This window comes from Neophocaena asiaeorientalis, unplaced genomic scaffold (genome assembly GCF_003031525.2).
Source record: "Neophocaena asiaeorientalis asiaeorientalis breed wild unplaced genomic scaffold, Neophocaena_asiaeorientalis_V1.1 scaffold124, whole genome shotgun sequence".
Taxonomy (NCBI): Eukaryota; Metazoa; Chordata; class Mammalia; order Artiodactyla; family Phocoenidae; genus Neophocaena; species Neophocaena asiaeorientalis.
The window spans coordinates 11,777,161-11,849,249 of record NW_020174135.1 but is presented as its reverse complement, the minus strand read 5'-3'; the positions used below and the strand labels follow the sequence as shown (position 1 = coordinate 11,849,249).

At 40.7% G+C, this 72,089-nt stretch overlaps 2 protein-coding genes across 3 annotated transcripts; one reads left to right on the top strand and one right to left on the bottom strand.

The window, feature by feature from the left end:
• Positions 1 to 1,252: 1,252 nt before the first annotated feature.
• Positions 1,253 to 8,975, bottom strand: LOC112406131 (serpin B3-like). The gene is given in 8 exon segments (XM_024754826.1): positions 1,253 to 1,663; positions 3,234 to 3,389; positions 3,691 to 3,833; positions 4,946 to 5,063; positions 5,486 to 5,614; positions 6,987 to 7,046; positions 7,699 to 7,888; positions 8,870 to 8,975. Coding segments are annotated over 8 exon segments (1,308 nt in total). The 5' UTR covers positions 8,971 to 8,975.
• Positions 8,976 to 57,225: 48,250 nt separating this feature from the next.
• LOC112406099 (plasminogen activator inhibitor 2-like) lies at positions 57,226 to 71,598 on the top strand. Of its 2 annotated transcripts, XM_024754772.1 has the most exons (8): positions 57,226 to 57,267; positions 61,071 to 61,250; positions 64,686 to 64,805; positions 66,130 to 66,258; positions 66,767 to 66,884; positions 69,537 to 69,679; positions 70,170 to 70,334; positions 70,651 to 71,598. In XM_024754772.1, the coding sequence occupies exons 2-8, from the start codon at positions 61,080 to 61,082 to the stop codon at positions 71,053 to 71,055; spliced, it is 1,251 nt and encodes a 416-aa protein (XP_024610540.1). In that variant the 5' UTR covers positions 57,226 to 57,267; positions 61,071 to 61,079; the 3' UTR covers positions 71,056 to 71,598. The 2 variants fall into 2 exon arrangements, with proteins under 2 accessions (XP_024610540.1, XP_024610541.1); XM_024754773.1 differs by lacking the exon at positions 66,130 to 66,258.
• Positions 71,599 to 72,089: the final 491 nt, after the last annotated feature.

The following is a 72,089-nucleotide window of genomic DNA, read 5'->3' as shown; positions in this document are numbered from 1 at the left end:
TAGCCAAAGAATAAGTTTAATTAGAGAAGTGAGAAAATGCAGAAACAAAGGAAAACAAAGGAGACCCAGTGATAGTAATTTAGTCATTAAGCAAAGTCAAGGACTTTTATTTCCTTCTCAAGGGCTGTAGATAATATTCTGAGCCGTATCCTGTGAGCTGTATTATAGATACTGAAACCCACACCGGGTGGAAGAAGTTAACTACATGGTGACTGGACTGTAGCCATGACATGAGCTGCCACAATTCTGAGAACCTCAAGGAAATGGGAAAAAACCAACCCTGGAACTGAAGACTGACTGTACTTAAAACAATCAAGATGACACAGGTCAGACCACCTCATGACCAGTTTCACGGTGACTGTCAGAGCTGCCTGTCACCAGAGCTGTTTCTGCATGGAGCCCCCTCCCTCTGGGTATAAAGGCTCTTGCCCCCTGATTGTCAGGGCGGGAGTCGGCCTTTGGACAGAGGTCTGCCCTCCCCCCCTGGTTGCCAGCATCCAAATTAAAGCAAACTTTCCTTTCCACCAACCTGACCTCTTTATTGGATTTTGAGCAGTGAGCAGCCGGGCCCCACTTTCGTTACAAACCTACAATGTCTTTTCATTTCTTTAGAGATAAAATACAAAGTTCCTAACATGGACTCAAAGCCTTTCATGCTCTGGTACCAGTCTACCTCTTCAGCCTCAAGCCTCATCATGCTCTACACTTGTTTTGAATTTTTCTTTTTATAAATTATTATATTTCCGAATTATCTCTCCTATGTGTGGCAGGCCACTTGCACTTTGCTGAAAAGAAAGCAAGCAAAAAAGGAAAAGCAACAAGTAGTATGAATAAGTAGTGTATTACTGATGATGTTTTTATAAGAGGAAAACTTTTTGGCATGTAAGCGTTCCACAGATCACTTGAATTCAAATAAATGTGGGTGTCTGGGTGAGTAGGTTTGAATGGTAGATACGATGTTCGAAACAGCAGCTATGTTATTTCAAATTCAGGTGAAGATAGAGTGTTGAAATATCATTTTATTATATCTTGAAAATTTTGTCCACATGGGAGTTACCATGGGGAGATAACAGTAGGTTTACATGGGTTTGTAGAAAAAGAGAGACAGACAGACATGGTATTTCAACCAACACAAGCTTAGTGATGATTATGAGTTTGGAAAGGAAAATGAATCAAAGACAACCTGTTACTTCCAGCAATCAAGGCTCAGGAACAGCTCTGTGAGTGTGCCCCGAGTGTAGCCGCTGGCTAATCACATCTCAGGGGAAGAGACTCTGCCATAGAAGAGGAGGCTGTTGGTCTTTTTGTGCTTGATGAGGAACAGGAAAGGGTGGTCACAGTGGAAACTGTCTGGAAGTACTGCTGATGTTACAACTATTAATGCTCCAGTCACAGCTGTAGCCTCTGTACCCTCCTCATTCACCTCCACGAAGGACTTGTGGAAGACTTCCGACACCATCAGCTCTCGTATCTTGCTCATGCCTGAGAAGTCGGCTTTCCCCTCAGTGAAGGCGTCCACCATCCCCAGGGCTTTCAGCATGGGCTTGAGGTCATAGGTCTCCTCCACTTTGAACTGAGGTAGGTGTAACTCTATTTCACGCTGGTTCATATTCTGTGGGTTCGTCCACTCTATTAACTTCTCAGCAGTGAGCTGATCTTCAAGCTGTAACAATGAAAAAGGGAACAATTGGCAAGATTGTCAGTGGACACGGAGCCCCCCTTAACGTTGGATTGAAACGTGGAAATCCTTTAACAGTAAAAACATAAATACAGGAGATTCAGTTGATAGGGTTTTATCTGAGGAGGTAAAAATAACAGAGTCCTGAATATATATTATATAATCAAATAAATGTTCTTATATTTTCATGGCTTTCCTATTTTTATGTATATATGTACACATTAATAATATATGCATATGTATAAATATCTATACAAATGGATATATATATATGCACACATATATGAAACAGAATGGTTAAATAAAATTATTTGTAGAAGATGAGCTATCCACTTCTTAGGCTCGTTCTCTATTTCGCGCTTCACTTTCAAATGACCTCTTGTCAATGTTCTTTCGTCCATAAATGTTTACATAGTGCATTTACAACGTATAGCCTACTTTTATTCCTTTTCCTTGCTTCATTTATTTGTAAACTTTTCCTGTATAGATATATGTTTCTCTAATCAAGTTTACATTGTTACATAATGCTACCATTAAATTGATATTCAGTATATATATCTTTACCTAATACCTTTTAAGCATTCACTGCATGTCAGTCCCTAACCTAACCTAAGGTAATACAAACATGTATTTTTCCTCATTTAAAATTTTTCATTATTTTGAGCCACTTCTGTCCAAAAGCTTTTCCCTTGTTTAGACTTGTTGTTATAGGATAAAATCCTAGGACTGAGATTCCCAATGTCATTGATAATGGGGAATTTAGAGCTGAAGCAGAAATATTCTGATGGCTCTTCACATTTCTTGCCATATTGCTTTCCCTAAGGATTTCCAGTTTCCAGTGTTACGAGATATGTATTTTGAGTGTGGCGAGTTTACTGCCGCTTCCACATCATCATCGACTATTATAGTAACGGCTTATGGCCTTTTATGCCAGATATTGTTATTGATATTTTTACATACTAACTTTATTATAACAATGCTAACAGGAGAATTCTCTAATCCCCCCCTTTTTTGAAATCTTAGCAATGAGGTTCTGAATGAGCCTTTGGTCCATTCTGAGCACTTAGGGACCAAATAGTTCAAAATTAAAAAGTGGGCATCAAGATAAAGCTATTTGTCCACCGTCTACAAAAGCACTGTGAATTAGTGGGCAATATGTAACCGCTTTGTTTTTTTAATTTCCTTATTTTACTTGTGAGTGAACTTGCAAATATTTCTATGTGTCACCTATGTATGAGTGTTAATCTCCTTGTATTCAAATGAGTGGACTGGAATATATCAGAGGTTCGTATGGTTGCAAAATAGTTATGTGTGTATCTAGGTATATATTTTTTGTGAACTGACATTCCATAGTTTCATCAGAATATTAATGTGACCTGTGATGTACAGAAACACTATTCGTATCATACCGTGACACCTAAGGTATCGGCTTTATTGTTCTGTTGTGTGCTTGAGCTCTGCCAGCCACTAGCACTGGTCTGTGAGCAGCCCATAGAGCAGTGTCTCACTAGGAATTTAAGCAATAGTAGGCAGCATTGGAGGTGCCAGCTTTTACCTGCTGCAGACCATCCACGTCATTGGGCAGCAGCAGAAACATGCTTAGCTCTTGGCCTTTGTACGGTATTTCCAGGATCTTGACTTGCATGTCCTCCGGTGACGTGAAATTGAAAAGGTTGGTTTGTTTCATCATCTGCACAGGTTTGCTTGTATCCTACAATAAAGTCATGTGGCAAAAAATGTGAAGTGAGCATAAGTCAAAAAGAAAGGTAATATTCGTGTAATACCAAATACATCCTCCTTCTAAGAGATGATCTCAGAAATCTGTGAATTAGAGACAAGAGTTTCTTCAAGGAATCCCAACTAAATAAAGTTAAAAAAAAAAAAAGACAAGAAAATAAGCCTTGACAAATTCTATCTTCTACCCACAGCAGCTATATATTAATCACTAGATATTTAAATTTCACACTGAATGTGTAGCATGTTATGTTACATACATAATTTATAGACAATACCTTGTTCAGCCAAAATTGTTCCTCCCCAGTATTTTCTTTCTTAAATTCCTCATGCCACTTCCCTTTGAAATAGACTGCGTTTAGCAGAACCAGAACGGTAGATTTATCAACAGATCCGCTGGGAAGGAAATTCTTGATTTTTTCTGCAAAGAAAGAAAATCAAAGGTTTGTCATGAAAGGCACAAGTGGTTTGTCTGGAAGATGCTTTGAAAGTTACAAGTGATGATTAAATATTCACACAAATCACCACATTAGGGACTCTGTGCCCGACTGTTCACAAGGTGAAGCTTTCCTCATGGCGCCAGCCTGATGGAGTCGCCCTCATGCAGACACCCCTTCTTTTGACTGGGAACGTGTTTGGTCTCTGGAGTGACATCAGTCATCTCACACTGAATTCTGATGGACTGATTTCAGCTGATCTTTCCACTGGTCAGTTTTCTCCCTCCCTCCCTACTACCCTCTCTGTCCCCTCAATAACCCCCACCCTCTCCTGTTACCTCCATCCTTCCTTCTATTCTTCTTTTCTTCTTCCCTTTCTTCTTTGCTTTCTATTTTTTCAAACTTGAACCCACTACTCAGAGGGAATGGGCCTGAATGTTCTTTAGGACAAATGACATGAACGCTAGAATCGAAAACATGGACTCAGACACCATGTCCCGGGGTGTCTTTGTCTTCATTTGCCACGTTGAGTTGTTGTAGGTTTGGCCTGTATTTAGGACGGGAGGTAGGATATTATTCATAGAACGGAGACATCATCCAGCCGCCTTCCGTGGTTGGGGAGGACGACTGTGGCCATCCCTGCAGGATGCGGGGATGGGGAAGTGGTCAGACAGCTCCTGCTGCAGGTGGCAAGAAGGGTGGTTGGCAGGAGAGTGGCTCGTCTCCCAGTTAACAAAGGATAAGGGAACCCTTTTAATATTATCTTTTAGGGATCATAATCCAGACGTTAAGCCTCTAATTTAAAGAAAAAATGCGAATCAACCTGAAGTTTGAGCAGGGAGTTGGGATCCATAGAGATACTGTCATCCACAGACTCAGCTGAGTTTCCAGGTAGCTGGTCCTGGGATCCCTCCCGGGCTCCCCTTGTTTCTCTCCACACTGACGTGGACCATTCCACCCTCTGCAGTGCCCGCCTCCATCCTCTGCAATCTCATCTCACCCCGGCTCCTGGCACCCCATGCAGTGTCCGCCCCAGCGTTCACACACAGCGGGGAATCTACAGTGATTTTGAAGGAGTGACCCTCTCATAACCTACTGTTAGTCTGGCTTTCCACCCAGGAATTAATCATCTTCCGACTTTCTTCTGCAGCACTGACAAAATCAGCAGACTCCACACTGGCTAGGTAAAATTTCTCAACATTATCCACGTACGCCTGTGACATGGGCAGGAAGAAAGGAGGGATTAAGAGTAATTTATCAGTAACTATGCAGGTATTCCCAGATTAAACTGTGTTCAGTAATGACCAAACAGAGTACCTGAAACAATCCTTACGCCCACTTCCCCGGTGGGTTGTCAGGCTCTGGGACACGCTAGTGGGGGGCGTCGCGGTGCTTCCCCGGTGGGTTGTCAGGCTCTGGGACACTCTAGTGGGGGGCATCGCGGTGCTTCCCCGGTGGGTTGTCAGGCTCTGGGACACTCTAGTGGGGGGCATCGCGGGGCAGGAGCTGAATGCCCCCAGGGCAAATGCTCCCCATGTGGGTCAGCCAGGCTCCTCTGCCTCCCCCTCCCCCATTAGGAGATGGGATCAGTGGACCCAGGATGCAGACCAAAGGTGTGACAGGCCACGAAACTTACCTGAAGAAACTGAACAGTCTTTTCTCCATACAGCCTGTTGGCTACGTTCAGCTCATAGGCATCAGTGGGTTTCTTAAACTCAGTCAGAAGGTTTTGAAATTGATGATGAATATTTCCTGGCCTTTCAACCTTCAAACACCAGAAAGTGAGCTCATTGGACTCTCATTGTATATAAATACTACACCCCCATAGGTCTGTGAGCTCTGTTCCCAGAGTTTGGTATCCCCAGGGATGACATTTGTTGCTACCTCCCCACATATGGTGTATTTTACCAGAAATACCCTTCATAATCCTTACATTCAATCTTCCAGGTAATTCTTCCTTCCTGCTCTAACACACTCCAGTCTTTTCTCTTTTGAACTAGAGGTGCAGCACCATTCCATTACTGGATTGTGTTTTAATTGTCTCAAATGTTTAGGGACCAGCTAAAACTTAAACTCCTTGAGAGCCAGAGCCGTAGTGCACCTCTAACAGCCATCAACTGCATGAGAACGTGAAATTTGTATATTGCCCTATGTTATGACATGAAGCCCTGTTTTACTCCTTGGAGGGATTGCTTTCTAAGACCCCTTGACTGTGCTCTTTGGCTGTTCGCTATGCCAGTCACTCTGAAGTAGGAGCAGTGTGTCTCTGCCAACAGATGCACATCAGCATCTCTAAGTCTTTAGTTCAATTGACACGAAAACAAGAGAGTTCAGAGAACTAAGAAACTTCTCCAAGGAGACAGAGCCAATTTTTCAACTCACGCTTATCTCAACCAGAACCTTCCACTTGCTAACTAAGAGTTTTGGACTGTTTAAGCTACCAACCATAATTCTCACTCCATCATTTTCCAAAATATAGTTGATCATATGCTGATTGCTCTTAATCTAATTTAGGGGTTAATTAAAATTATATAATTTTAGCAACATATTGTGATTACTATAGTTATTATTATTCTATAATAATAATAATACATAACGTTTATGGGGGTTTCTGTCATCCAGGCACTCTTGTCCTGTTTCACATGTAGTTGCATGTCTTGTAGCAGACTTTTTATTGCTCCTAATTTGTATGAAGTCAAATTGTGGCTCAGAGCAGTTGTATTTTGCCATGTTCTCCATTCCTGAACAGAAGAGCACAATTTGAAGCTCCTGAGTTCCCTGGTGGCCTAGTGGTTAGGATTCCAGGCTTTCATTCCCGTGGCCTGTGTTCAAGCCCTGGATGGGGAAGTGAGATCCTGCCAGCTGCGTGGCATGGCAAAAAAAAACATTCTTCAGTTTGAAGCTCCTTTGGGTTTCAGAACCCCTGCTCTTAAGAACATGCTACTCTTCTTTCAAGAAAACAAATATATAAAATAAATAAGTACATAAGATGATATGAGAAACAACTCTGTCCAATCTATTTTGCTTAAGATGTCCCCTAAAAACTGGCTTTTCCCTGTTTATCTGAAAGTCCCAGTTTAAACTCCGACCCTCTTGGATATGTGATGTCCTTCTAGATCCAATGCTCTGTGACTCACGGGATCTTTTATAACTCCTCCTCCTTCTGTGTTCTCTGCAATTTCATTCACGTGCAGGACCTGGAGGAGACGGGGAGTGAGACAAGGAGACTTTAGAGATCTATGTACCCCAGAGTAAATAGAAAAGAAAGAAAAGAAGGAAGGAAGGAAGAAAGAAAGAAAGAAGGAAGGAAAGACAGAATCAAAACAAAATGCCAAATCAAAAAAAAAAAAAAAAAAACCCCAAAAAAAAAAAAAAAAAAAAAAAAACCCCAAAAAGAAAGAAAGAACAAAGAAATGTTCCGTGCAAGCATTGGCTCCTTGAAAAACACAACCTGCGTGTGAAAAACACAAAGCTGGTTGATCACCAGCCAGTTCAAAGAATCCTGATTCATTTTTCATTCATTGCTGAGGAAACATGTAAAGATGTCTCCCATGGATTTTAGTCAACGCACCACTTCTACCTGAACTCTACCATTTAAAGCCTCACCTGTGGTCACTGGGCAGTTGTAGGGTTCATCCCAGCTCCCAAAGGAAGTCTAGGCACAGGGAAGAGATGGGGCGGAGAGCTGGGGGAGAGCATATGCTCCCACAGCTCTGTGCCCGCCCAGTCCTGGGGAGGTTTGCAGCTTCCTGTGCTACCCCTGGGGACAGCCAGGTCTGTGATCATCTGCACAGAAGCCGACAGAGAAACCAGGACAAACGGGTAAGTGTAAAGGAAGCTGCGACCTACCTTCTGGATTTCTGATGCGGTGTGTCCTCAGGCCCCCAAGGAAGTCATGCCAAAGGCGGACATGATACTCAAAGGGGAATAGAAGACATTTTCCTTCTTTGATTGTCTGATCTGTTGGAACAGGTCGACTGCAAAGTGGGTGATTCCTTCCCCGAGTGAACTCATGGTGGCTTGATGTAGTCTGGAACTCCTGGAGAAGCATCAAATTTATTTTATAATGAGTTTACTGAAAGGGAGGTTAGTCTGTAATAAAATTTTCATAAAATATGCCTTATACGTGGGTTGTGGGATTCTGAAAACTATAGCTTCCTTCCTTTTACTTTTTTTTTTTTTTTTTTTTTTTTTTTGTGGTACGCGGGCCTCTCACTGTTGTGGCCTCTCCCGTTGCGGAGCACAGGCTCCGGATGCGCAGGCTCAGCGGCCATGGCTCACGGGCCCAGCTGCTCCGCGGCATGTGGGATCTTCCCAGACCGGGGCACGAACCCATGTCCCCTGCATCGGCAGGCGGACTCTCAACCACTGCGCCACCAGGGAAGCCCCTTCCTTTTACTTTTAAAGCTTTTTTCAATGTACATGTATATACTTCATAATTAGAAGACTATCGAAATAGTATTTAAAAAGAAAACTTTTGTGGGGACTTCCCTGGCAGTGTGGTTAAGACTCTGCACTTCCCATGCAGGATGGCACAGGTTCAATCCCTGGTCAAGGAACTAAGATCCCACATGCCGTGTGGTGTGGCAAAAAAAAAAAAAAAAAAAATAGGAAAAGAAAACTTTTGTGAAAACTAATAGAATATCTTTATCTTTTCTTCCTTACTGACTGTACTAAGACTGGGTAGAAAATGCATTATAACAGATCAAAGACAAAGACTGATGTGTAACATCCCACCATCTCTCATGAGGCACCTCTATGCCTTTTTCCTGAGGGATCTGTGGGTACTGGACATCCTACCCTCCCAATCACACTTCCTCCTAAGGGAGCATTTGGTTTTTGGAAATAAATAAATTACCTAAAGATTAAAGGAAATGAAAAATTGTTTTACTTTTGTCCTGGTTAAGGAATAAAATACAATCAGACAAAACAAATTAGATAAATGATGTAACACACATCATTGTTATTATTTTCAGAAAGGATTCACGTAGTCAAAAGCAGAGCTGCTGGAAGCACTTACCTGTGAGCCTGGAGGAAGCAGAGGTGGGCAGACGGCCTGTGAGCTGATGTGCCGCGAATCGTCAGGTCTGGACTATATACCTCTTTCTTGCTGCCTCCCATCCTTCACAGCAGCTGGTATTTCAAGTAAAGCAGCTTCTGATTTCTTCACCGGGCTACGCATCAGCTTCATGAGCACGAAGTCTCTATGAGTAAACGTAAGATTATTGTTTTATTCTCGTGCGTCCTTTCCACCTGCAGAAGAAATTGTGATCTGCGATCAGTGGCTCATATGAAATGCATGTAGGTGCCTTTCTAGCACCAAGGAGAATAAAGTTAAATTCTAACTTCTTCACGTGCCCTGAGATACTGCGCCCCGCCAGAAATAACCCTTAATATCTGTCTTGTCTTACATGTTGAATTGTCTTTAAGACCACTTCTAACACCAACAATTCAAAAGCTGACATTTTCTGTTTTATGTTCTGAAAGGGCTTCTCCAACCCGACTACTTCCTTAAGAAGTATTCTGTATAACCAGGACAATCGTTCCAGTTCTCAGCCTAAGAGATACTGGTGACATGTCTCAGCAGTAGGTGCAGAACAGGCATCACGTGCCTTCCCTTCAAGGCTGGACCTTGGCTGTGGTCCCCCCTGGGGCGCCCATGCCCCTTGCAGCCAATCCCAGATGGCCAATGACTTCTAAGGTCAGCGGGAAGCTCATTTCCCTGCAGTGTAATCAGCTCTCAGTGAGAAGGACAATGGATCCAAACAGGGGTCATGTGGGTGGCAGTATTCCAATTTTTTGTACAAAGATGTATCAGAAAAATAAACTGAACTCTAGAATTCTGACATTTCTTGGCTAGCCTGCTATTCGTTATGCCATCTTCAAATTCGTGGTCTTGAAAACAGGGTCAAATGCCTGTGAGAAAAAAGCAGGAAAAAGTGTTCTTTTGAATGCCATGGTTAAGTCTCTTATCACTGGAGCTGTATTCTCTTCAGGGGCATGGCATTCTCATAGCAGAATAATATTAAAAACTGTTGACTGTTACTGAGGGGGGCATGTATTCACTCATTTCCCTCTTTAACACCTTATTCAGGCAGATCCCTTTGTTCTCCCCATTTCACCGATGACAGAAATGGGGCACAGAGTGGCTGAACAGAAGCCCAGGTCTCTAAGTTAGTGAACTGCACAAGCGAGGTACCCAGGCAGGTAGCTGGTTCAGGAAGCTGTGTGTGTATCCACTCCCCACAGGGCAGTCTGTTGACAGACTCTGTTCTTTTAGTGACATAACTCCTTGTGTTTAAATGAAAAGAACCTGTTTCTTCTGAACTTTCAAAAGAGATAATGTCCTCCCACAAGATGTGAGGTGGTGGGAATGGGTCCCCCAGATGCTCCTGTGTGGGCCCCTCAGTCACTAGGAGGGAAGGCTAGGGTTCAGACACCCTTTTAGGGCTCCATCCAGAGACCACCAGGAGCTTTGAGTGGGGAATGGGATCGGGGTGTTTTCCTCTGTGGCTGTGACTCTGAGAGAGTGTCAAATTGTGCTCACCTTCCATTCCCTCACACTGCTCTATCCAGCTGGAATTTAGTGGAACTGAATCACTTTCAGAGGGGAAAAGAAGATGGAGAAAAGAAAGTGTTTTTCTCCAGAGGACACTGTTCCCTGTGGCATGGCTGTCAGGGGGGAGATGCATTTCCAAGGCATCTAGCCCAATATCTCCCCTACCACAGGTGTGGGATGTTTGTACTGTGGACCAACGTTCCGACAGAGATATCACTCACATACAGTCAGCCCTCCACATCCATGGGTTCTGCACCCACGGAGTCAGTCAACCAGATGGAAAATATTTGGGAAAAATTCCAGAAAGTTGCAAAAAACACTCCTTAAATTTGCCCCACACCAGCAACTATTTTACTTTGTATCTACGACTCTTTACGTAGCCTCTACATTGTACTAGGTATTATAAGAAATCGAGAGATGATTTAAAGTGTAGAGAGAATGTATGTAGGTTATGTGCCATTTTATGTAAGGTACTTGAGCATTCCTGTATGTGGGAATCCTTGGGGTGTCCTTGAATCAGTCCCCCGTAGATCCCAAGAAATGTCTGTAGTGTAAGTTTCATCTTTTAAAAATGTATAAGTCATTGGTTTTCAGGCCAGTGACAAAGTTGCGCAACCATCACCGTGATCTTTTCCAGAATAATTTCATTTCTCCCCCCCGGTGTTTGGAAACCACTAAAATCTACTTCTTGTTTCTATGGATTTGTTTATTCTGTATATTTCATAGAAATGGGATTGCACAGAATGTGGCCTTTTCTATCAGGCTCCTTTCACTCAGTATAATATTCTCAAGGTTCATCCATGTTGTAGTATAAAATGGCGCATTTCTTTATTTGACTATATTATGTACCATTGTATGAAATACCACTTTTTAAAAAATCCATTCATGGGTGGATGTACATTTGGGTTTTGTGTACTATTGTGAATAATGCCGACGTGAACTCTCATGCAGAAATTTCAGTGTGGACGTGTGTTTTAATTTCTCAGGCATTTACCTACGAGTGAAACCCTGGGTCAATGGCAAGTCTATGTTTGATTTAGAAGGACTGCCAGACTGCCTTCCCCAGAAGCTGCACCATTTATATTCCCACCAGACTATGTTGGCAGCACGTGTGTATGCAGTTCTGATTCTCTGCACGTCTCCAGCACTTGTTACTGTCCTTGGTCCTTTTTAACACCTGCCAGGAACAGAGTCTGTAGTCTCAGCACGTCGCTCATTCACAGGAAGATTCACCTGCAACAAGGCCCCAGAAGCACAGTAGATGGAGACACGAGGTGAAGGGAAGAGGAGATCTGTGTTTCTCAACCTGAAAGATGATTCTGCCTGATCCCCCAGCCCCCAGCACTGCTGCTCTTAGGGCCTCCTCTGTCGATATGTGTGCAGTGACCCCTGAGTGATACTGTAGGTCAAAGATCCCTGAGCTGAGACTGGGTGGGGCTGAGTGAGGACATAGGAGTGAAGTCCAAAAATAGAAGGAAACGGGAAGAGAAAAGATCCAGGATGAAAAATGACAAACACGAGGAATAGGAACTTCTAGTCAAGGTTGCATCACAGACCACTGTCCCAGAGAGAGTGGAGGTCCCTGGAGCAGGAACAGGATGGGTTTCTTTGGACTAAAAGAGAAAGGGATCTGACCCCCATAGACAGAAGCAAGAAGCTCAGCCTGGGCCTGGAGGAAGAAATAGGGAGACAAAGTAGGATAAATTGGTCTTCAAGGGAACTTTCAACTAGGACTAAATTCCGAGAATAAACTTTCAAGATTTTTCATGTAGAGTTTGGCTTTGAGGAAAAGACACTAACTGCCAAGGGCCAGGAGTTTGGTTAAATTTACAGAGATCTTGGGCTGGTTCAAATAGAAACCATATCATACTCTTTCCCCCGTCTTTGAAAAGTGCTCCTGGCATGTAATAGACAAGGTTATGACACCCTGATGTCATTCAGTGTTGCAGAAGCCTCAGCAATTATCGGAAGATTTTGCAGGTCAGTCATTTCTAACTTATGTCTTTGGGAATTTTCTAAATATACACCAACACCATTGGTTCCAGGAATCCAGGAACCTATTAAAATTCAAGAGGCAGTCACACCTTCAGAAAACATCTTGCTATTTCTAATACCTTTATCTGTTCATTAAGAACTAGTTTCTCTGTTTTCCTAAACCTTACTTCCTTGTGAAGGGCGTGAAGACTTGTCAGCATTATTAAGTTGCAAATCCTAGGGAGCATTTTATTTCTTCTTCCTTACCAAGTATATGCCTGTCTGCAGGCAAACTGATTAGGTGAGAAGATCCTTCAAGCATCCAACAATAGGATATCTGCCAATTACTATATTCTCTACAGATACGAATATAGATATGTACACATTGAATAACATCTGAATAGGGTTAATAAACTTTGCTTTAATTTTCTCAGAGGAGAACCAACTGCAGTGAGATATAACAAGATGTTAGTTAGGGAATTGGTCTCATACATAGGTTTATCAAGGAAGACGGAGACAAATTCATAAAACCTCCCCCCTCCCCCCATTCCCACGTTTCCAGTTCCATCCAAGACAGTCATCCTAATCCATGCTTTCAATCAAATCCAAGGCTGTTCCTTGTTGATCTCTTATAAATCGCCACCCTGTTTCATCTTGGCACTCCTGTTCTGCTACCCAGAAAGACAAGTTCAGGCACTCCTTTTTTGTAGGACTGTCCCTGTTCCTTCTTGCTTTACCTGAAATAGGAATTTTCCCCATGACTTCATGTTCCGTGACCTTTTCTCAGCTCCTTACTACCCTATCTCCATACCATGACGCCAGGAAACATGGTCTTCTCTTTCTTTTATTCCCACTGCCTTTACTAGCCGTTGTCCTTTCCCTGTCCCAAAGCCTTATTTTAAGTTCCTGGCCCTCCAGGTATTTCACCTTGTGCCCACCTACCAACTTGTATGTTACCCCTTAATATCCACTAAGTAATCTGTTGCCTCTCCACCTTTCAGGTTTTCCACTTCATCCCAACTGCTCCCAGTGCTGGGCAACTGGAAAACTTTCATTTTATTGGCAACAATTGAATTTATTCTTGTTTCATTTTACATCTCTATTCTAGTTGAATCTCCTCCTTTGTGGAAAAAAAAAAAAAAAACTTTTTTGACCCTTAAAAAAATTAGATCCATGACGTTTAATTTCTATTTGAAGATGTTCTATATATAAAGCAATATTAATTGTTGCTGATGCCTGTCTCTAGAGTACCAATGGAGACAGAAAGTTCTAGAGGGAAGAACGAATTTGATTACATGGTATATGGTGTGCTGGGGATTTTATTTTGCTTCTCCAGTTTCACCCTTCACTGGCTCAACCTCCCCTGGCCCTAGGAGGCAGAGATGTAGGGAGACATAATACAGGTCCTTCTCCTCTAGGGACCTTGCATGTGGCCTGTGGGAGGAAGCAGGAGTAGACCCGCCGCTGGGTGAGTGCAGGGCGCTCGGTCACCCGGCTTCCTCTCAGCGAGGTTGCCAGGAGAAGGCTGCATTTCTTTACCAAAGGCCGCAGATCTTATCGGGCGGCTTTTCTGCAGCTACAGCTACCTTCTCTGGATTTTGGTCACCATTCCTGCCCTTGCCATGTGCGTCTAGGGGTGGCAATGTCCCCCCACTCTTGCTAGCCCTGGGATGCTTCACCATCCTTTCTTGGTTTCTCTTAGCCCTGACCATATTTTGTATAGTCCCTTTGTGAAACTTTCCTGAATTACCCAATTGGACTGTGTCACTTGTTTTCTGCTAGAGCCTTGACTATCACGGTAAGTAAATGGCTTTGGGAAAAACATCTTGGGATGGAATTTTTGGGATCAGGTTGGTCCCACACTGAGAAGAAATGTGCTGAGAGGAGATGGGGCACTGGTGTAAGGCACATGTAGCACCAAATTATCAGGGATGGAGGCAAGACGTGGAGTGCAGGTGTAAGACGGGTGTTGGGACATCGGAGGCTGTGGTGCTTAGTAGCTATTGTGACAAGTTGTGGGATCAGCTGCTTTGTTATGATGGGCGTGGGGAAGTCATTCGGCAGAAATCTGAGAAACAGTTTTCATGGATCTTGACAAATAAGTCCTAAAAGACATGTATATGTTTACAGTAGTAAGATGCTTAATCTTTCTAGGTCAGGAAAATGCAATTAATACAACACAGTGAGATTAACAGCAGAAACGCTGACAGTTCTTAAAAACTAAGGATTGGTGTGATGTAGAAGAGGATTACTGATAAAACGCTGATGCAAATGTTTCTTAGTACAAGTAACTTGGTAATACTAGGCAGAATGCGGTTAAGATTCAGCAATTCTCTATTTAAACATATACCCGTATACACTCCCATGCTGTGCTCAAGGAAACATGTATTGTGGGTTAATTGCAGTACTGTTGGCAGTGGCAAGAAGTAAAAACAACTTAGACATTTATTAATAGAATAATAAAGGAAATAAATACCCTAATTTTGTACAATGAACTATCCTACAGCAGTGAACATAAATGAGCCAGATATTCAAGTATCAGAAAGGGTAGGTCCTCAAACATAATATCTGGAGGAGGAAAACGTACGTTGGCAAAGGAAGACTAGTTAACATTTGTGCATTGTGGATGGGAAAGATGGGAGACTGATCATTGAAATGCTATCCTGGGAATGTAGGGGACGTGCTTGCTGGAGATATGTAGAAATGTTGCTGGGTGTTATATAACACCTATTTGTGATAGATGATTAGCTGCGAGAGCCATCTGTTTCATGTGTCGTTTGTCTATAGAAACCCTGAGACACACTGACAATGTCTGTGGTTTGTCTTTCAGGCTGAGGTTTACCCAGATGAGGGCAGATCCTTCATCTGTTTCAGTATCCACTCTAGTCTAACCCCATTACACTTCTTAAAGTTTCCTGCTAAAGCCCAACAGTGATTTCCTAATAGCTTCCTGATGGCCCCCTTTTCAGTCTTTACAGTGAATTTGCTGAATGATTTGTCAGTTGTTGACTCCTCTTCCTTGAAATCCTATCTTCAGCTCTCCTCCCCAGCTCTGACCCAGAGGTAACATGGCCACCCTTAAGTGCAGGCTTTAGCTTTTCCTAGGGATCGACCACACACACTCTCTCTATATTCTACCGGCTCATCCATCCACAGCAGTAACTTCAGTCTGGGAGATCCCTAGTGCATTTCTCTCAGCTTATGACCTGTCCCTTTCTTCCCACCCAGCTCTAGTGCGCCATCCTCTCTCCCATCTCCCAGCTCTAGTGCCATTCATACAGATCTTCCCTCCAATTAACTGTAATTGCTATTTAACATTTGGGTTGATTGATATTTTATATTAACAAAGGTCTTATTAAATTCCTTAGTTAAAATTTTACTCTGTAACTTCCCATCTTATCAGTAAAATGACATTTCCTCCTATCTCTTCTGTTATGGGGCTCTCTTAACGCTTCAGTAGAATAAGTGTACCTTTGGAACACAGAGAGACTTTTCCCTGTGCGCCAAGGCTAGCAGTAAACAGGAATGAGGGATGGTGGGCTGCTTATATTTGGATGAATGCTTCTTGAAGATTCAATTTGAATTAAGGGATGTTTACATAGTACGTTTGACCATCATATCTGTAGGCTTTTTCAGTGATCCATTCTCCCTGCAGTGGGTTCTTAGTTACTTTCTATGACTTAGTAGTGGGCTAAGTGATGGGTCTCTAACAGAGTGCTAGAAGCAGGGACATTTTTTCCTAATATTTTAACTTATTAATTTATTTAAATATTCATTCTTTTTTAGATTCTTTTCTCATATAGGTTATCACAGAATATTGAGTAGAGTTCCCTGTGCTCTACAGTAGGTCCTTGTTGGTTATCTATCTTATATATAGTAGTGTGTGTATGTTTATCCCAAGCTCCTGATTTCTCTCTCCCCCTCTGCCAGGTATCCCCTTTGGTAACCACAAGTTTGTCTTCGATGTCTGTAAGTCTGTTTCTGTTTTGTAAATAAGTACATTTGTACCATGTTTTTAAAATTAGATTCCACATTTGAGTGGAACCCTAGTTTGCCTCTTCCTGTGAAGCAACCAGTTAGGCAACAGAGTAACCTTCTGACATTCTTACCTGGGATGGTTAGAGAATCTCAGGATTCAACAATATGCAGATCTTCTTGCCTGGTTCATAGCATTAAAAATAGCTGGTACCATAACCTCAGAGAAGCAGGTACTCAGATAACCACTGGCTCCAGAATCATAGAGTCTTGGAACTGAAAAGGCCCTTAGAAGCTAAATCAGCAGCAAGAATAAAATAAATTACAGAATATACTTAAAGGCTGAAAAGTCTACAAGCAAATTAAACATTCAGCAAAACAGACAGCACCAGTTCTTTAGTAGGTCTGCTGTGCTGTGGCCACTGCATGGGGCCAGCTTCAGGTCTGAGATGGGACGACAGCAGCATGGGGAAGGCACTCAAGAAAATCATTCGCTCCAACTGTCTGATTTGCAACCCAAGAAGATGAGGCCCAGAGGATTTTCTCAAGATTGCCCAGGAAATGGGACTAGTCACGTGACCTCAATCAGAGGGACACCAGGGACGCGGTCCCTTCTTCCCCAAACCTTTCCGGAGCCTGTAGCTCCACTGTTCCTTTCCTCTATCCCTCCAGCTCTCGCATCTTCTCCCTTCTCTCCCCTCCCCCTTATCTCTCTGTTTAAATCCCTCCACATTGGCTTCCTGCTCCTTCTACCCTTTTTTTATTGCCTGGTTGTACTGTAGAAATTTTTAGTATCCTTATGCTTACTAAATCAAGTATTCTGTTCTGAATCTTTTTTCATTTTCCAAGTGGATATGTTAAATATTTTATATTTATCTCTCTAAAAAAGAGTACATTAATTAAACTGCTTAGTGACCGTGCATTTCCTCTGTGATTTGAATACCAACCTCCACCCATCACACCCCCTAAAAAGAACCTTTTTCCCTTCCTGCCCCAGATGCTCCCTTTTGGATCTTAGCCCTGGAAATGTTCCTTTACTTTTAAACTCTCCAAATAAGACTCTATTGTATACACAAACCTCTGATAATAGGAGCACATCATGTTCACTATTTCCTGCTCTCAGCATCACTCAGTACACAGGTTGAAAACCTAAAACTAACAGCGCACCTGTACATAACTCCCACGTGTCTAGTTGTGTATTTCCTGGGGAAGACTTTCTTTGAGAAGCTGAACTTTGCCTCCCAACCCCACTAACACAAACACTGTGGACTGCAGTCTCTAAGGAATATGGAAATGGAGAGGGCGGTGCCAGGCTAGGGTGGAGGTGATTTGTTGAGAGACCGAGAAACCCAGGAAGCAGATCAGCCCTGGTAAGTCAAACCAACAGGTATGTTCTAAAATTCAGGGCTGGAGGTTTATCAGAGGAGGGTTTAATGTGGTTCCACAGATGCATCAAATATATGTAGTTTTAGCACCACGGATGTCCCATTTCATTTCAGACCCAATCTCCCACCACTCTAGTGAAAGGCAGCTGAATGAAAGTTAGGGGCTGTAGATGGCAAAAGAGTTATTTCCTAGGATAAAGGATAATTAGCAGAGGGTTCCCATATACCCTTGTCTCCTCCTCACACAGTTTCCCCTATTATTAACATCTGATATTATTGTGGTACGTTTGTGACATTCAACGAATCGGTACTGATATATTATTAAATAAACTCCATAGTTTACATTAGGGTTCATTCCAATTGCTCCTTGCTAATATATAGGAAAGAAAGAATTGACTTCAGTATATATATAGTACAAAACATCATTCTTGATACATTCTAACGTTTAAAGCAAGCCACAGGGGAAGAGACTACAGAAGGTATGAATATCAAGAGGTTTACTGGGGGCCACCAGTGTAAGAAATCACAACATTGGAGAAGTAATTTATACACATGAACTACTAGGGAACCACAAGAGCCTTCTTCCATTCATGCCCTAACTTGCGTGGAACTGGTGAAGCCCTACAAGAAATATTTCAAGTCAATTTCTACCGTGGGCAGAGGGAAGCTTTGTGGTTGAGGTCCTAATGCCAATGCCCAAATCCTCTCCGGGTGCAAGAAACTAGGATTTGCAATATATTTTCCAGGTGCTTCTTGACTGTGTCAGGGCCACTAAAATTTAGTAACTTTTTCCAGGTTTGTAAATTCTGCCTGAAAGAGTATTATTTTTTAAAAAATTAAACTTAAGCCTAACACCCTTTGGAGATGTATTTTAAACTAAGTATTTTGAAGAGGAAGAATAAAATATGAAAGACCAGTCTACTCTATTGTAAGACATTGTATAGGTAGAGTAATCATGACCATGTGGTATTTTTGACAAAGTAGATTTTCGACAAAGGTTTAAAAGCAATTCCATGGAAAAAGGATAGTGTTTTCAACAAATGCCGATGGGGAAATTGGACATCCGTAGGACACACCTCTCAAAAATAAAGGAAAGAATCTTGACTTAAACCTCATATAAAAATTAACTGAAAATGGATTATAGTCTTAAATGTAGATATAAAACTATAGAACTTTAAAAAAAAGAAAACATTTGGGATGTAGGGCTAGGCAAAAATTTCTCAGACTTGACATCAAAAGCATAATCCATAAAAGGAAAAAAACTGAACCTCATCAGAATTTAAAACTTTTGCTCTGTGAAAGTCCATATGAAGGAGATGAAAAGACAAGGTATCCAATTCAGTAGTTTCTAGAATATATTAACACCTCTCAAAGCTCAACATTAAAAAACAACCCAATTAGAAAATGGGCAAAGACATGAAAGGACATTTCAAGGAAAAGCATATGCAAAGAGCAAATAAGCGCATGAAATGATGTTCTATATCATTAACACTTAGGGAAATGTAAACAAAGACTGCAAACAGATATCACTACACACCTATCAGGACGCCTGAAATAAAAGTAGCAACAACACCAAATACCAGTAAGGATTTGGAGAGCTAGATCATTTATATATTGCCGGTGGAATGCAAAATGGCACAGCCACTCTTGAAAACCTGTTTGGCAGTCCCTTAGAAAAAAAAAAATAAACCCTAAACTAAACGTGAACTTGCCATGGTGACCCAGAAATTGGCATTTATCCCAGAGAAATGAAAACTTATGTTCGCCTAAAAACTCGTGCATAAATATTTATAGCAGCTTTATTCGTAATATCTACCAACTGTAAACAACCCAGATGTCCTTCAACCAGTGAGTGGTTAAACATACTGTGGTACACCCATATGACGGGTATTACTCAGGAATAAAAGGGACCGAACTATTGATAAATGTAACAACCTGGATGAAACTCCAGTGAAAAATGGCAATTCCTAAAGATTTATATGCTGTATGATCCCATTTATATGACATGATTGAAATGACAAAACTACAGAAGTGGAGAACAGATTAGTGGTTACCAGCGTTTACGGATGAGACTGGGGTGGAGTGAGTATGATTTTAAAAGGGCAGCATGAGGAATCCTTGTGGTGGTGGAAATATTCTGCATCTTGACTTTGTTAAGGTTAACATCCTGGTTGTGACATTGTACTATAGTTTTGCAGGATGTTATCATTTCAAGAAACTGGGTAAAGGATACACAGAATCTATGTTATTTCTTACCACTGCATGTGAGTGAACCTACGATTACCTCAAAATAAAAACGGTTAATTGGGAGATTGAGATTGACATATACACACAACTATATATAAAATAGATAACGACTAAGAACCTACTGTAGAGCACAGGGAACTCTACTCAATACTCTGTAACGATCTATATGGGAACAGAATCTAAAAAAGAGTGGGTATATGTATATGTATAACTGATTCACTTTGCTGTACAGCACAAACTAACACAACATTATAAAGGAACTATACTCCAATAAAAACTAATTAAAAAATACAACACTATTACTGATGTATAGTGAAATGCTCACATCAGTCAGTTTAATCAGTTTTGATCAGTGCATGCACATATGCGACCGATACCCCTATCAACAAATGAAGCATTTCTATTGCTCCAAAAAGCTTCTTCACGCCCCTTCCCAGTCAACCTCCCCCTAGAGGTACAACCACTGTTTTGATTTTTGTTACCATATGCACTTGCCTATATATTAGTTTTTGTTTTCTGTTTTGGCCTGGCTTCCTCCACTGAGCATAATCCTTTTCAGATTGACCCAGCGATGTGTGCGCCGCCAGTAGCTTGTTCCTTTTGAATGCTGTGTAGTGTTCCAGTGTATGGATGCACCATAGTTTGTTTATACTTTCTCCTCTCAATGGACTTCGAGTGCTTCGCTCTTATGTTTAAAGTTGCCATCAACATTCCGGTACAAGGCTTATTGTGGACATATGTTTTCATTTCCCTTGGATAAATACCTTGGAGAGGAATTGTTAGATCCTAGCCGAGATACCTGTTTAACTTTTTAAGAATCCAGCACTTTTCCCAGAGTGCTTGTGCCACTTGACATTCCCGCCAGCAGCCTAGGAGACAGCCTCGTCAATACTTCGGGTAGTCACTCTTTTTTATTTACTCATTCTAATGGCTGTGAAGTGGTATGTCTTTGTGTTTTAATTTGCATTTCTCTGATGATTAATGATGCTGAACACTTTGTTATATACTTTTTGGCCATTCATACATATCCTTCAGTGAAGTGCTTGTACAAATACTTTGTCCATTTGATTCATCCTTAACTTTTTGGGTTGTAGTTCTTTGTGTATTCTATATACAGACACCTTTCCAGGTATGTGCCTTGTGAATATTTCCCTCCAACCTGTGGTTTGCCCAGTTTCTTAATAGTGTCTTTTGATGAGACATACAATTTTTAAAAACAATTTTTTTAAAAAACTTATTCTCTCTTAGTTTACGTTTCAAGTAGTGAATTCCTCTTGACTTATTGTAAGTGTACAGACTAAAGTATCGAGGCCTATCCAAGACTTGAAATATCCACCTTCTGGTACTTAGAGTTGCTTCTTGTTGTTGAAAGGCTCTTCGTGCATCCTGGAATATAAGTGCATCCTGGAATATAAGACAGTAGCATTCTTGATTATTTTTCTTGGGTCTGTGCTTCACACTCTTCCCATCTTGTTGCAACTGGGTCTTTGTCAAGAGCTATTCTGACTAAGTGGAAAGCGCTGTAGGTGTTGTTTGAAAGCTCTTGATTGTCAAGTGATGTGGATTCTTTTGAAAGAGTTGCTTTATGGATGGGAAAGTAAGTGTTTCATTGAAAGAGTCCTGTCTTTTTAAAAATGTTCCGAAAGAAGACTGAAACTTTGGCAAAAAATGGAGGTTGGTTGTGGGGATTACATTCGAAGGATTTGGGAAGCCTGGGAGGTGGGAAATTATGAATCACAGCAAAATGTACTTGTTGCAATATTATTCTCCCTTTATGTTACTAATCACGTGTGGTTCCAGCCTCAACTGACGGTTGGTGAAGAAGCCTTGTGTATGTTCTTGGTCGGGATTTTCTTCAGTTTTCCAAACTAGCCCTTCCAAACCTTCATCTCTTGCCTCATCCCAACCTGAAGTGCATCCCTTTCACCTCCACTCAATAAAAAGATGAACAGTTTAGTTTCACAAATGGTTATTGCATACTTGCTAAATGTCAGGCATTTAGCAAAAGACATAGTCCCTGACCACGAGGAATGAACAATCTCGACAAAACTTTTAACCCTTATATGTGCAAATTTATTTAAATACGTAACCATCCTCTCTACTCCACTCTTGTGTTGGGGCAGGGACGGCTAGCCACTTGTCCTTTTTTTCTTCCCTTTAGTACATAAATTTAGTACCCTGAGTCACATCAGGCTGCTTTGCGGACCTTTCTTAATTCTGTGTCTAGTTCAAATAAATGTCAGTAAATTTATCTGTGTACTACAGTCTCTCAAGAAAAAGTCAGAGAGGTGGGGTTGCCAGATAAAACACAGAACATCCAGTTAAATTTGAATTTCAGATAAACAATGAAAACGTTTTTTAGTGTAAATATGAATTCTACATAGTATAAATATTTCCCATACAATATTTAGGATATATTTATACTAGAAAATTATTCACTGTTTACCTGAACTTTGTCAAATGTCACAACTTTACGTCAAGGGAGGGTTCTTCTCGAATTTGTTCTGCAGTGCCTTGCATCCTAGATCCTTCGCTTGGAACACCATCCAAGCACACTTTACTAAGATCACTTATGCCCTCCTAGTTACCTTCAGGTTCCTTCTTGAAATTCTCCTCTTTGAACTTCTGAAGAAGGCTATCAGGTACGGGGGACACTAGTGGGTACCTGCCCAAGGTGAGGGAGAGGGAGAGGTAGAAACCCCGCCTGTGCTCTGCCCTCCAGCCCCTGCTCCGTGTCCGAGGCTAGGAGGCCCACCCTCTCACCTCACCCGAGGCCCAAAAAATATTGAGATAAAGTAGAAGGATTCAGGCAGATGGAGAACCAAATATGTATGGCAGATAAAGATTGGATGAAAGCCAGGATTAAGTATGGGCCAACAATGGCTTTTCCGATCCTGGTCCTGAGAATGAGAGAGAGATGTACAACCTAATCACAAGGGTTACTGCACTCTCAGTGTGGGGTGCTGCCCCAGGAAAACCTAGGCCAGGAGGAATACACTAGAATAGGGGCTTCAATCGAACAGCTAGTGCCCACGTAAGGAAACTGGAGGGCAGCTCTTCTCCCAAACCCACCAGCAGGCTGTGTCATGGGTTAGACGTGTTGGACCCCTCTTGTGAGCTACTTCAAATTCTGTCTCCCCACCTCTGAATCTAGACGCTAGTGAGCTACCAGTTCTGCACAGGCTTTAAGTAACTTTGTGCATGGCACCCTGACAGCACCTCCTCTCCCTTTGCTTCTAGCTCCAGGGCTTTTCCGATGCTTTGGTGTGGGATGTGCATGCTTGATGCTCACTCCAGAGCAACCTGAGGGAACTCCCATGGGACCATCCTTGCCCAATGGGGAGGAAAGCCAGTAGATAAGTGCTTCCTTCATTTTTCCTCTGGGTGGACAGTTCTGAGATACATGTTATAAGATTCCTCCAAAGGTCCATGGGGTCATGTACCAGTGGCCTGCTTACAACAACCGTTGTATTAGCTTCCTCTTTCCCTGCTTCACTCCCCCTTCTCTTCTGCTTCTATTCCCTGAGATAATTTCCCAAATAGACTACATGCATGCAAGACTTGGAGAAGTGACGGAAAGAGTAAAGAGAAGCACAGAGGGTTATGCTAATGGATGTCCTTCCATCTGGAAGGAAAGCTCAAAAGGAGTGAAAGAACGGCCCCTCCAATTGGGAAAATGACAGAGGGACAATCTAGACCAAGGATGAAGACCTTCTCTGATCAGCCCAATTCTCAGATAGCAAGAAAGCTAAGAAAATCATCATTTTCTTCTCGAATCTCAAAATAGAAGAGAATAAGGACCTACTGTATAGCACAGGGAACTTTACTCAGTATCTTGTAATAACCTATAATGGAAAATAATCTGAAAAAGAATGTCTACATATACACATATATGTGTATATATCTATATACACATATTTATACCTGAGTCACTTTGCTGTACACCTGAAACTACCACAACATTGTAAATCAACTATACTTCAACAACAAAAAAAGAGTTGAGGACAAGATGAAGAGGTGGAGAATCAGCCCTAACCAGGGATAGGATGATTCCAAATGACAGAAACCCCCAACTGGAATGGATTCATATCAGAAAACACTTGCTCTGAGCAGAGAAAGACGGGGCAGATTTGGGACTCTTTTTAGTTCTGTGCTGTTGGTTGAATACAAGTATTTTTATGAGAATCTTATGGGCACAGTGGATAGCAGGGCCATAATTTTAAACCTAATTTTTCTAGTCTGCGTCTTGCAGACCGGTTTAATTTTGACTAAGAGAGGACATGTCGCAGGCCGAGGATGAAGAGAAAAATCCCTGGCTGTGAAGGGCTTTCTCATGTCGTTAAGAGCAGTGCAGTCTGCCTTTACCGTTTAAGTTTGGGCAGTGGTATCAACTTGGGATGTTACACGGACAAGTGGGCTGTGTGTTACACAGACAGGAGGAGCCCTGGGGAAGCTGCGCTTGATTCACAGAGCTGAGTCTGGCTACTGGGAACCCCAAGCATTTTTTTGTCTCTAGCTTTCATCCCTACCCCCGCCCCCCCATCTGTAGCCTCTCTTACCTGGTACTGAATCATACCTCCTAACTCACTTGAGATGGGGTGGCTTGTGGCTCTTAGCAAGCTTTTAAACGAACACCACAGAATAACTCCTGCTTGAGCTCACTCCTGGGTTCTTTTTATGGGACAGGAATTATCTGTCAGCAGACGGCTGAAGCTCCGCAGTGCTGAAGCTTCCGCAAAAGAGCTCGGAAGATCTCGGGATGAAGTGCCTCGGACCAGGCAGCGTGGGTCATGGCGGGAGTCGTTCCTGCTGAGTAGCTCTGTGCCATGCACGTGACCCAGGCGACCCTTCGAACGTTGAGTGTGGCACTGACAGCTTGCATGAGTTCAAGTGATTCTTTTGAGAAAGACAGCTTATTTTCTTGAACAGAGTTTAGGCTCGACAATGCTTCCCCATTAGCAAAGCTGAAGGAGGTTAGGGACTCAGTGCTTCTCCAGAAAGCACTGGCCATCCTGAGAGCCTCCTGAACGCAGCTCTGCGTGGCTTTTAAAGGACTTACTCCTCAGAGCTGTACTTTCTGCCCAGCAGGTGTAGACTTGAATCACTAAGGACGCAAATGGAAAGGGAGAGGCAGAAAGTAAAGGCTTTATATTTCCTCTTCAGAGACGCAGCTGCCATCTCTCCTGCCAGACTGTCTTCCTCACCACCGAAAAGCAACAAAGGTAAAGAGAAGCAGCTCTGTGCTTTATAATTTCAGCTCGCTTCTTGTCAAAGGGGAACAGATAAAAGCAGTAAAATATGGCATTGGGACAGGTTTGCAATGAGCCAAAATGAGGGGCCAGCTTATTCTTGAACTGAGGGGGGCTTTTTGCTAATATATACATACATTAACATATCTGAATATCACTGACAGTGTGCATTTAAAATCCTCGAGGCTAAATTGACTTCAAATCCCTGATTTGTTTAGCAAAACAGAACTCTGTTGCTATTTTCTACTTACTCCCTAGTAACTCATTCAAAACAGAGCGGGTCACATAGGGTTGAGGCCTCTGTGTGACGAAGCACTTCTTAGAGGATCTTCACTCCACTGGACTGGTCTTATTAATAACTTAATGTGTTGGGAAGAATTCCTTTACTTTCCTGGGTCTCAGCTTCTTCTTATGGCTTTAAAATTAGTCTCTTAAGAATGGGTGAATTCTGTAAATGCATGTAAAGTCTCGTGGTTTATGTTTGTGTGATGGGGTGACCATTCTGAAGTTCCTACTACTTCTAGGATCAATGAGCATATTATGAAATGAAGTTTGAAGGATGGAGCACGAGAGTAAAAGATTAGCCCTGGTTTAGGGAAGGGGAAGGAGGCACTAGAAAAGTTAATTCTTGTGAAATGGTTAAGAACCTACACAGGCGTTGTGCCAGGTTGTAAGAACTTGGTGTCTTAGCCACCCTTGGAGATGTACTTCTCCCAAAAGGACAGACCCAGGCCCTGTGTCTTCTTGCAATCCTTTAGTTGTCAATATCCCCTTCTAAGACATGTTCTCTCCTCCTGTTTCCTGAACAAAAATCCCCCTTCTCAACCTAGAAGAGTTGGAGCCTTGGGCATCCTTTTTTCCTCCTTTTTTTCTCCCATGACAGCTTCCAGATGACACATCTCTTTTGCTTGGGAGGGATTTTTCTACCTTAAAAGCAGGCGGAAAGGTACATTAAAGGAACATTTCTGCAATTCTTTCTCTTTGAGACTCAATTTGAAGTCCTTCTATGTCTAAGGACACTTCTAACTTGCCCTCACTGACTGGGTGAAGGCTTCCCTGGGTTCCAAGCATCTTTGGTGGGATCCCATGTGCCTTGGGGCTTCTGTGTTCTATGGGTTCCTCTTTCCTGAAACTGACTGGATAATATTAATTAGACCAGAAATAGTAAAATATTTAGAATGTCACTGCTGCTAATACATATTGATTCCTGGGTGATTTTGCAAGACACTGATAATTTCACAGGTAAATTTTCCTTGCCCTCAAGGAATGTTAAATCTAGTAATGAAAACTACAATAGTCAACAAACAAGAATTCTGTAAATTCATCTACACATACCTGTGTACACACAGACAGTCACCCAGATTTGGAGGAAATTGTCAATTAAGGTTACTGCATAAAATCAGTTGAATATAAGAATAATACAGAGACTGTTGTGGAAAAACTCCTCTAACAGTTAGGAAGGCGGAATTTTGGAAAATAAATGAAGACAGTAGAGTTCTCAAGTGCTAGGTTAATGATAGTTAAAACTGTCTTGCAAATAAATGTGTCAAATAACAAAGTTCATGAATTGATTCTAATTATGTATTTCTAATATTTTTTAAAGAAAAACCTGAGCCTAGAGTTTTCCTTCTTGGTTCTGTGATCTAAATGCTTGAAAAGCTATAAGATCTAACTGTGAAGTGAGGCAAATAATACTGTATTTATTAACCGCCAAATATCTGATTATGCCTATTAATGCTTTATATTTTGGACAAATTTCTTAATTATTCTGGTAAGATGCTATCATTATAAAATAGGGATAATAATCATAGTACAATAAAAATAAGATCATTTTCTCTCAAATAAAAGCTTATATGAATAGTGTATGGTGGCATGTGGGAAGAGCCTAGGCTTCAGAAGAGATGGACCCATATTTACATGACGGCTCCCCCAATTATATTGTATGAATTCCCAAGCCCTCATTGCCTCATCTGCAAAACTAGGGTAACGTCAGCCATTCCGCAAGGCAGATTCTGAGTAATGTATGTATGGTGATTGGCATAGACGTGAGCCCTGTGATACAGTCATTTCCTTTACAAAGAAATTTCCACACAGGTGGGTAAGGGAGTGTGTATGAGACTACGCCCCTTAGCAGTGTTTGTGATGGTGTGGACAGGGAGGCCATTGGGTGTCTGTCACTGGGGAGTGGACGCACCAAATGTGGTGAAAGCACAAAAACTCCTGGAAGAGATGCTGTGAAGATTGTTGAAATGACGACAAAGGATTTAGAATATGATGTCAGCTTAGTTGATAAAGCATCAGCAGGGTTTCAGAGGACTGAATCCAGTTTTGAAAGAAATTCTACTGTGGGTAAAATGCTATCAAACAGCAGTGCGTTCTACAGAGAACTTGTTCATGAAAGGAAGGGTCAAACGATGTGGCAAACTTCACTGTTGTCGTATTTTAAGAAGTTGCCATGGCCACCCCAGCCTTCAGCATCCAACACCCTGATCAGTCAGCAGCCATCGACAAGGAGGCAAGACCGTCCACCAGAAAAAAGATTACGACTGACTGAAGACTCAGATGACGGTTAGCATTTTTTAGCAATAAAGTATTTTTTAATTATGATACGTATATTTTGGTTTTTTTAGACATAATGCTATTCCACACTTAATAGACTGCTGTGTAGCATGAACATAACTCATATGCACTGGGAAACCCAAACATTCCTGGGACCCGTTTTGTCGTGACATTCGATTTATTGTGGTGGTCTGGAACTGAACCCGAAATATCTCTGAGGCATACACCTGTATAGGCAATGAAACTACAAGAGTAAGCAATAAGGAGAACAATGATTAAGACACAAGTAAGAGACATGACATTTATTTGCTTCCAATTTTAATAATTTTATCTCGGTCATGATTGCTTAGGTCAGAAGCTGACACTGGTATTTCTAAAATTGGTTAGGACTTCTGATCTATGAAGAAACACAGAAGAAATAAAAGAAGAAGGACAAAATGAGGCAAATACCTTGGATTTATGCAGCTCCTCTGAGGAGCTGAGAACACTTCCTGCCCTGACCTCAGCCGTCATTTCATGGTCTGTCTCTCTATCCCTATCTGTCTCTCTCTGAGTCTCTGTCTGTCTCTGACCATTTTAAACAAACAGTGACAGCATATGAATTTGATTTCCAGCGATCCCTACTTCAGTTATAATGTTCGTTTTGTTATATTATCGTTGTATGTGAGTTAATAAAGTACTAGTTAAAGTGAGGAAGGATGTTTGAAACTATATAAGTTTCTCCTTTAGCATACAGATTGTAGAGATAATTCAGAGAATTTGTTTTTCATATAGTTCTTTTTTTTGCAACAGGCTCTAGTAGAATCTGTAAATAAGAATCTATATACTCAGTCTTGTCATATTATTATATATTGTTATAATATATTACAAGGTCACTATTTATTATGTGTATTATATTATTATATTATTATTGTCATATACTTTGCCAAGCTAGGGAATTGGGTAGGACTACTTAGGCGTATAGACAAGAAGAAGCAGTGGGAAAACTCAGTCAAATTCTTTTCTCAAAGCACTTTTTCATCAAGACTGTACTAAGGCAGTTTATTCCCTAGTAATACTGACGATCACGTCCACTTTAGTTGAGGCCATATCATTTTTCAGGGTAAAAGTTCATTTCAGTTACAAGTTATATGGTATTTTTATAGAATATAGGGATTGGGATGCGAAAGAGAATTTTCAAGTACATGATTTATTCAGGCCCTAAATGTCCTATTTTTAATCATACTTTTTAAATACCTATCATCCAGTAGCATAAAGTGGGCACGGTTACCCATTGACAAAGTATAGAATCAGACAAGATTAGGGAGGATTAGAAACAATGAATGACACCGCTGCATAAAGACTGGATTTCACTTTAATGAAGCATTGTCATAGCCTCTGGGTAAGAATAAGAGAAAAGTGCTTCTGGGTAAAGTATCTTGTCAGGGAGCCCCCTCTTCCTCGTTGCTCATTCCACCCCGACATACAGAATTGAAAGGGTATCAAAAGGAATCTTGCTGATTTAAGACAGAATGTGCACATACTTTCATTTTATGTGTAAAAAATAAAACAAAAATTCTTCATACTGTGTTATTACTTTGCTTCTGTTAATCACAGCAATTCTATTGAATAAAAACTGAGTTTTCTCTACTTCATAGCTGGAAACTGCTAGATGCAAAGATGTAGAAGTTTAAAAAATTTTTTAAAAATAGAGTTAGGCTCAAAGAATAAGTAGGCGGAAACCCTGGACAACAAAAATGTCCTCCTGAGGGAACTCTTCAGTGAACTTGAACCTGAGGATTCTTCAAAGTTATCAAATCACTAGAAAACACCCAACTGTAGGATGGTGGGCAGAAATATGAATACGAGATAAAATTCAAATTTATTCCTTTTTGGTTGACACAATGATTTAATTTTAATGAAAAGCAGTGTGTTTGTTTCAAGAGCTTGCATGAGTTAAGCATTGCATGCCATACAGTGATGAAGCAGAGTGCTTGAGAGAACACGCGCTTAGCATAAATCTACGATAAATACACTGTATACTAGTGGGATGTCTTCTATTTTAGTGGGCTTTTTAAAGTCATAGATTCCTTTTAGAATCTGATGGAAGCTATCAAACTTTTCCATAAAAAACGACACACATGCACATCCACACAAAACTCTACATGCAATTTCCCAGCCTTCTTTAAATTGTTCATGGATCCCAGGCTGAGAAGCGCTGAGATACACGTCGATATACTTTTGTATTGGTGGTTCTCCAGCCTATCAAAGTGGTAGAGCACCTGAACGTTATGGTAATCTCTGTGGAACATCACCTATTTTTAATACACTATACAATCTAGAAAAAAATCTTATATTTATATACGTGTGTGTATACATATACACATATGCATATTATATACACATATGTATATATATGACTGTATTATATATGTGTGTGTCTGTGTATATATATACAGTAAATGATATCATATCACGTCCATTACCCTTCCTTTGGGTAAGTCACTGCAGCCCAACCAATGTGACTGGGAAAGCTGCGTGTCTCAAATGGAGCCCTCGAAAGCTGCTTCTTAGTCAGGGGTTTGAACATCTCATTTTATATTTTGAAACTTAAGACAAACCATCTATAGCAGAAAGGACATCCAAAGCACTATCCTCTACGTTAAAAAGGCATTTGTCTGTACATTGGAGTCCTTCAAAACATATAGAGCTGAAGAAAAAATATTTTACCAGTAATGGTTGTAACAAAAGGTAAAAACTTTCATTTTTTTTTTTCCAGCTGCCATTGACTGGAGTAAAATCTTCCTTTTTTTTTTTTTTGATAAGTTTCAAAACTGTGTAATGAACACCTGCACATTCTCTGTCCATATTCACCAAAGTTAACATTTTGTTGCATATACTTTATATCTATCCACCTATCTATCTATCTACCTATCTATCATCTATCTATGTATCTACATGTTTCCTGAACGATTTGATTGTAAGTTGCAGACACCATGACACTTTTCTCTAAATCCTTTAATATGCCTGAGAATAAGGACATTTCCTTTCAGACCAGAACACCATTAACACACTGAGAAAATTAAATGTATTACATAACATATGGTAATGTTTCAATTTTCTCAAGGTTTTCACATTGTATTTGGTGGTGTCTCATTAATCTGGATCTGTCCCTGACGTTTTGTTTTGTTTTGTTGGTTTTTTTCGTGACCTTGACTTGTTTTTTGAAGGGTCTAGAGCAGAGGTCTTGTATGAAGTCCCACATCTTGGTTTTTAAATTGCTTCCTCATGGTAGATTCAGGGTAAACATTTTGGCAAGATTATTACACGGGTGGTGTGTAACGCTGGGGGCACGTGGTGTCTGGTTGTCTGCTCTGTGGAGCTAATTTGATCACCACGTGAAGGAGGGACTGACAGATCTCTCTACTGTATTTTATAAATAACCCACGGGGCAATACTTTGAGGCAGTGAGTACACTCTTCCCCAACATCTAGTGGTTTTAACATTCGTTGAAGATCCTTCCGGGAAACAACAACTTCATTTGGGATTAAAGATCATAAAACCGTATATTAAAATTCCACCCTTCCTTCTATGTTTATTTAGCTAGCATTCTTCTAAAAACAGTATTTTCTCTCTCATTAATTTATATCTTTTTAAAATTAGTTCAAGTTTTACATCCATTAGCTTGTTATTCTTTTTTTTTTTTTTTTTTTTTTTTTTTTTTTTTCGGTACGCGGGCCTCTCACTGTTGCAGCCTCTCCCGTTGCGGAGCACAGGCTCCGGACGCGCAGGCTCAGCGGCCATGGCTCACGGGCCCAGCCGCTCCGCGGCATGTCGGATCTTCCCGGACCGGGGAACGAACCCGTATCCCCTGCATCGGCAGGCGGACTCTCAACCACTGCGCCACCAGGGAAGCTCAGCTTGTCATTCTTTATCATGTACAAATTGCTCGAAATCTGGCCATTGGAAGCTCCCTCAAGCCAGATCCCATGTCCTTTGCACATGGCCTCATCATGCTCCGACGCCCCACAAGATATCCCAGGCTTATCCTCTGCTTTCCTTGTCCCATTCCTGGAATCGGCCAGTTCTTAGAGAAGCTCTAGTTCCTTTTAGCAGAGAATGTATTTAGAAAACAAGATTTGGGAGTGCTCCTGCCTTTATGGATATCTTCATTTCTAAGACTTTTCAGTAAGTAGACATAGAAAATTAATATGATATGATACATAATATAATAAATATGATATATTCATGTATTCACACAGATATTAACAAGTGAAATCCAGCCCCGCGGGTGTTTTCCTCACCTTGCCCCATTTCCTATTTGTAAATCCCTTCTCCCACAGTGAAAAGACCTGTTTCTCAAAAACATCAACATATGTATTTGCTTCCTACAATACGTACAAAAAAATGCTTGAGAATCAATTTGGAACTCTTTTTAACTTAGGAGGTGACATTTCATGAGTTCTTACTGACCCCTGGTGTTTTCTTTGATGCTTCTGTAGCTTCCAAATGGTTACTCATAAAGGGGTTGCTGCTCAAGGCTCAGGTTTTCTCTGCCTCAACACTGCTCACGCTGTGTGCCAGATGATTCCTTGCTATGGTGAGCTCTGCAGTGCACTGAAAGATGTAAAGCTATATAGCAGTATCTGTTGCCACTTACCTGCTAGATATGAAGGGCAGTACTTCCTCACAAGATGTGACTGTCCAAAACGTCATTGCTAACACCCCTGGGGGCAAAATCACCCCTGGTTGAGAACCACCGGTCTACCTATACGTGCAGTAGAAAGGAATTCTTACAAATACTTTCTAAGTATAAATGTCTAATTTTCTGATTAAAAAACGGAGTCACGACTAGAATTTTTCAGTTGGGTTTATTTAATGGTGTTTTCCAAAGTGCCCAGGACTGTTTAATTTGTTACCGCGCAGTCTTATCAATTGCTATGCAGTTTCCAAATACAATACTATTAAAATAAAAAACAACTGTAGAATGAGTATGCCCTGAAAATATCGTTTCATCATCAAGATAGCCAGTGAGCCAGGCCCGGCTGTTGGCTGCTGTGCCTTACATTTGATCTACATTAATTACCTTCCCAGTGGGCATCAGTTTGGCTAATCCCCATCGGCGTCCACGTGACATGAGTGATTCCCAGTCACTCAGTCATCCAGCAACTTTACTGTCTCTTACAGCAGGCGGGCCTCTGGGATCCTGCCCCAACTCTACATCCACAGTCATTCTGATGGGTTGATGCCCGATGGCAAAAGTCATTCAACAATTTAATTAATCAGGTTGAATATCCCCTCTCTTCACCTCTTTTTGTTTCCTTCGATCACTTATTTTAAACTCTCAATAGACACTTTGCCCGCTAACTTCAAACCAGAATTAAGCTTGGCAAGTCACTGAAAATCTAAAACAGCTGTTTTAAACGTTTTTTATGCCACAACGCATCGGATTGTCTCCACACACACTGAGGGACTGTGGCGTAGAGAAAATGGGGTCATGCCCAACTGCATGTTAGTCTTTGCTATAGAAACTCCTAAATTTGAATTTCAAACTTTTTGGTGGACATTTCCTAGGTGCCTTGGAATATAAGTGTTAGCCCCTAAATCCTAAACCATGTATTGGGCCAGCCTCAAGATAATCAGAATCCTTGACCTTTGTTCCTAAATTTTTAGTTAACCACAATACCATCTTTGCCTCACAGAAGAAGGAATGGAAGTACTACCAAGTTTGGGGATTTTTTTAAAAAGAGAAAAAAGAGATGGAGATCATTGAGAGCAAGGCCCTCAACTCAGGAATCAGGATTTTAGAGGCTTGATTGGGATGTCACTCCCGACAGGCATGTCCCCTCCAAAGATCTGGATCATATCAGGGGTCTCGATTGGTTCCAAATTCCATCCTTCTCCTGGCTGTTCTAATCTCTTTAGGATGGGAATCACAGAGAATTCTTGCTTTGAATTACCCCTTACCCTGCTTCCTCCAAAAAGCCTGAATGGGAGCGATGGGTAACCCCTTTCCAGTCCGGGCCAGCAGAGTCTCCTTTACGTCGCAGGAGTCACAGACTCATACTCTTAAGAATATCACCCCATTTTCAGGTGTTTGAATCCTCTCTCTAAATCACTCTTGCAAAGCTCTGCAAGGTTTTTAAAAAATCTATCCTGGGGTTTCCCTGGCGGTCCTGTGGTTAAGACTCCGAGCTCCCACTGCAGGGGGCATGGGTTTGATCCCTGGTCGGGGAACTAAGATCCCACATGCCATGGGGCACGGCCAAACATAAATAAAATAAACTTTAAAAATGAGAAAAAATCTATCCCTATTAAATTTTATATTTTTGGATGTGATATTTCCTGAATGTATTATCCAAACTTTTCCTCTTAGATTCTTGTTATCTACAAATTTAAATAGCTTGTCATCAGTGCCTTCGATGAAGTCATTAGATGACATATCCAGTGCCTCTGTTTGTCCTTCAGTGTGACACGAGTAGCTATGAAAACCTCTCTGGTCAAAAACTTCAGCCGTGGCCCAAAATTGCTTCTATTAATGAACTGTAATTCTGGGTTAAGGCCTGAGAAACTTTGTTAAAGGGAAAATGCCATGGGAATTTGGAAACTTAGTTTGCCTCTCCAGCCCTCTGCTTCTTCTCCAGTAAAAATAGGAATACTAGCACCAGCTAGTCGGGGAATTGCCGCAAGGGTTAATGTGATAGCACATATTATGCATCTAGTACAGTTCCAGGTGCATAACACACCCTCAGTAAAGGACTGCTCTTCACTAAATTGTCCCAACATTCCACTGTGGCAGAAAATAATCTGAATAGCTAGGTGTGCCTGCTTTTTCCAAAGTACTGGTGGCTTAAAATCTGCACGGAACCGGGGTTACTGATTTAAGATCACTTTGAGACATTTCTAAAAGGGTCTCCCATCAAATGTTGGCTGTCACCATCCTTACTCTAGGGGAATGCTATTTTTTGAGAGTGGCTGGGCAGCGGCCTCTCATATGAAAGCACACCAGTTTTTGTTTTGATGCAAATTAAATACACACACACACACACACGTACATGCACAGATTCCCTCCAATACATCTTAAGGCTACCTTCCAGAGTGAGGGTGAGCCAGCGAATTTACCAGCTTGAGTTATTTTTCTGGGACAAGCCTGACCCCTAGAGGACAGGTGTTGCATGTAAACCAAGCAGTCAAGAGCCAATGCCAACTCTCAATACTAGTGAGTTAGTTATGGAGTGCTCAGGTGATATAAGGGGTCAGACAAATGCTGGGGTTGGCATGGTGTGAATATAAAATCTTAATTCTGCACCAAGTAGCTTCAACAAAATTCCATAGCTCCTTGATTTCAAATGTATATTTTTTGACTCTATTGACAGAATTACAATAAGCTGCACATATTTAAAAGGAGCCATTTGATCAGGTTGACAGCTGTGCAGACACCAGCATATCCGATACTAAAGACTCCCATCACTCTCTAAGTTTCCTCGTTCCGTTCTGCAGTCCACCCTGCCTCTGTTCCTATTGTCAGACAACCACTGACGTCACTATAAATGAGTTTGCATTTTCTAGAATATTTTTTATAAATGCGATGAGATAATCTCCACTCGTTTGTATCTGCGTTCTTTTACTCAACCTAATGATTTTGAGATTCATCTAAAGATGTGTGTGTCAGTGACGTGGCCCTCTCAATGCTGAGTACTATTCCACTATACAGATATACCACATTTTGTTTAACTTGAGGTGGATCGTAGACCTCCGTGCGAAAGTTAAAACATCCAGAGGAAAATATGGGAGAAAATTTTTGTTATCTTAGGGTAGGCAAAATCTTCTTAGAATACCAACTGAACAAATGATAAATTAAAAAAATATAATTGGACTTGATCAGCATTAAAAACTGCTCTTTGAAAGAAGCTGCTAGGAAAACAAAAAGGCAAGTCACAAATGGGGAGAAAATATTTGTACACATATATTACGTAAAGGACTTGTATATAAAATGACAATTAACTCAAAGACAAACACTCAATTTTTAAAAATTGAGATATAGTTGATTTACAATGTTGTGTTAATTTCTGTTATACAGCAAAGTGATTCAGTTATACATATATATGTGTTTTTTAAAATATTCTTTTCCATTATCGTTTATCACAGAATATTGAATATTGTTCCCTGTGCTATACAGTATGACCTTGTTGTTTATCCATTCTGTATATAATAGTTTGCATCTGCTAATCCTAAACTCGCACTCCATCCCCCCCTACCCGCTACCCCTTGGCAACCACAAGTCGGTTCTCTGTGTCTGTAAGTTTGTTTCTGTTTCATAAAAGTTCATTTGCAAACACTCAATTTTTAAAAAACAGTAGACACTTTACAAAAGAAAAGATTCAAATGGCCAATAAGGACGGGAAAAGATGATGAACATCAATAGTTCTCAGGGACATGATAAATATATATAGTAATGCTTCAGAAATTGTATTATATCTTATAATTGATGAGCTAGCAACTCATGTGCACCTTTATATGTACAGTTAGTACTTTTAGAAGCTAATATTTCTTGAGTACCAAGTTTTCGCAGTGTTCTAAGCACTTTGCAGGCATTGTTTCATTTAATCCTCACAAAACCCTTTGAAACAGTTGCTCTAATTAAACCCATCTTCATGGGTGAGTAAATTGCAGCTCAGAGAGTTTAAGTTACTGCTCCAAGTCACACAGCTAGTAAGTGGCAAAACCAGGCTTGGAATCCACTATCTACCCCTGTAGCCCATGGGTTTAACTATTCTGCTGTTCTTTTATTTTTACATTGATGGTGAGTCTTCAGTGGAGAACATCTGAGAAAACAGGATCTTCCCTGAGTCCTACTAATAACTTACTTCATTACATTTTGTGGGTCGTTAAATGAGTCACTAGGAGTTAAGTGCCTAATACCTAGTAGATATAATATATAAATGTTAGTTCCCTTTCTTCCATTTATTTTGAGACTTGTTTTAAATTTCCCAAATAAATATTGAAAATTTCACAAACTAATTTAAGCCATATTTTATTTCTCACTCCTTTGTTCACCTTTTTCACTTAACTTTTAATCTTTTATGTGAAATCCTTTGAATGCTAATATTCTCTACCAGTGGTCCTCAACTAGGAGTGACTTTGCCTCATAGGTGATACCTGGCAACATCTGGGGACATTTTTTTTCAGATTTGGGGGGAGGACTGCTAGGGAGTAGAGGCCGGAAATGTTGCTTACCAGCCTACAGTGGACAGGACAGTCTCCACAGCAAAGAATTCTCCCTCCCAGATGCCAACAGTGCCGAGGTTGGGAAATCCTGCTCTGTACAAATATGCAGGATTTTCTTTATTGACCTCAGCTGAGAATAGTGAGAGGCTGCAGGAAACTAAAAGAGGAAAAATATTGTGGTCCCAGTTCTTGCATAGAATAAAATCCAGTGAGGGAAATAAAGAAAACACCACCCCAAAAACTAATGCTAGGAACAGTATAATAAATGTCTCAAGAGAAATAATAGAATATTTTAAGGCTTCAGACAAGGGGAGTAGAACTAGATAATCCAGTTGAGAAAACCAAGAAATGCTCTATGAGGATCAAATATGAAAATATCCTCCTTCCTTATGAAAATGAAACTTGGTTTCTCCATGGTTGGTGAGAAAAGACAATTCTTGGTTGCCAAACATCCTATACCTTTTAATACTCTGAAACACAGCCAGGACAAGGTTGAAATTGCTTAAGGAGACTTAAATAAAGGTGGTGGAGTCAGCAAAACAGAGCACGAGGAACCTAGGGGATGTGTTGCACAATGTGCTTGCCCTCGGGGCATGGAGGCACATCCCATGCCGGTCTCAGCCCCTCCGCCCCAGCGGGGGTGTCTCTTAATACCTGCTACTCTAAAGCACAAAGCCGGGGACCTAAATATCTTTAACTCTGGGGCCTGTTCTGACCCTGGCTAAGTGTGTAGCACTGAGCAAATGCATTAATGTCTTTAAGCTTCAGGTTTCTCTTCTATGAAATGGACTAATAGCAGTACTAATGCATAAGGTTACTGTACACATTAAATTAGATAGTACATGCAAATTGCTTTGTACAGTGAATGCACATGGTAGATACTCAAAAACTGTTATTCATCACTATGGTTTATTGCAGTTAATTGAATCAAAGCTTGTGCTCTTTTCACTAGAAAAAAATTACTGTCTGTATATAAGTAAAAAAATTAGGGGAGCACATATGAGGTGGTTATGTTGGCCCAGCATTGATGGAAGAGGGAGTGGGGTATGGGGAGGAGAAAGGAAGAAATGAAATGGAGGGTTCACAGAGAAGGTGCTGGAATGGAGGTACAAAAGATGTGAGGGATAAACCTTCCAGAAAAAGAATTCAGAATAATGATTGTGGAGATGATCCAGGACCTCAGATAAAGAATGGAGGCAAAGATTGAGAAGATGCAAGAAATGTTTAACAAAGACCTAGAAGAATTAAAGAACAAACAGAGATGAACAATACAGTAACTGAAGTGAAAAATACACTAGAAGGAATCAGTAGCAGAATAACTGAGGCAGAAGAACGGATAAGTGACCTGGAAGACAGAATGGTGGAATTCACTGCCATGGAACAGAATAAAGAAAAAAGAATGAAAAGAAATGAAGACAGCCTAAGAGACCCCTGGGACAACATTAAATGTACTAACATTCGCAATATAGGGGTCCCAGCAGGAGAAGAGGGAGAGAAAGGAACAGAGAAAATATTTGAAGGGATTAGAGTTGAAAAATTCCCTAACATGGGAAAGGAAATAGCCACCCAAGTCGAGGAAGTGCAGAGTCCCAGGCAGGATATACCCAAGGAGAAACATGCTGAGACACATAGTAATCAAACTGACAAAAATTAAAGACAAAGAAAAATTATTAAAAGCAACAAGGGGAAAATGACAAAATAACACACAAGGGAACTCCCATAAGGTCAACAGCTGATTTCTCACCAGAAACTCTATGAGCCAGAAGGGATTGACACGATATATTTAAAGTGATGAAAGGGAAGAACCTACATTCAAGATTACTCTACCCAGCAAGGATCTCATTCAAATTCAATGGAGAAATCAAAAGCTTTACAGACAAGAAAAAGCTAAGAGAATTCAGCACCACCAAACCAGCTCTACAATAAACGCTAAAGGAAGTTCTCTAAGTGGGAAACACAAGAGAAGAAAAGAACCTACAAAAAACAAAGCCAAAACAATTAAGAAAATGGTAATAGGAACATACATATAGATATTTACCTTGAATGTGAATGGATTAAATGCTCCAACCAAAAGACACAGGCTCGCTGAATGGATACAAAAGCAAGACCAATATATATATGCTGTCTACCAGAGACCCGCTTCAGACCTAGAGACACATACAGACTGAAAGTGAGGGGATGGAAAACAATATTCCAAGCAAATGGAAATCAAAAGAAAGCTGAGTAGCAATACTCACATCAGATAAAACAGACTTTAAAATAAAGACTGTTACAAGAGGCAAGGAAAGACACTACATAATGATCAAAGGATCAATACAAGAAGAAAGATATAACAATTATAAATGTATATGCACCCAACATAGGAGCACCTCAATACATAAGGCAACTGCTAACAGCTATAAAAAAGGAAATCGACAGTAACACAATAATAGTGGGGGACTTTAACACCTCATTTACACCAATGGACAGATCATTCAGACAGAGAATTAATAAGGAAACAGAAGTTTTAAATGACACAATAGACCAGATAGATTTAATTGATATTTATAGGACATTCCAGGTGAATTCTATCAAATATTTGAAGAAGAGTTAACACTTATCCTTCTCAAACTCTTCCAAAAAATTGCAGAGGAAGGAACACTCCCAAACTCATTCTACGAGGCCACCATCACCCTGATACCAAATCCAGACAAAGATGTCACATAAAAAAACACTACAGGCCAATATCACTGATGAACATAGATGCAAAAATCCTCAACAAAATACTAGCAAACAGAATCCAACAACACATTAAAAGTATCATACACCATGATCAAGTAGGATTTATCCCAGGGATGCAAGGATTCTTCAATGTATGCAAATCAATCACTGTGATACACCATATTAACAAATTAAAGAAGAAAAACCATATGATCATCTCAATAGATGCAGAAAAAGCTTTCAACAAAATTCAACACCCATTTATGATTAAAACTCTCCAGAAAGTGGGCATAAAGGGAACCTACCTCAACGTAATAAAGGCCATATATAACAAACCCACAGCAAACATCATTCTCAATGGTGAAAAACTGAAAGCATTTCCTCTAAGATCAGGAACAAGACAAGATGTCCACTCTTGTCACTATTATTCAACAGAGTTTTGGAAGTCTTAGCCACGGCAATCAGAGAAGAAAGGAATACAAATTGGAAAAGAAGAAGTAAGACTGTCACTGTTTGCAGATGACATGATACTATACATAGATAATCCAAAAGATGCCACCAGAAAACTACTAGAACTAATTAATGAATTTGGTAAAGTAGCAGGATACAAAATTAATGCACAGAAATCTCTGGCATTCCTATACACTAACAACAAAAGATCAGAAAGAGAAATTAAGGAGACAATCCCATTTACCACTGTAACAAAAAGAATAAATTACCTAGGAATAAACCTACCTAAGGATGCAAAAGACCTGTACTCAGAAAAGTATAAGACACTGATGAAGGAAATCACAGATGACACAAACAGATGGAGAGGTAAACCATTTTCTTGGATTGGAAGAATCAATATTGTGAAAATGACTATACTACCCAAAGCAATCTACAGATTCTATCAAATTACCAATGGCATTTTTTACAGAACTAGAACAAAAAATCTTAAAATTTGTATGGAGACACAAAAGACCCTGAATAGCCAAAGCAATCTTGAGGGAAAAAAATGGAGCTGGAGGAATCGGACTCCCTGACTTCAGACTAAACTACAAAGCTACAGTAATCAAGACAATATGGTACTGGCACAAAAACAGAAAGAAAGATCAATGGAACAGGATAGAAAGCCCAGAGATAAACCCACGCACCTATGGTCAACTAATCTATGACAAAGGAGGCAAGGATATACAGTGGAGAAAAGACAGTCTCTTCAATAAGTGGTGCTGGGAAAACTGGACAGCTAGATGCAAAAGAATGAAATTAGAACACTCCCTAACACCATACACAAAAATAAACTCAAAATGGATTAAAGCCCTAAATGTAAAGCTGGACACTATAAAGCTATTAGAGGAGAACATAGGAAGAACACTCTTTGACATAAATCACAGCAAGATCTTTTGACCCACCTCCTAGAGTAATGGAAATAAAAACAAAAATAAACAAATGGGACCTAACGAAACTTTAATCTTCTGCACAGCAAAGGAAACTATAAACAAGACATAAAGACAACCCTCAGAATGGGAGAAAATATCTGCAAATGAGTCAACAGACAACGGATTAATCTCCAAAATACATAAACAGTTCATGCAGCTCAATATTAAAAAAACAAACAACCCAATTAAGAAATGGGCAGAAGACCCAAATAGACATTTCTCCAAAGAAGACATACAGATGGCCAAGAGGCACATGTAAGCTGATCAACATCACTAATTATTAGAGAAATATAAATCAAAACTACAATGAGGTATCACTTCACACCGGTTAGAATGGGTATCCATCAGAAAATCTAGAAAAAACAAATGCTGGAGAGGGTGTGGAGAAAAGGGAACCCTCTTGCACTGTTGGTGGGAATGTAAAGTGATACAGCCACTATGGAGAACAGTATGGAAGTTCCTTAAAAAACTAAACATAGAATTACCATATGACCCAGCAATCCCACTACTAGGCATATACCCAGAGAAAACCATAATTCAAAAAGACACATGCACTTCAATGTTCATTGCAGCACTATTTACAATAGCCAGGTCATGGAATCAACCTAAATGCCCATCGACAGATGAATGGATAAAGAAGATGTGGTACATATATACAAAGGAATATTACTTAGCTATAAAAAGAAATAAAAAGAAATTGGGTCATTTGTAGAGATGTGGATGGACCTAGAGACTGTCATACAGAGTGAAGTAAGTCAGAAAGAGAAAAAGAAATACCGTATGCTAACACATATAATATATGGAATCTAGAAAAATGGTACAGATGAACAGGTTTGCACACCAGAGATAGAGACACAGATGTAGAGAACAAACAATGGACACCAAGGTGGGAAAGCAGGGGTGGGGTGGTGGTGGTGGAATGAATTTGGAGATTAGGATTGGCATATATACACTAATATGTATATAATAGATAACTAATAAGAAATTGCTGTATTAAAAAATAAATAAAATAAAAATTTAAAAATAAAATAAACTTTCAAGTTAATTAACTCAAAAAAAAAGATACGGAGGATAGCATTGGGTAGCTGGAGGGTTTGATTCAGTATATTGAAAAATAACTCAATGGAATTGAATTCACTCAACATTCACTGAATGTCTGCTTTACTCAAAGCAAAGATAAATCTGACTTACTGTATAAGGTCATTGCCTCGAGAACAAGACAGACATGCAAACCACTACCTATTTGAATTTGGGGTGAAGAATCTAGGTGTGTGTGGTAGGGGTTAAGGGACGTTCTCATCCCAGGAAATGGTAACATCAAAAACAAGGAGCAGGGGCTTCCCTGGTGGCGCCGTGGTTGAGAGTCCGCCTGACGATGCAGGGGATGCGGGTTCGTGCCCCGGTCCGGGAAGATCCCACATGCGGCGGAGTGGCTGGGCCCGTGAGCCATGGCCGCTGAGCCTGCGCGTCCGGAGCCTGTGCGTCCGGAGCCTGTGCTCTGCAACGGGAGAGGCCACAGCAGTGAGAGGCCCGCGTACTGCAAAACAACAACAACAACAAAAAAAAAAAAAAAAAAAAAAAAAAAAAAAAAAAAAAACAAGGAGCAGGAAGAACTAGATGTTATGTGGGAAAGTCTTTATCCAAAAAAAAAAAGCCAAAAGGGAAATGTAAGAATTGCCAAAGCCAAAGAAGGCCAAAAATAATTATGAAAACTGGGATATGAAACCAGAAACTGAAGTAGAAGGTAGATGGTCCCCTGGGCTGCACAGCTGGTGTTTGTCAAGTGGAGCAAAACTGAAGTTTCGTCCTCAGGCAGACAAGAATGATGTCCATTTCCCTTCCTCCATTGATATAGAGGGAATGAACTAGCAGTGGGGAATTTGTTACAACATAAATAGAAATGAGGTTTTTTTCCTCTCCTGATAACAAGGAAAATAAAGGGAACAATGAATGGCCTGGAGAAGAAACGAACTGGACTGAAAGAGTTAATCAATCCTAGTTTTATTTTAACTGTTACTAATCTGTAGTGTCTGTAACTAGCTTTGTCCTTCACAAACCTCTCCTCAGGGATGCAGATTGTTACCTAAGCCAAACATTTGTTTTACTTTTTGATGTTTGTGTGTTTCTATTGTCAGCTGCATCTATAATTCCATTATATTGTGTCCACATGGGCTATGATACCATTCACCTTCACTTCCAGTTCTTGTTATGCTATGCAGTCATTGAAAGCATAAAAAACAAGATTCTGTGGACATTTTCTTCAAAATGCTCCACGTTGGATAAATGGATGACTAATAAGAGCCTGCTGTATAAATAAATAAATAAAATTCAAAAAGTCAAAAAAAAAAATGCTCCACGTCACTTAACTGTCCTTAGAGTGAGGATGCTTCATACCACGTGCGCATTTGCTGGGCCTGCATTCCAAAAATGTGGCAAGAATACGTGCACAGCTGGGTTGCCCACGACACGGCAGCTGTGTGATGTGCTGCCATTACAAATATGCAGGAAGTGGGCTTTGCGTGTGGAACCGTCTTCCTGTCTTTCCTCATGATTAGAAATATATCATTAGGGAGGAGTGCTGGGTCAGCAGCTTGGGGTCAATGTGGCAATGACTAGATGCTCTGGTGCTCTTTCCTGGAACAGGGGTGGAGAGTGGAAGCAAAGGCATGTGGGTGCCAACAACTAAGACTTCAGCACTTCAGATCTATGTTAAAGGAGTGGTCTGGGGACATACGGTGCTAAGCCTCTCTACCTCCCAGAGACCCCCAAACAGCATTTGGGTGGTTTAGAAGTGAGTAGCTAGTGGACTGGCCTTGCCTAGGCAGGTGTTCAGGTATGATGAGGGCTCTGACCACGTGATCAAAAAATCAGATAAGGTTTTTCCATCAACACTATCAAGAAATTTGATTCAATCATCCAGTAAATCGAAGAGGCAACGTGAAAACAGGGCATTACTGGTGAGGAGGTCGGGGGTTTCCTTATAAGGTAGCTTGTCCTATTTCCCAGGGTAAGATGGCCCAGCTAAGGCTGAGCTGAAGGATGCTGCCTGGTGTATGGTAATTTTCCCTGATAGGTATTGCCCCTAAGTACAGGCTGACTTAGGTTTAGGTTAGTGATGTGGGCTGGGCACTGGGTCAGCCTCCATTTTGTGGGTCCTGATATAGGAATAAACTTTATTGAGCTCAAATTGATGAAGCACTTACTATGTGTCAGGCGCTGTGCTAGGAAATAGCAGTGCACTGTCTCTTTTTTTTTTGTGGTACGCGGGCCTCTCACTGCTGTGGCCTCTCCCGCTGCAGAGCACAGGCTCCGGACGCGCAGGCTCAGCGGCCATGGCTCACGGGCCCAGCCGCTCCGCGGCGCGTGGGATCTTCCTGGACCGAGGCACGAACCCATGTCCCCTGCATCGTCAGGCGGACTCTCAACCACTGCACCACCAGGGAAGCCCTGGACTGTCTCCTAACGTGGGATTTTCCTGCTATAATCCCTCTCTTCTTAGATTCCGTTAGAACCTAAGAACTATTTTGGCGAAGGCCACTTGTTTTAGGTTGGGTTCTCTCAGAAGCGGACTTTAAGCCTAGGATTTTTGTAGAAGTGAATTATTTAAGGAAGGGCCCCCAGAGGAAACCAGAAAGGGTACAGGGGAGGGAGGAGAGCAAGCCAAATAAGTCTGGGATTTCAGGTGAAGTCCCAGACTGTCTGATTACCTGAGGAGCTCTGGGGGGTAAAACTTCAGAGTTTGTACCACATCAGAACAAAGGAAAGGAGTTGGGCTTCTGTATGCTCACACCAGGCAGCTATTGGCTATGGGCCTTCCGTGGGAGGTGTAAAACTCTCACTACTCCCAGCTCTCAGTACTAGAGACATGGCTCAAGAACCCAATGGAAATTCTCTGAATGTTGCAGGTGTAAGCCATTAGCAGCAGAGCAGACAGAGCTGGGGGCTAGTATGTAAGCAAGGCACCAACAGTGCGTACTACACCCCACCAGTGCCGGAGGTTGTAGACAGGACATAAAGAAGGAAAGAGCACCCAGAGTCTTGTTACTCACAGTGTGGTCCTCAGAACAGCAGCATAAGGGCTCTAGATTCATAACACAAGATCCTTCACCATAATGAAAAAATAATCGTTTCTTCATAGCATCCAAAAAACCAGTTTTGCTTAAATTTCTCCAATTGACTCCTACTTTTCTCCTTTTGTAGTTAGTTAATTTAAATCTGAATTCAAATATGGCCCACAAATTGCATTAAGATATATCTCTTCTCCCTTTCAATCTAGATTTCTCTTTTTTTGTCCGTGAAATATACTTTTTGAAGGAAATTAGTGATTTGTACACATATTCTCCCATGAAATTCAATAGTTTTGCTGATTACATTCTTTCGTGCTATTTCCTTTAAGCATCATTTTAACTCATGGATTTTCATGTATTTGAAATGCATTACTTTTTATTTTTTTAATTTTTTAATTTTTTTGCGGTACGTGGGCCTCTCACTGTTGTGGCCTCTCCCGTTGCGGAGCACAGGCTCCGGACGCGGAGGCTCAGCGGCCATGGCTCACGGGCCCAGCCGCTCCGCGGCACGTGGGACCCTCCCGGACCGGGGCACGAACCATGTCGCCTGCATTGGCAGGCGGACTCTCAACCACTGTGCCACCAGGGAAGCCCCTACTTTTTTTTCATACTCTAATTGCCTTATTTTTGGCCAGTGGGAGCTTTTTCAAGCTGGCTTCTTGGTCCTTTTCACATGACCCTAGTAGTCTTTAATGGTCTCTTTGCTTTCTGGTATGACAATTATGTTCCAGATTCATCTTGTATATGTCCTGCCCCAGATATGGAATTAATTATTTTTTAAGTAGCCCTAGTCCTCTTTAGAGGCAAAATTTTTTGAAGTTACTAAAGGAGAATATCTTTCTGACTTTGAGATAGAAAGTTTTCCTTAAAAACACACAAAACACTAAGTATGTAAGAAAGTAGAGATAGATTTAATAGTGCTAAGACATCTTAAAATTTTTTTAAAAGGCAAATTAGAACATTTTTGCAACATATATAACTGAAAATATGTATAAAGAACTCCGATAAGTCAATAAAAGAAAGACAAATAAAAACAGAAAAAAATGCCACCCTAAATTCTGCCCCACAAAAAATTTTCTTATAAGCATTTCACAGAACAGGAAAGCTACATCATCATAATATTATGAAAAAATGTTCAACCTCTTCGGCCATCAGGGAAGCGCAAGTTATGACATACCATTTTTTAATAAGCTAGATATTCAAAAATTGAGAAATTTGACAACATCAAGTGCTGGAGAGGTATGTCTTAGAGATGTCTTTGTACAGTGTTGGTGAGAATATATCTTAGAAAATCACACCAGAAAACAAACACTAGAAACAAACTAAATATGTATTGACAGGAGAATGGATAATTTGTGATACTTCAATTCACTCAGTGGAGTAGCAATGAAAAAGTGGACCATCCCTATGAGAAACAACCTGGATGAAATGTAAAATGCAACAACCAAGATCCAGAAGACTGGATAGAATATGTAACATTTTTGTGACTTATTTGGTGTTGTTTTGTACACACCATAGAGAAACTCTTGCATTTCCCGTGTACATGTGAAGAGTTTCTCTAGAGCAGGAGTCAGCAAACTATAGTACATGGCCCATCACCTGGTTTTGCTTTTTTTTTTTGGTGGTACGTGGGCCTCTCACTGTTGTGGCCTCTCCCGCTGTGGAGCACAGGCTCCGGACGCGCAGGCTCAGCGGCCATGGCTCACGGGCCCAGCCGCTCCGCGGCATGTGGGATCTTCCCGGACCGGGGCACGAACCCGTGTCCCCTGCATCAGCAGGCAGACTCTCAACCGCTGCACCACCAGGGAAGCCCCATCACCTGTTTTTTAAGTTAAATCGTATTTGAACATGGGTGAGCCCACTTGTTTATCTCTGCTCTCCCACCGCAACAGCAGAGTAGTGGTGACAGAGACCACAGGCTCACAGAGACTAAAATATTTAGAGACTCTCCAGCTCTTTCATGAGTTTGCTGACCTGTAACAGGGAAGAGCCAAATCTGACTACATGTTGGGTCTGTTTCTTTTACTTTAACCGCTGCTTTCTGCTGCTTTTGTTCACTAAAAAGATACTTACTGTCTATACACAATGGCTTGCCTCGGGGAACCCTGCCCCTCTGCCTGAATGTTAAACCAAGGTGCCTTTGTACATTCTGACCCTGTTCACCTGTGGATGGCTGCAAGAAAGAAGAAATTAATGGCCATTTCTGGGGACACTGGCAAATCTTATGGCCTTCTTACTGTACTTCCTCATCTCCTCCCCCTCTCTGTTCTATAAAAGAAACTGGCATCCAAACCCCAAAACATGGTTTTTTGGAGACATTAGTCTCCCATCTTCTCAGTCTGCTGGTTTCAAAGTTGTATTCCCTGCCTCAACACTTCATCTGATTTATTGGCCTGTCGTGCGGCGGGCAGAGCGAGCTCGGACTCGGTAACAGACCCCCACTCTAGAGTATATACAAGATAATGCCAAATTTGTATAAAGCTCACATATAAGCTAAACCCCACACCCTATTATTTGGTCGGACTTTTATGTGATAAAGGCATAAAACTAAAACAAGGGAATGATGACTATAAATTCAGAATAGTGTTTTCTTCAGGTAGGATGGAAAGGCAAAGAATGGGAGGGGGAGGAAGCCATAGTGAATGAAAGCTAATGGCAATATTCCCATCTATGTATTAAATATTATATTAGAAATATAGCAAGTGAAAAAGACAAAAAGAAGTAATCCACGAGAATTTCTCAGGATCGAATGACATAAGCTTCCAGGTTACAAGGGCCTACTGAATACCAGGAAAATGGATAAAAGTAAGCCCACCCCAAGGCAAATCATCGTGGAATTTCAGAGCTGTTGGAACTCATGAGTATCATTATATTTTAATTGCCTGTGTCAGACATTGGAAATGCTGGATATGTGTGCAACTTTCCACATTGATGTGATAAAAAGGAAGAGGATCCTACTTCAAGATTATGATGCCATATTAGAAAGTCATGAAACATAATTTCAATATGAGTCACAGATACAGGCTAAGATGTCATGACTCCTTATCAGGAAAGTGTGATGACCAAACATTCTTCCTTGATCTTGGAGCTCTCCAAAAAATTTTTGTAATGGGCCTTATGTGCCTGTGTCGAGGCAAACAGGAATTGGTTATGAAATAAGAGTTTATAACTACTATAGAAAAGTTAAATTATTCTACTCAATCGCATGTCCTGTTTGTCTGTGAAAAGATGAAGCAGAACTTTCATATTAAGGCAGCAAGCACGTGAGTGCAAGCTTTGAAATTACCAAGAAATATGATTAAAATAGTGTTGGAAGTGTGATAAGAAAAAATTTTTTAAAAAATCACTGAGACATAGTATACTTTGGGAGATATTCATTCCTTTGACTTCAGATAAGCAAGTGCTCCAAAGGGACAGATTCAGTAACTAGAGCCATATGTCAGGAAAAAAAAAAATAAGTCATCACAAGTCCAGACCTGATGGAAATCTGAGATGTCTGATCTTTGTACGAGCTCACTAGCTTATTCTCTTCAGTGTCTAATACATCAATCATTTATTTCTTTCCATGAAGCCAATAGTCTTGCCAATCCCATGTAATCTATAACCTGAATTGTGTTTAGCAGCATCTTCAAATATTCTTTTTTCCATTAAAAGTTTTACTCATTTCTGTTTGGAGTCAAGTGCCCAATATAAAACTTGGAAAACTGAGGCAGATGGAGTAGGCTTTTTCCCTTGTTTCTGTGGCCTTGACCCTTATCATCTTCTTTTAGCTCTTTGCCTCCTTCCTTTGCACTTGATACTTCCTCACTGCTTAGAACTCTTGGGGTCCCAGATTCACCCAAATTCTGGAGTAGAGGAGATATTTCCCCTGCCACAGGCCTGATCCCCTCCGTGCCTATTGCACAAGATCAAGGTGTCTGTTCCTTCGCCTACCTGCCCCTGAACTTCCCTGAGCTCCTAGACCCAGGATCACAACATTCACCTCCTATCCAGTTCATGGGATTCACTCTTAACTACTCTCTGTCCTGGAAGATAAAGTTTTCTATTGTCATAGTGAAAGGGAAGAGAAGGAAACCCACACTTTGAGTCATTCAGTGGTGCTAGGGAAGATCAACATTGCGATACAAAAGTTTATTTTCAGTTTAGTTCAAAAAACATTAAGTAGGCATCGCCAATGAGCACATATTATACCAAGTTTAAAAAATGAGATACCCAATTTCTGCTCCCAAGAACCTTATTGGGGAAACAAATATGTAAAGATAGCACTTTAATACAATTTCTAAGCACATAGTAGAGGTAAAAGTGATAGTAATCATTAGTTTTGAGTACTTACTCAAAATTATGGCTATTATGATATTACAATAAAGTCTGGCTATTATGATAAAGTCTAGAGTCTTTAATGTGGGTGGAGAGGAAGGCAGGGGCCAGATAAGAGATGGTCTTGGACACAAGTGAACCCAGTTAGGGCTTTATCCTGTATTTAATGGGGACTCATTGAAGAATTTTAAGAGTCATGGCTGGGTCGTATTTACATTGTAAATACATCAAGCTATGGCTTAAAGGACAAGGCATTAGAGACAGAGATATCAGGCCAGAGATGACAAAGATCAGAGCCAGGGCAATAGTTTAGAGAGAAAAGAGAAGCGTGTCAACACAAAAAATATCTCAAAACTAAAATTAGTGAGATATGTTAAATGATAGATGTGAAAATGGATAAAAAGGAAGGAGTCAAGGATGTTGCTTTGATTTTGGCCTGATTGACTAGTAGACAGATGGGAAGTAGATGAGGAGAAACAGGTCTGGGAGAATGATGGGGAGATGATGTGTCCAGTTTTGGACACGCTGAAACCTCAGTGGCCACAGTCAGTCAAGTGGTGATATCCATAGGAGGTTGGGTTTGGCAGTCTCAAGGTCTGGGAGAGGTCAAGCCTGGAGACAGAGTTGCAGGAGCCTTTGCTGTCTCCTTTCCCTCCTCCTCTCCAATCACCCACACATCCCATTTACATCCCCAACCATATTCCTGTCCACACATTCCATGTATTGTGACTAATGAATGGGGAAGAACTGAGCAATAATTCCTCTCCCTCCTCATTTTACATAAGTCTAAATAAGGCTATCATAATTCGAAGACAATGTAAATTCTCTGGTTCAATCTTGTGATAAAACACATCACTGTCTCACAATTCATCTAATTGTTCTTTGCCATTTCCTTCCTAGAAATTAAAGGATCCCCCTAGTCATTTTATATGAGACCAAATCTGAAGTATCTGTGTATCATGTACATAATTTAATAGTAAGTGTCAGTCAGTCTGTGGTCTTTTATCTACTCAATGAAAAAAAATACAGAAATTCATAAAAGTGTAAAACAAATGTAATTGACACCTGGATTTGGAATGCCCTAAATGATGATGTGGTTATTTATCTTCTGTGTATGTTTTATGAAGGTTAACACTGAAACGTGTTACTTTTACTAGGCATACATCATTGACCGAGATGTAGTAGGAACATGCTAGATACGAGAGAGACTAAATTAAGGCTTGTTAAGTAATACACGAATCCATTTATCCATAACTAATCCACAAGGATAATACAGAGTTGAATGGTGCATGCACTTGTGGCTACATGCATGCCATGTTATATCATTAGATCCTTGAAGGAAGTGTGTCTTTGTAAGAGTAGAGTTTCACCTGGTGTGCAAGGTGAGTGAATTCACGATTCACGATGCATTCTGAGTCTGTTCTGAAAATGCAGTCTCTCTTTGCATGCTTTTGTCATGACAAGTCTTAGGAAGGTGACTGACCTTCTCAAATAGCTGAATCATGGAACACTGGATATTTGCTCCCACGTTCTACCAACCGTGGCATCCATGTTGGGTTTATCACTTGGTAACAAGATAAATACTCTGATGAGGTGTTACACTCCCTAACAAAGCTTGTTTCATATACAAACGTTCTCACACTCGTAGCTGGCCCAGGGTAACATCTTAAAATAGGTGAGGTTTGCTTTCTATTGTCTTGGATACCGGGACTGGCCCTCTGTGTGGCCCAGGCCCAATCTCATTCAACACCTCATTCTTTTGCTTATCCTCTTCACACACACCGAAACTCCTTCCCTGACCACTTCTCCATCCACTCCATCATAAGCCTCTCTGCCGGAATTTCAAAACATGTATTATTTCTCCAAGAGGCATTAACATGCTATATTTTTATTGATACTTATAAAAGGAGATATTTATTCTCTGAGAACGATATTTCAAGGAATGTATGTTGGAGGATGTTTTAGTCAAGGTGACCCCAAATTCACACTGCAGAGGTGGCTACCTTTACATACATTTGGTCCTGCTCCCACAACAACTACTCAAATTTCTAGAGTGAATCATGCTGTCTAAACACTGACTAATTTGTATTAATGATCTTTGTTATAAAAACAGTGTTGCAATATATTTAACTGTAAGTCATTAATAAAATAAGATTACTATATGGAGTTGTTTCTTTTTTTAACAATTTATTCTTCTTATGATATTGTGGGTTGTCTGGGTGCTTTTTGTTCCAGTGATATGTGGTGGAGTCATTCCCGTGTCTGAGTTCAGCGGGTGTTCAAGTTGGGGAGTTCTCCTGCACGTCTTTTCTCTCTCTGCACGATGTCTTATCTTTCAGGGCCTTTTTTTTTTTTCTGGCCGTGCCGCACAGCGCACAGGATCTTAGTTCCCCGACCAGGGATCAAACCTGTGCCCCCTGCAGTGGAAGTGCGGAGTCCTAACCACTGGACCGCCAGGGAAGTCCCATTATGTGGAGTTTTGTGTCAAAATGGGACTTTCTTTTTGACTACAATTACATTATGCTTTGGATAACTTCAGTGATGACATTACTACTGAGGTAGATATGATACATCTTTCTAATTTGTATATTTCCCATCTACCAGCAAATCACATAGAAAGGGTAATTATGGAAGTGTTAGTGTTTGCTCATTCAAAGTGGAGAGGAGGATAGAAAGACATTACAACGCGCTGAGCGTTAATAAGTCATTTAGCAAGCATAATGCAAAACAATCAGCCCAGTGTCTATCCTAGTCACTGGGAAAGATTATCATGGTTGTGGCACTCACGGTGTTTACCATCTAGCAGGGAGATAGACACTGAATAGTTAACTGCATGGGCTATTCAATCACAGTTGGATGTGTATTTCAAAAAATAGTACAGTGTAGGTTATCTCCATAGTAGAATATATTAGAACTTTATTCATAAGGTTGTTTTCTTATTTTGGGCATTATTTCTTCTTTATACCTAATTCAGTGCAGTGCTACTGGGAAGAAAACGACAACCTTAATCAAATCAACTATCACACCCCTTGTTAACTTATTCATATGATTTAAAATTTAGCCCTAAATTCATAGATTCATAAATTGTTTGGGGAGGTGACATTTGGTAAGCATCTGTTTCTTTCTTAAAATTTTGTTAGGTTGTTTCTAACACTCATTATACTTTAAGCATTTCTAAATGATATGCAGTCAAAAGTTTTCTTTTTTGGCTTCTAAAAAAAAAGAAAGAAAATGAACACCTTGATATAGATACTTTGATAATGTATTTCTGATTTTAAAATTAATGCATACCTATTATAGTACATGTAAAAAATTTTCAAAGAGAAAAAATGACCAACATCTATAAAGTTATGACCCAGAGATATCACTGTTTACATTTTAACATATTTCCAGGTCGAATTTCTGCACCTATTCAATGCATACAGTTCATGTCATACTGTATATATAATTTTATATCCTCCTTTTTTCCACTTAAGATTATCTCATACACATTTCCTAGAAGATAAGAAAATGAGAAGGTGAAAGACATTCCGTTTCATTATTCTTTACTTCCATAGAAGTGATCTGCCCTACAACTGTCGCATATACTATTTCAGGGTAACTATAGTCTTATGATAAGACCTGATCTTATATATTTTATAATAGTTAGGAACACTTTGTAGGAGCTGTGCTTTTCTAATTGGTATCCTAGGAGGTGTCTCATCCTCTGGGTTTTTTCTCGTCCAGATTTCCCAGATTTTTCTTCTTAAAGCACCACTTTTTATAAGTCACTTCCCTTCTCAAGGGTTTGCAGTAAGCTGCCTTTAGATTAGCTCTCAACTCAGTCTGGAATTAGAGACCCCTCTGCAAAATGCTATCATCTTTCCTCTCTCTGTCCCCTAGACACCGACTGCTCCAGGCAGATCTCAGCCAGCCAGCCAATGTGCTTCCCACTTCGTAATTTTAGTGCCTTCCCTTTTCAATCGTCAAATTTTCATTTATCTCAACCCTTTCCTTGAGGTCCTCACACACCTTTTCAATCCTTTCCCCTCCTCCCTATGACACTTCCTACCTTTGGCGCCATTCAATTTAGCTCTGAATCATTTATTGCCTTTTACAGCTTTCTCTCATTGTTTGATATGTGAATGTCTTTTCTTCGGATGCTGAGCTCATAAAATTGCTCTATTTGAGACAGGGCAGCAACTCCCACACCTGGGCGCTCTGTTACAACAGCTAACACTATGGAGCACTTGCCATATGAAGGATAATATGCTAAGTACTTGGCAGACATTATCTCATCCATTCTTCACAAAAGTCTGTGTCTTTTAGGAATGCTTTTGGCTGCAAATGACAGAGGACCCAATCTGTCTAACAATGCCTAAACAGTACAGACTTATTTATTATCTAATGCAATTATAACAACAGGAACAAAAATTGGAGGTAGGTGGTTTCCAGCCTTGGCTTAGCCACTCTCTGATGTCTGGGCTCTGCTTTGGCATCTCCGCAAGTCTTTTCGGCTTTCCGCATGGGTGTGATGTGGCTGTAACGTTTCCTGGCATCACATCCTCACACAGCTCTGCTCAAAGTCGGGTAGGAGGAGGGGGTGTAGGATAGGAAGTTCTCTTTGCATATCTCCTCTTATCAGGAAGGAAAAATTTCCCCAAACGTTTCCGAGCAGACGTCTCCCACATCTCATTGACCAGAACTGGGCTATCTATCCACCCCCTAGTCCAGCAACGAGGTCCCTCTTCCCAAGATCAAGAAATCTCTGAATAATACTAAAAATCAGGAAGAAGGACAGCAAAAATGGATTGCTCTTGCATAGGCAACAAACAGTACCAGCCACACAGCATGTTAGGAAATTAAAGCTCAGAGAAGCTGAGGAATTTGTGCAAGATTATGCAACTACTAAATGGCAGAAAGAGTTTTCAAATCAGACCTCTCTGAGCCTCTCAGAGTCCACCTCTTCACTCACCACACTTTAAAGTCTTTCTAGAGAGTTTTCGAATCTTATCCATCAAAACATATTTAGTACCCACTTGATGCCCAGCACTGTTCTTGCTGCTAAAAGGGAAGTAAGTATACAGTATCATCTAGTTAGTGATAGAAGCCCAACCTGGATGAAACAGCTAGAACACATACAATTTATTAACCAATTAATAATCATTATTACGTTGCAAGTTCAACTCTAAGTGGTGCGGTTCTACGTAGCAGGAGTTCACTGAGGTTTGTAGAAGTCAGACTGGATTTCATGGAGGCTATGGGGTGTGAATCAAACCTCACAGATTTGGATCAGTGGGGATAAGGGTGGCTAAAGTTCTAGGTATGTTCACTATTGGCTTAGCAGACTGCTGTGCTGCCTATGTGTGGTTTAAAAATGGTTGAACAAATTGGTTACATTGCCAGAGGGGGCCCTCCAGCGGACTGAGACCGAAAAGGGAGAGAGACCTAGACCACAAAGCAATAGCATCTACTGAACTCACTGAGACAGAGAACTGGCTGAGTGCCAAGGGATGTGAAAACTTATAAAAGGGTCAGTGGCTGCCTGAAAGGTTTCTTCGGTCTAACGGAGGAAGCTGGGAGTTGAAAGGTCACTGTTGAGGTGGAATTCCAGTTCTTTTTCTTTATGTGACCTGAGACCTTCCAGAAATGAATAAATCGAATAATTTGGCTTTTGACTGCCACATACATACATGTTCTGAAGAATGCACCTATCTCATTGTCCCTTTAATAATAATGAGGGGTTTGGGGTAAGTCAACTCACTCCTTTTTGACCAGAGACTCACGTTAGCAAGACGAGGTAAGGATAAATCTGGCTCATGGACCAGGGTCAAGCTAAGATGCCCACACAGGGCTCAGACCCACAGGCTTGGTTTTTTTTTGTTTTTTTTTTTGCGGTACGCGGGCCTCTCACTGTTGTGGCCTCTCCCGTTGCGGAGCACAGGCTCCGGACGCGCAGGCCCAGCGGCCATGGCTCACGGGCCCAGCCGCTCCGCGGCATGTGAGATCTTCCCGGACCAGGGCACGAACCTGTGTCGCCTGCATCAGCATGAGGACTCTCAACCACTGCGTCACCAGGGAAGCCCCACAGGCTTGGTTTTGCAGACACTCCAGACTGTCAACTCAGCTCTTCAAGCATAGACATGGAGCTCGCCACACCAGCCGAGAAGAAGCATGGTGCTTTTACTTCTTTTCATCTCTATCCCTATGAGGATTTGCTATGCATAAAAGTAAAGTGTGCAACTAGAGATTATCATACTAAGTGAAGTAAGTCAGAAAGAGAAAGACAAATACCATATGATATCACTTATATGTGGAACCTAAAATATGGCACAAATGAACCTATCCTATGAAAGAGAAACAGACTCACAGACATAGAGAACAGACTTGTGGTTGCTAAGGGGAAGTGGGGAGGGAGAGGGATGGACTGGGAATTTGGGGTTGGTAGATGCAAACTATTACACTGAGAATGGATAAACAACAAGGTCCTACTCTATAGCACAGGGAACTATATCCAATCTCCTGGGATAAACCATAATGTCAAAGAATATTAAAAAAAAGAATGTGTGTGGGCTTCCCTGGTGGAGCACTGGTTGAGAGTCTGCCTGCCGATGCAGAGGACAGGGGTTCGTGCCCCAGTCCGGGAAGATTCCACATGCCGCGGGCACGTGAGCCGTGGCCGCTGAGCCTGCGCGTCCGGAGCCTGTGCTCCGCAACAGGAGAGGCCACAACAGTGAGAGGCCCGCGTACCGCAAAAAAAAAAAAAAAAAAAAATGAATGTGTGTATGTGTAAAACTGAGTCACTTTGCTGTACAGCAGAGACTGGCAGAACATTGTAAATCAACTCTACTTCAAGAAAATAAAAGTAAAGTGTAGAGAAACCATCTTTACAATGTGTTGCAAACACTTTTCAATAAGCTCTAACAATATAAACATTTTCAGACTCAGATTCTATCTCATTATGCACATCTTTTATTTATTTTTACTCCTCAAATTCCTTTGGTTGTATCTAAAAATCTAGTGAATTTTCTGAATCATGTTTTCGACATCACAAATTCCACTTAACACCTATAATTTATAGAGTTAAAAATCAACTTTAAGTACAAGTGGATTTTCATTGTTTAAACATAAGATCTATGTTCTAAAGAAGGGCAAATGAGAAGTTCTTTGGGTGTTGTTTGTGACAGGATATTAGGGTGGAACCCAGAATTACACAGGAAATTATAGCTTGAGAAAATGTAAGACGGTTTAAAATAGAGAATTTATAAGGAAGAAAAGTGGTATTTTTTTTTCTTTCCATTCCCAAAGCATTGCTTGCGGGCGGCTTAGATTCAGAAGAGAAAGGATTCCATTGCTTTTAAGTATTGCAAAGAGCTCCCAGGCCACCCTTGTCAAAAGATAGAGGGGATGTTGCAGAATTTGGTACTATGAGAACAAGTACCAAACAACAATTTCGTACTATGAGAACAAGAACAAACAGGAATTGACAGGTTTTATCCAGTTTTTTACAGGCATGTGTAGATATTGCCAAATTCTTAAGTTTCTGAATGACGTCATCCTCCCAACAAATTTCTTAAATGATGCCTTAGCAAACAAGCAATTCTATCCTAACGATGTGTTTCTGAGTAAAATGTTGACTCACTCAAAGGATACAGATTAGAAAGAGAGAGAAGAAAATGCTCTGTGGGAGGGGCAGAGCTTTATAAAACCAGTCATCACCATGCCTGAACTCATAACAATTCTCAGAGGACCGTTTCTTGTCAGACAGAGAATAACCAGGTATTTCAGTCATTTCCATGTCTATCTCTATGAAATATGGTTTTATTTTGCACACTGGTATTATTAATATAATGAAAATTAAAATGTGGGATGTTTTTAAAAGATGGGTGAAAATTTACTGGTGTTTTCTTGTTTTGTTGTTTGAGAATATTTTAGTTCTAGATTTGAATTAAATTTATAGCAAGACCTAATCTTAAATCTCAGAGGCCAGCAAAGGCCTATGTAACATTCATCAAACCAAAAGGTACATTTAGGTTGTGATGTCAATTTTACCAAACAGCTTAGAATGTGTATATTCTTTACTAGTTCGTGTTTGGCACTGAATTTGATGAGAATAGCTAGACCAATTAAAATGTATTAATTTAGCAACTGAAAGTAATCTATAAATTGTGTATACATATAATAAAGGCAAAAAAGATGACTCAGTTTTTAATCTAAAACAATCAGAAATTAAGCAGGAAGCTGGGTTGGGTCAATTCAATACCAAAATACCTTTATTGAATTTAGTTCAATAATCAGTCAATCTAGTGAGAGGGGAAAAATCAGCCAAATTAGTTGCTGGATTGACTGAAGTAATAGTTCAGTAATAGTAATAAATCATTTAATACCCCACAGACAAACAATTACTCATGATGAAAGTCATCAAATATCAGACAATGCCTTTACTTTTGTGGGGGGAGAAGTTGGTAATTTGAAAGGGAAATTTCCTTGAAGTTATTGTTTTCTCTGTGTTCTCATTAATTTTTGTGGTCAATTTCAGAATATCTGCACTGTGTCGTTGCAAAAAAAATTATTTAAAATGCTACAGCAAACTGAAATCTAACCTGCCATGCCAACGAGCACAGCAACTGTTGTAGTGGCTCTGGCAGCACCTCCCAAGTTCTTTGTCACCTGTGCCAAGTTTCAGCGGCACATCTGTCAACTTGTTTTACAGGAACGGACACAGACATCGTGGAGCCCAGCCCCACATATGCTTTTCATCCGTTTGTTCTTCTAAAGAGAATATTCAATGTTGATTAGGAATATAACCTCCAGAAGCTGATAAGGTTGTGTAACTCTGGTGTTAAGAAATTCACAACAGGTGCTACCTAAGAGGTTATGCTATCTGATGTCACTCAGTGATTCAGTTTCACATGGTCTTAGGCAGACTCTCACCTAAATGTAAGGTGTGGATTTGTTAGAGAATCAGAAGACACTATATATATATATATATATATATATATATATACATATATATATATATAAAAATATAAACTTCTCAAACCTTATTTGAAAGGTCTGTGGGAAAAGCGCTAGAGTTGGAATCAGAAGGCTGAGATTCAATCTAGGCTTTGAAACCAGCTGTGCAATCAACATCTTCATATTTTCATTGCTATAATAGGAATTACTAGGTTTAGCGGGCAAGCAATTATGCAAGTTAAATAAAGCAGTGAGGCCGAAGGAATTTGGTAACTGCAATATAGACAACACATATTATTTTTTATGTTAAATGCAGTTAATTGTACCTGATCTTAAAGATAAAATTTAGACTACTTTTAAAAGAAGTACATGCATCTGGGATGATGTAATTCTGTCCTAATTCATTTTTTATTTTTTTATACAGTCAACTGAAATCCTAACGTGGCATTAAAACCCTCTCTGGTAGTTTGTCTTGACACTTAAAGTTTGTTAGTGTCAAAGTGACAGACTACGGAGGTCGTTTTAAAGAATTAGGTATAGGAGAGGCCTCCATTGATTTTTCTGGCTCTGATCCCTTATTTATTTTTTCACACAATAGAGAAATATTTATTTATATTATTCTCAGTTTGTTTCTGAAATGTTACTGAGATAATTTACAAAAAAAGGTCTACCCAGGACTAATTCATCATAAAGATGATTTTAAATTGTAGAAGGAAGAGAAAACAAATTTCTGAGCCACCCAAGGTAATCTAATCTCAGTGATGAAGCAAGAGAAAAAAATAGTGATTTTCGTTTTCTAACTTAATAAGCCTCTAGGAGTATTACAAACTTGCTTCCTTCCTCTTTTTATCTCCTCTTTCTAGCATTTCTCTAACTAGTAACTGGCCTAAACTCCTACACACAGCAGTGAGGTTAAACACCAGCAGGTAAAGCAGTGAGCGACACTGGACAGAGTGGGTTTCTGAAGCAGACCTGCACCATTACATACAAACTCTGTGACCTTATACAAGTTGCTTACCCTCTCTGGACATCAGTATGTAACCTATACAGTAAAGATACTAATATCTACCTCATACAGATCCCATGAATATTAAATATTAAAGGAGACAAGAAGACATGAGAGAGTTCTGGGGACAAGTTTTACCTAATTTACTATTTTGTCTTGAAAAAATACAATTGAGTGGTATTTCCCATAAGAAATTTTGACGCAAATTGCAATCACTTTCTTCAAAAGAAATGTTGGTGAACCAAGTGTTCACATAAAACACCCATGGATTAGGGTGATGTGAGCCTGGGAGGCCCTGCTGAGTGAGTCCAAGCCTAAAGAGCTGCAGGACGTGCCTCATGGGGCATGGGGCAACTCCCCAGCCACTGTCACAAGAAGGTTTCCTGTAGGATGATTAGTGTCAGCGTCGCTTGGTGTATTTATAGATTTTGGTAATTGCAGGGTGTGTTTTAAGCCGCTACGAAAGCATAAGATACAGTTTGTTGGCCAGAATCAACAGGTGTGTCCAAGCGTTTGGCTGCATGCAGAGCCTTAGGTCATGGAGGGCGTGTCTGTTATTTATCTTCAGATGGTGGATGGGGTGTGTGTGTGTGTGTGTTCTATAGCCCCAGGACCACCCCTGCAATGGGACCTGGCATTGACTTCCCTACTAGGGATGGTGGGAGGAGGGGGCTTTTCCAGCTCTCCCAGTAATGAACTGCTCAGCTCAGGGGTTGCTTTGGTAGAAAGGCTATGGTGTGTGTGAGTGGAGGGATGCAGGTATGCAAGGTAGGGCTGTGTAAAAATGCCCACTCTCAAACGGTGAGTCTAGGTCACTTCTAGAAGCAAGGAATTTGAAAGAAGTTTGACCATCTCCATTGGCGCCAATCAGAGTGTATATGCACGTGGCATACATGTGAATATGCATGTATTTGCCTGTGGGGTGTGTGTGTGTGTGTGTGTGTGTGTGTGTGTGTGTGTGTGTGTGTGTGTGGTGTGTATCTGTGGGTACAACACAGAGGCTGAGAACATGACCCTGGAGGCTGGCTACCCACCTACCACCTTCAATTTCCAGTCCTTCCCCTTATAGTCGAGTGACACTGGTCACTTTTCTTCTTCTCTCTGGGCAGTAGTTTCTTCCTTTGTAAAACAGGAATAGCAATGCCTTCCTCATAGGGTTTCCATAAAGATTAACTGGTTACTACAGGTGAGATGTTTAAAACAGCATCTGTTGTACAGCAAGGTTTCGATAAAGGCTACTTATTGCTGCTATTATCATTATTATGATGTGGAGTGTCCCTACTCATCACATGACTGCTCCCTCTATCTCAGGATTGGCTACATAATTTGCAGTAGCCAGTGCAAAGGAAAATGCAGGGCCCTTTGTTTAAAATTATTAAGAATTGCAAGGTTGTGGGAGCAGTGCATTGTACCGAGTGTGGGACCCTGTGTGGCTGCACAGGTCCCAGGATCACGATGATGCTGTCCCTGCTCTCCCTCATGCTCTTGGATGAAAGGAGAACAGAGAGGGAACCCCTGCCCCGTGCAGGGTACAGCCTGTACTACTCTGCTGACATCACTCAAAATGTTGAGTCATCTTTTAGAGCTGTTTATTTTTTTCCCCTCACTGTCCTTCTAGATTGAAACAATGGAAGAACTTTACAAGGCAAACACAATCTTTGCCCTCAGTTTCTTCAGCCATCTGGCAAATACAAGTGCTGTCACCCAGAATCTCTTCTTCTCTCCATGGAGCATCTCCTCCACCATGGCCATGATCTACCTGGGTGCCAGGGGCAACACTGCAGACCAGATGGCCAAAGTAAGTTTCTGTTAAAGTTCCAAATTAGAACAGAATGATTCCTGAACTGAATTGTAGAATTGCTCTGATTACATGTCTGAGACATCTTGACTCTAACAAGGTCAGCAATCATCACAAGCCATTACAACACAAGTTCCTTAGATTCAAATCTATAAAACAGCCAAACCAAAAACACCCTCAGTGGTAGACATAGCAGAAATCGTACCAGAATTTCTTATCCTGCAAGGTTAGAAAGGGTTAATAGTGACAACGTCTTATATTTGGTAGTATAAATGCTTATATTTTTCGAAGTATTTGCAAGCTTTATCTCTATTGGTTTTAAGACAAGTGTCATTTAACACAGTGGGGAGAGTGGCAGTGGGAATGAAGCACTTTTCCCAGGGCTTCTTCTGGTTTCTGCCCTCCTAGCTCAGGTTCCTTCCATTCATGTAAAGAATTCCTTCCAGTGGTTTTAAGAGAGTGTCACCAAGGGAAAAGATATCCCAGACCCGTGATCTCCGCACTCTGGGAGATGCACAGAGAGCAGTGTGACTTCAGAGGACCTCAGCCAACATTCTCAACCCCATGAGTTCACGTCAACAAAATGGGGCTGACGTGATGGCCAGTCCTCAAAGTCAAGGACAGGGTGTGGGACAGCATTGTGAGCTATTTCTGTTAAGGCCACTGGCTTCCTTCCTTGGTGAAGGAAGCTGACACCAGCTCAGTCAGGGGACCCTTTCACTAAGTCTGGGGCCATGGAAGTATATTGAACTACTTCAACTGTACATGGCAATGGTCCTATGGGATGAATTCAGCACCATTAAAATTCACATGATCCTGTATTTCCCAGGTCAGTGACCAGACAAAGTAATATATAATTAAAATTCTTTCCTATTCCCATATGTACAAACATTAAAATTGAATGCTTTAAGTACAGGCTCTGGTTTCTCACCAACACGGACTCTGTTTTCAGCCACGCCAAAATGCTGCTGGCTACTTTTGACTTTCCCAGGAGAACGGCACCTGAGTGTGTGCATATAGATAGGTGGATACCTCCTTCCAGGTACACGGTGAACCATTTCAGATGGGTCTTGTTTGGAGTGGCCCACAGAGAGTGTTGGCCTATCTCACTGCAGCAGGAAAAGGGATGGAAGTGTCACTCCCTGCCTTTGTGGCAGTTTAAACATCAAGACTTACAACAAAACCCAGTTGCTCACATCTGAGAGCAGCAACATTTTGCAAAACTCCTTCCCTCTATTTTCTTTGCCTTGAAAAGAATAAGCGCAGTGAACTCTATTAAAAACTTTAGAAAACATCAGGGTCTTCATTTTTTAGATGTAAAGGCATCAGAAGCAAGATTTCTTTGAGGACAAATGCCAAATGAAGTGCTCTAGGTACGTAAAGTAAAAAACGTGATTTTGATACAAAAGGAAAATTAACTTATTGGTCACTCGACACAACACAGCTTTTCTGTGTTTGGCAAGTGCTTTCAGCACATGGGACACGGGGTTTATATAGCTTTCTTGTAACTGTGCTGCATGGGCAGATTTTAAAATTCAAAGACAAATTTGGTTAATTCCCTACTAAAAAACGAGGAGAAGCTCTTTGCTTGGAGGAGGAAGCAGGGATTTTGGGGACAGACCTGCCTGTGTTTGGGTGGTAACTTTGCCATTTACCAGGTGTGTGAGGGAAGGCATTTCAACTCTCTGAGCCTCAGTTTTCTTTCTTTTTTTTCTTGTGGTACGCGGGCCTCTCACTGTTGTGGCCTCTCCCGTTGCGGAGCACAGGCTCCGGACGCGCAGGCTCAGCGGCCATGGCTCACGGGCCCAGCCGCTCCGCGGCACGTGGGATCTTCCCGGACCAGGGCACGAACCCATGTCCCCTGCATCAGCAGGCAGACTCTCAACCACTGCGCCACCAGGGATGCCCAGTTTTCATATTTTTAAAAGGAGAATGAAAATGCATAGCCGGCAAGATGGGTGTGAAGATTAGAAAGAATAGGAGAAGCACGTGTTAGAACTAAAAGTTACCATAGCTGACACTTACAGTGCCCTGGCCAGGCACCTTTCTAAGAATGTTTTATAGTTTAACCACAGAATACAAAATCCTGTGAGGTAGGTGCTCTGATTACCATAGTCCTTTCATAGAAATGAGAAATTTAGGGCAAGAAGAGGCCACACAGTTGGGAATTGATATAGCTGGTAAAGGTGACATAGTTGTAATGGAATAAAGGAATGCGTAGAAGGGATAAACTCTTACAGAGCACAAGCGATGTGAGATCAGCAGTTATACTGTTACCAGCTCTTCTCTTTAGGGTAAGGCCACGGACCTGCCCAGGCCGAGCCGCCTCTCTGGGCAGGGTGCATCCCTCAGCATGGCCCGGGTCACCTCACATCCCCCCTCCTGCAGCGACTCTCGCCGTGACTCGGGAGGCCTTTAGTGCTAGCTCCAAGACCCCATCAATCTCCTTAAAAGGGAGGACAACCGGAGAATCTGTTACATGAAATATTCTTCCCTTACGTGGCGGCAGAGTCAGACCACTTCTTTTCAAAGAGTATTAGGTAAGACTCATAATGTGTGATCTGAAGAGCAGAGAGAGACCCCACAAATCCTAACACCTCTCCTTCCAGCCTAGAGATTCACCACCTGCTGGACAAGCCTGCCTTTCCTTCCTTAGCAGAACGTCTACCTCACCTGGGACCCCACGGGGATGGGACCCAAAGGATGTTGGAGGTGGGAGTGGGTGGGTAGCAGGGCCAGGCTCGGGGGTGCCGAGACTGGCTGAGCCAGGCAGGGAAGGCTCCAGTTTGGGGGAGGGGACCTGAGGGCCCTCCCGGGGCCAGTGTGCACCTACCAGCTTCACTGTTATCCTGATCTGCCACTGACAACATAAAGAGATTCATATTGTCATCTTACCTCTGCCATTTGCCCCCCACATGGACAGACGTGTGGGATTTCTTTATGTGTAAATAAGGTATGTGCAAATATTTTAGGTGATCCCTGTAATATTGAGTGACCTGCTTTTATGTTTAAGCTAGCTGTGGCTTGTAGTTTTTGACAGGTTAGAAGTGTGTAATATATAAGGCCACTGAATAGAGAGATACAAGGTTGGGAGTTAACCTTATTGCTTCCTTCAGAATACTGGCATGTTTTCAAGGCAACTTATGGGTTGGGTTATAATTTAGATAATTTAGAGGTTATAAATCATCTCATCATAACAATTTGCCGTCAGAATGGCAAGCATATGAATTAGTATAAAATAGTTCATGCTGAGTCCTGTGAAGGACACTTCCGCTGGCTGACACATGTTACATATGAAGAGCATCTATGCTTGTTAGCATACACAAAGGCAGGAAACGAGAGTAGGACGACTAAGAGGAGCTCGAGAGCCATTGGTTTAAAAGTTACGTAATGCAGCAGGAAAATGTACCTAATTCTCTGGAATTCCAATTGTAGGTGCTTCAGTTTAACAAAGGTGGAGACCACAAAGTCGCCCCAGACACCCAAGAGATCTTCACCAGTTGTGAATTCACACAGAAGATCCAGAGGGGCACTTATCCTGATGCTATTCTGCAGGTATCTGACTCATCCATTTCTATTTCTTTTGTATTTTATTTCCAGAATATTCTTGTCTTAAAATCACAGGATTAGACAGGGAAGGAACCTAGTACAACTTCCCTCCTTCATAGAAAGAAGTCCTTGAGTCCTTGAGTAAATCTCCTACTCTGATAAGTAAGGGCAGAGCCAGGGTAGAATCCAGACTTCACGACTTCCAGGCCAAGACTATTTCTAAATTCTATCACCCCACTCTGCCATTAGTTGGGGATGTATAATTTATTCTAATGCCATTGTAGAGACTCCTAGAATACATATGCATAGATGCAGATTTCCAGAGTAAGGAGTGACAAGTAATTGAGGAATGGAGAAGGCCAGGCTTGGTGACTTCATGAAAGGTCAGTGACCCTCAAATATCCTTTATGTCCTCCCCTTCTATCTCCTGTGATCTATCTATCTATCTATCTATCTATCTACCTATCTATCATCTATCTATCTACCTACTATCTATCATCTATCTATCTATCTATCTAATCTCTTCAGCTAATCTATCTCACATAGTCATTTCTTTTCCCAATACTCCATTTTCTTAAACACCAGCTATCCAGCTACATTGTAGGAGCTGGGCGTAGATGCGCTCCTATGGGTAAACAACTTCCACGATCAGACTCCTAAGTTAGGTTATGAGGAGATACCCCACATAGCTTTCTTCCTGATGCTCCATCTGCCTGTCAGCCACGGAGTTATGGACTTAGGAGGGGAAGAGGGCCCCTTCAATATGGAGATGCTGCCAGGTCTGAATGGACAGCAGTCCAGCTGCAGGGCTCTGACCTCTGCTTTACCCAGGCGCTGCTGTGACTAAGCCCTGTTTGTGTCATCCTGCTTACAAACTTCAGGTTGGGGATTGGAATTTCCCTCAATTTCCTGCTTTCTAAAACCCAGATTTTCCACTTCACAGACTACCCCTTAATTATAAAACGGTACTTGCAGAAGTTATATGAACTTTTTAAAGAACACTTCTAAGGCAACAGTTTAATATAATAAAAATTGCTTACAGACTTTGTAGTTCAGGAGACTGTAAAAGGAGCCTGACTTTCTTCTAGGATCTTTGTTACTTCATGGTTCAATCCAATCCATAGGCACAGTAAAATCTGAAACAAATAAGAAAATTATCTGATATCATCCATATCAACAATATTTCCTCAGAGATTCCTCTAAAGTGCCAGAAAAAAGTATACTTTAATACAGCATTTTATTGACGTACTGGAAAAAATACCATTGCTTAAGAAATATCTTGTTTAGGAGTCTTGAGTTACATAAAGAGAGTCTCTCCTTTCTGTTTAAGGCACAAGCTGCAGACACAATCCATTCATCCTTCCGCTCTCTCAGCTCCGCCATGAACACGTCCACAGGGGAGTATTTATTGGAAAGTGCCAATAAGCTGTTTGGCGATAAGTCTGCAAGATTCAGGGAAGTAAGTGAAACGTGCGATTTAAATGGCAGGGCCCCAAACTTAAAAGGAGCTCAGTTTTAAAGCTGTTCTCTCTTATTCATGCTGAGAGAGTCAGAATTCCACATGGGTTCCCTTAGACTCCCTAAGGCCATTGGACACTATCCAACACAGCTATCCCTATGCTCCCTCTGTGGGTGCTTTCTCTCCCTGCTGCAAAATTCCCACCTATGAGTCGTAAGTCAGGAAGAGCACAGCTGATTTCCAGAGCCTCTATCCCCACACCCAACTTCTCCCCTTGTACCCAGTGGTCATAATGCAAAGCGTGCAGGACAGCAAATAGAATTGGGACTGGAGTTGGGGGTGGAGGTCAAGAGAACACATATAATCAGCCCCCCTAGCCAACCTCCACCCCTACCCCTACCTCAGGCTCCCCAGTCTTGACAGGAAGCCTGTAATTTATAATTACACCAAGGCTTGTTCAGTATATATTCTATGTAAACTTTGTCTTTTTTTTTTTTTTGCTTTAAAGAGATACATGCAGCTCTCCAAGAAATATTACTCTACAGAACCCCAGGCAGTTGACTTCCTAGAACGTGCAGAAGATGCCAGAAAAAAGATTAATTCCTGGGTCAAGACTCAAACCAAAGGTAAAACCAAGGAAGTAGTTTCTGCTCTTCTTTCCACTTAGAAAGCTCTTATGTAGTTTTTAGAAAACCATCCTTAGCCCTTACTCCCAACCTTAGTTATTTTGATTAATGTAACCTGATTCTTGTTGAGCCACGTGGTGTTTTAAGTGAGAAAAAAATAATTGAGGTCTACTAATAGAAGACATATATTCAGTATTTAAATAATCTGATTTTGGATATTACCTTAGAATAGAATATAAGAAGAGACAGCTCTTTTCTAACATAGGACATACCAGTATTGAAATAATTGTGACTCTGTGTCTACTGTGGACAAAAACAAAGAAAAAAGGCGTGACCTTCAAATGAGTAATTGGTGTGAGAATACCAGCAATGGAAAAAGGAGGGATCATAAAATTTTAACTCTTTCTTCTGTTTCACCATTCAGAGTCAGTATGTTGTCAAGTTCTTTTGGTCCCTGCTTCATCTCTCCTGGATTGTCTAAGCTACTTCTACCTTTGTAATGCATGTCCTTAATTCTTTGTTGTTTCTTTTTTAAAAATTTATTTTATTTTTTTAACATCTTTATTGGAGGATAATTGCTTTACAATGGTGTGTTAGTTTCTGCTTTATAACAAAGTGAATCAGTTATACATACACATATGTTCCCGTACCTTTTCCCTCTTGCATCTCCCTCCCTCCCACCCTCCCTATCCCACCCCTCTAGGTGGTCAAAAAGTACAAGCTGATCTCCCTGTGCTACGTGGCTGCTTCCCACTAGCTATCTATTTTACGTTTGGTAGTGTATATATGTCCATGCCACTCTCTCACTTTGTCACAGCTTACCCTTCCCCCTCCCCATATCATCAAGTCCATTCTCTAGTAGGTCTGTGTCTTTATTCCCATCTTGCCCCTAGGTTCTTCATGACCTTTTTTTTTTTCCCCTTAGATTCCCATCCAAAATCCCACTACCTGTTAGTAGTGAAGCTGGGGTTCCCTCTTCTTCTGAGCCTTAGTCTAATTCTGGAATTCTTCAATTGGATGTTTAAAGTGTTTGCTAACTTAATGCAAAAATACGGACTTTAAAAAAAAAAAATAAATAAAAATAAATAAATAAATAAATAAATAAACGGACTTTCATTTACCTCCTGTGTTTAAAACATTGTTTCAAGCCATAGTGTGGTGTCTTGGTTTCTTCGTTACCACAGTGGAAAAAACACATGAACTAAGTTCTATAGAATTTTTAAAAAATGTTTTGTTTCTCTGAAAATAGTTGATCTACTTTAGTTCTTCATTTCTAGATTTTTAAATTACTGCTGTAAAATATTGACACACCACTGACAAAAATGAAGCAGAGAAAGTGAAGATTAACAGAAGTGAAAGTAAAAAGGTATTGCAAAATTAAAGAGACACATGAAAGTCTTGCTTTTTTGAGAACAGCAAGAATTTCTCTTCTCTTTAAGCATTTGTGTTGAATGGCTGTAAATCAATCAGTGGAATTGCCAAAATGCCAAGTAGTCATTTGGTTGGGCTCATTGTTTTAGAAAATTTTGTAATAATTTGAGACAATTTCTGTTTTATTTGTTAGGATCAAATACTAGTTTTTCCATATGCATTACAGAGTTAAATAAAGTCCTAGTAGATTTCTGTGGTAACCAAGAATTTTAATTCCCTGAGGGATATATTGAATAGAAATACTGAATGACTATACTGAAGCTGGTCAGACTACAGTGAACTTTTTGTTCGTGTCCTATATCTGTCAGTAGGAATGGAAGACGGTGGAATTCTGACCAGCTGACAAGCATTGCGACCTTGGGAGGGTTGCTAATCTCTCTTACTATGATGTTCATTTGTATAAAATGACAATAATTATACCTACTAGAGTAGTTGTGAGGATTAAATAAAATAATGTATTTAGTGGTTGAAATATTGCAGAGCAGGTATTCACTATAAGTGGCCTGTCTCTTAAACCAACTATAAAAAAAAAATCACGTTCAGATGTTATCATTTTTGAGAACATTCTCTGACTCCTCACTTGTTTACTCCCTTCTCTGTGATGTCATAGTTCCCTGCATTATTTAGCTCTCTTATAGAACTTATCACACATTGTTTCCTGACTGATTTAGAATCTCTCTTCCAATATTCTCAGTCCCACCAGGACAAGTCTTCCTTTCTCACTTCATGAATCTGTGCTACTCCTGGTGTAGGTCTAGCACAACTTCCAAAAAACTGTTTTTGGGTCAATGAATGGGTCACATGGATAGACTGTCTAGATCAGATCTTGAAGGAGCCCTAGTGACATATGTACTGTGGAAAGGCACTATTATGTTCCTTAAGTGATTCTTTTTCACTCCCATCCGAATTAACTAACTTCATACAACTACAAAACTTTGAGAAAGAGTATAAAAGGAACTTAAATTTTTTTTCCAAGTCTGATAGTAATTCTAAACCTTAATTGCATTACTTCTTCATTTTCTCTTGGATTTTGCAAACCTCAGAAATTTGGTCTCAGTTTTAGGTAAATCGAGAGGAAAACTTAAGCTTGAAGGTCAACATCTCTGCAGAGTTTGATAAATGTGGATGCTGAGTTTGATGGTGACTCAAAAGATTCAAGAAATCATGATAACTTTACAGTTCTTAATCATGAAACCTAAACATATATCATATTTTCTGTAGGCAAAATCCCAAACTTGTTACCTGAAGGTTCTATAGATGCAGAGACCAAGATGGTCCTGGTGAATGCTGTCTACTTCAAAGGAAATTGGAAAACTCCATTTCAGAAGAAATTAAACAGGCTTTATCCTTTCCGTGTGAACTTGGTACGAGACAATGAGACAGATTTTCTTAACGTATATTTTAGGGCCTTTGACAAAATAGAGAAAGAAAAGTTAGGGACCACTCACTGATACTTGTACATAATTTGCTAGTTATAAGTTATGCACATTGGATAGTTGATTGACTCTATTCCATTTTTTGACCTGTCAAACTAGATTAATAATAATATCCAACTCAAATTATTGTTGTAAGGATTCAACGAGATTTTGCAGAGTTCTTGGCCCCTAGTAGGTACTCAACAAGTGTTTCAGTATTATTATAATTATAATTGTCCATCTTATTACTAATGGGTATAATTTTGAAAAAGCTAAATAGATCAGAGCCACTGTCAGGGTATACAAATAATTTATTTTGTTGATTTTTAGAAACATAGTTCTTCAGAATGAAAGCAGAACCCATTCTCTTTTACGTCTGCTTGTAAATCTTTTGACATCTCAGTATCTACTTTCATATTTTACTTTTTAATAAATTTAGTCTGAGCGCAAAGAAGTACAGATGATGTTCTTGCATGACAAGCTGAACATTGGATACATAGAAGACCTAAAGGTCCAGATTCTAGAACTGCCCTATGCTGGATACGTCAGTATGTTCCTGTTGCTTCCAGATGGAATTGCTGAATGTTCTACTGGCTTGGAGTTGGTAAGGCATTCCAACTTGCATTGTTTTAAACTTCTGGGGCTAAACTTACCTTGGCATATGTCTACAACTTGGGAAATGGTGTGCAGTTTCTCATGGAAATATGTGAATTGGTTGAGAGGAACAGTGCCAGGTCTCACACTTTCATTCAAAGGCTTAGACTTATGTCATACATGCTACTTTCTTGCAAAATTTTTACCAAACTAGTAAATTTTAATATCACCCACGCTATAGTGAAGTTAAAGTCACTGATAGTTAACATTAGAAGTTGTTTTCCTTCTCTGCTAAGCACTCATTGGTTTTGCTTTTGGACTTGTAGCTGGAAAGTGAAATAACTTATGACAAACTCAACAAGTGGCTCAGCGAAGACACCATGGCTGAGGATGATGTGGAGGTGTATGTCCCCCGGTTCAAATTAGAAGAGCATTATGAACTCAAGTCCATTCTCATGAGCATGGGCATGGATGATGCCTTCAGCCAGGGCCAAGCCAATTTCTTAGGCATGTCTGAAAAGAATGACCTGTTTCTGTCTGAAGTGTTCCATCAAGCCTCTGTGGACGTGAACGAGGAGGGCACTGAAGCAGCTGCTGGCACTGGGGCCATTATGTCAGGGAGAACTGGCCATGGAGGCCCACAGTTTGTGGCGGACCATCCTTTCCTCTTCTTTATCATGCACAAGATAACCAAGAGTATCCTCTTTTTTGGCAGATTTGCCTCACCCTAGTTTCCGTTTCTGCACAGGATGTTGTAATGTGAGGTATAAGCTTCAGAATTGCTCTAAGGGCCGAAACTTTAGCAACCTTCTGTACATATTTCTGTTTTTCTGAACAACTTCTATTACACAGTGAATATAAATACAGAAGTAGCTTGACATCTGTCAGTCATAACATTACCACCCTGTTAATCATTTGGTCTCCTAAAATGGGATGATACCTCATTTAGTTCTTCCTTACTCTTAGTTTATTTTATCGCATTACCTTTTACTGTATTATTTATTATTTTATATAATGGCTTTTTATTATTGTTCACTGTCTAGTGTAGCTGATACAGTTACAGAAGCATGTCATCACTTATTTTTCTTTCTAAGGAAATGCACTTATTTGTTCTTATAATGAAGGACGAGCATTCCATGCCCTTCTGTGATAAAAACCTAGAAGAAAGCATCGAACAACAGGAAAATATAAGTGGTGTGCATTTCTAGCATTATGTATCACATAGATGTGTCCGTAACTTATGGAAGGTTGTGAATATATAAAATATAGACATGTTTCCATACAACTGTTTGTTTGTTGTCATTCTTTTAGGTCTTTAGGTCATAAGACCTGTTTATTTTGATTCTCAGGAATCAGGTATCATGGTTCATTTGTGAGAACGAAGAAAAAATAAACAGAATAAAGGAGCCAAAGGAGAGGCTGCTGTATAGCACAGGGAGCTTAGCTCAGTGCTCTGTGATGACCTAGAGGGGTGGGATGGGAGTGGCGGGGAGGGAGGCGCAAGAGGGAGGGGATATGGGGATACATGTACACATACAGATGATTCACTTTGTTCTACAGCAGAAACTAACACAACATTGTAAAGCAATTATACTCCAATAAAAAAAATGACAAAAAAAGAAGCCAAAGGAATAAGCGACCGTCTTGCAAGGAGCCCCAATGTTGGTGGGGGAGATGGAGTTGTGGGAAAAATGGATTAGAGCTGTCTTCTCACAGCAGCAAAAGGTATAGCAATTCAAAAGAATAGCTTGGGTCAGAGTCCTTT

What these genes read in the sequence shown, in the direction of transcription:
- LOC112406099 (XM_024754772.1), top strand. Translation starts at nt 61,080, where the DNA reads ATGGAAGAACTTTACAAGGCAAACACAATCTTTGCCCTCAGTTTCTTC. An exon ending in CTGCAGACCAGATGGCCAAA is followed by an intron (nt 61,251 to 64,685) that starts GTAAGTTTCTGT and finishes TTCCAATTGTAG; the next exon opens with GTGCTTCAGTTTAACAAAGG. An exon ending in GGTCAAGACTCAAACCAAAG is followed by an intron (nt 66,885 to 69,536) that starts GTAAAACCAAGG and finishes TATTTTCTGTAG; the next exon opens with GCAAAATCCCAAACTTGTTA.